The 65,857-nt window shown below is 35.1% G+C and overlaps 1 protein-coding gene across 1 annotated transcript; it reads left to right on the forward strand.

The window, feature by feature from the left end:
- Positions 1 to 9,483: 9,483 nt before the first annotated feature.
- LOC147076941 (uncharacterized) lies at positions 9,484 to 33,372 on the forward strand. Its single transcript, XM_085940950.1, has 4 exons — positions 9,484 to 9,615; positions 13,019 to 13,174; positions 32,865 to 33,020; positions 33,364 to 33,372. The coding sequence occupies exons 1-4, from the start codon at positions 9,484 to 9,486 to the stop codon at positions 33,370 to 33,372; spliced, it is 453 nt and encodes a 150-aa protein (XP_085797076.1).
- The last annotated feature ends 32,485 nt before the right edge of the window (positions 33,373 to 65,857 follow it).

The following is a 65,857-nucleotide window of genomic DNA, read 5'->3' on the forward strand; positions in this document are numbered from 1 at the left end:
GGTTAGGTTAGGTTTGGTTAGGTTAACCTAACAAATAATCCAGTTTATCGGCTATTTTCAAAATGCGTTTTCCGCTGCCTCCGGTATAACCGAACAGTACCAAAATTATTTCTTAGATCTGTCAACTAAGCCCTACAGATAAATTTCAATTTGTGAAAAGTTACTCTAAAACTTTATTTTGACCTTATAGTACCCCATAAATGTATTTGTACAAATCTAAGTCGTACCTCCTCCTTGAGGGAGTGAAAACGATGCGAAAGGTACGGACTATAAAAGAAAACGCGAGGTTGAATTTTGACTCATTCTCATTATCGTAATGGTACTCTCATTATCTCTATACTCTCATTCTCATTATCGTACGGTCGATTCCGATATACATACTAATATTACGCACCGTTTTAAACTGACGATGTTTCATTTTTCATTATTGTAATCCTGATAATTGAATCAGAAAATATTTATCTCATCTACGTCAAAAGTACCAGAAGGACTTTTGCAATGATTATGATACTTGTCTCACCTGTAGATACTTATAGGACGCTTGTTTTTAACTTAATTAGATACTCGTAATTTTCCGGGAAAGCGGGAAAATAAACCGCTTTTCCATAATTGGTCCGAGGGTCTGGCTCCTGGTCTGATGGAAGGAGGCAAAAATAACCTCATTCGTCCACATTTCGCGTGTAAACACGTAAAAGTCAATGTGCGGCTTTTTCTCACCTTTTTCTAAACTTTATGTTTTTCAAATCTATATTACGATGACGGGTATCAGAACCCCTACGCACTTACATAATTTCTAAATCAGAATTATTAACGGTTCTTCAGATAATTGATGAAAACCTAAAAATAGAGAGGGGGTATTTCGTATCCCTGACGTCAGTTTTTTAGGGAGGCCCAATCTGATGGGTATAAAAACCCATGTTTTTCTATACAAATTCAGTCGTCTACTCCTGCTACTAGAGATAAGTTCTCTGACCTGTGCAGCTCCCCTTGGAGATTTTTCAGATATTCGCGTTGTTTTGAAAACCCGATCGGAAGTTTTCTCGCGAGAAATGAGTAGCGCGTCCTATCGGCTGCGTCGTCACAATCTGCGACGTTGATATATAACGCGGCGACGGGGATTATTCGTTCGTAAGCGAATACGTCATTAAGTACTTAGTAACAAGTACCCGCGAATATATATATATATATATAAGGAACATGGTTTCCCAAACTTTATAGTCGGCGCCTCGATAATATAATAAGTGTGCAGCCATAATAGTTTTATATTATAAATTAATTACTTAAAAAAAGTTTATAATATAGTAATTATTTAGAAATAAAATATAGTGTTAAGTTGTTTAATAAACATTAATTATAATATTATATAATTCTAAACACCCATGGTGGCCGCCCGGCTTAAGCGTTGGACTATCACGCCGTGGGTCCCAGGTTCGAATCTCGGGTCTGGCGAGTACACATATTGTTTTTCAATTTTGTGTGTGAGTCAGGGTATGGACCTAATAGGTTGAGCAAGTGGCTGACATCCATTTCTCGTAAAAAACAAAATCTGTTAAAACAAACCTCTATGCTCATATGATCCTATTAGGATGGGACATGGTCAAAAAAAAAAATATAATAAATTTATTTATGAAAAAAATAATAATTAAAACAATACTGTCGAAGATTTCTTTTATTTGTAATAAATCCGCGATCTATTTCTCCGGAATATAATTCAGTATAAGAAGTGGATGACAGCTAACAGCAGCTGTACTTTGACGTTTCGCGCGCGTGGGTGCGAAACGAATTCGGATTAAAGATTAATAAAGTATCTAAAGGATCCTGACGTCAGCCTATTACTGGGTGGCGATTTTGAACGATTAATATAACAATATGGTTGTGATGTATTCGTAAGTGTCGATAAGAACTTTTAGTTGACTACCCCCTCCGACCTAGAGCTGAGCTAGCCTAAAGCAGGGGTTCTCAACCTGGTCTAAGGGCAGGGCCGGTTGAGGGTATACCGCCCTTGTGGTTATACCAGGACCAGGGTAACGTCAACTGGATGGGTAAGTACCTACCTTTTTTTAGGTGTCCCGGTTTGGGGGAAAAAATAAATGGTCACGTTATGTATAACGTTAGGTCACATGGAATCACACAATGGTTTATTCTGAGAAAAAGCCATTTGAATTTGATGCATTGAATTACTAACGGGTATTCTCAGATTGCATGAACGTGTATAAATTGACTCATTCTGGTGAAAACCCTTTTAAATATCGTCGCCTTATGATAGGTTTATGGAAAACGATATTATGTGAAGTGTAAAGGAGAGGACAAAAACGTTCATTACCTTATATTTCAATGCTTGTATATCAGCTTTCATATTTATTTATTTTACATAGTGTGAGATATATTATATTTGAATATATTGAGTAGGTAGCTAATTTAGCGATATTACTTATTTTATTCAACAGCAGATTCTGCATTTTATCAGCGATTGTTGTTATCCATAAAATATTAAAATTAGTTGAATTTAATATTATATACTTCTGGAAGTATTTTATTTGTCGGTCATGCAAATACATTTAAATACCAACAGAGTTTTGTCGGAGGAAAATTGCTACTCCCGATCTTGTGCATACGGACCTTCCAAAATTTTTCTCTGGATGCTGGGGTTGGAGGGGGTGGAGGGTTAATGCTGATTTTAGTCCTGTCAAGTAGTCTTTCGAAATATTCACACAGAGTATATAAAACATAGGGCCATTCTCCCTGTCCAAACACACATTGAAAAGCCTTTAAGTATTCAAATTACAATTATTTATTCTTGCTTGCACACATCTAATCAATTAACAAAATTAAGTCTTAATATTTAAAATATCTATACACAAAAATATTATTTTTGAATAATTTTGATAGTTTATAAATACAAGGAATTTTCGTCATTATGTATAGAGTTGCATATTTTAAAATTCATTATTCAATATTTTTTTTCATAAAATGTTTGTATATGCCTTCTACAGCAGAGATCCCCGACAGGTCTTCGGTTTGTGCCAGAATCTTCCCGAAAATTCGTAATACTACTAAATTTAAAAAAAAAACTACTTGAAACCATAGATTTTGATACCGTTCTTAAAGTGGTTCGTAATAAAGTATACCTTAACTCGATAAGCGCTCTTTTTTCATTATTGGTCCTAAAAATAGGGTAGTGATACGGCTACAAAATGCTGGCCTTCAGCCAGCATTTTTGTAACGGTTTTATGACGTCACAACTATTTGGTCTGATCTTAGTAGTCAATTCCTACGCTGAGAGGTGGACATCTACCTCACGACGAAACTAAAAGAAGCATGCAATATATCCCGCAGTTCAGTGTGATTAGTTTTCTGCTAATCAGGTTGAGCTGCGGATGGTTTTTCAGGTGACCAAACGGTCATTTTAAGTATAATGTGAGTACTAAAGGTATAGAGTATAAGGTTAAATAAGTAATTCTAATTTAACTGTGTATATGTTATCATTGTTATCTTAATGTTGTAAATCATGGTAAATTCATAACTAATTCAAATAAACTAACTTTTGAATAGAATCAAGAGAATGTCGAAAAATAATATGCTGTTTGGTTTATATAAAGGCTTCAATGAAAGCAGGACATATATATATATATAATGTAAGTATTATAAAGATAATTATAAGATTATCTACATTACATATTAATTTTTTGCGAAATAAACATACGCGCAAGAATTCATGGGTAGGAGAAGCATTATAATATGAAATAAACTCTAGTTATTTCGTAAGAAACTAAAATCAATAACGTAATCGATCTATTTTTGAACAATGTCCAATGAACACATTTAGTTTTCATACGATTAGCTAAATATAAAAACATTTCCGATAAATGGCGACTAGTATAATATAATCGAACGTAGATGTCGACATTGTATAACTAGAGTATCATTCGCCAGAAATATTGTCATTTTTCCCTCCGTACCCGCACACAGCGTCCAGGTTACAAAGTTTAATTTTTTTAATAAATGAGTAGGAAAGTCTTATAAGGGGAATGACGTGCAGATTCCCCCTGCGGAGAAAAAGTCGAAAAGATTCTCTGGGGAAGGAAAGTCGAGATTATTAACCACGCAAACGATAGTGCATCCGAAGCATTTATTTGTTTTCCGTGTGAAAACCCTTACTACGATTAGATTTCGAAAGACATTTAAAGTGTAACGATATTGTAATTATTTCGATTACACCGCGTTCGATGTAAACATTTGCATCACCTTACGATGACATCATTCATGATCAGCCGCGTATAGCAGCCGGTTTTCAGTACCTCTACGAGGACCCAAGTACTCAAACCAATAGTCGTCAACCTTAGGACAGTGACTCTCACCCCTTGAATTTGTGTGACGTGTGTAATAAAATAAATAATTTTAACTGGATAAAATAAGTTTTTTTATGTAAATAAATACTGTGGAATTTAATTGTAAATAATATATTTGTGAATAAGTTTTCCAAATAAAATTAATTATAAAAATTATTTTAATTATAAATTTTAAATAATAATTAAAGGGATTTTTAATTTAAAACAGCTCCGTAATCCTAATTAATCAGTACCACAATATAGTACGTGTGTACAATGACATTGAATTCGAATCCTCAGCTGATTCTGACATTTCACTCAGTGACCTTGAATCTATTTTAAATTAAAATTATAATATACCTTCTAAATTCTGACGTCATCCTCATGGTGGCGTCTTTAGGCTATTATAACGAAGTGTTACTATGGTGCGTTTATAGATGCCATTAAGAACTCTTACTTTTACCACCCTCTCCGCTCCCTCGCTGAGCTAGCTTAAAGCAGGGTTCTCAACCTGTTTTAGGGACAAGCCAGTTGAGAACTTTAACCCCCTGCGTTAATACCAGGACCGGGGTGTCGTCAGTAGTTACCAAATTTTTAATATTTTTATTTTAAATTTGTTAACGCTGCATTCAACCTTAACTGGAAAAGTTACAAATATTCCCCAAAAAATCGATGTTTGGATTCAAACTAGTGAGAATCCATTCTTGAATTTTAGTTTTTGAAATTTAAAATGATTGGTGGGTAGCATCAATAATTATTATTGTCCAATAATAAAAGGTACCCATAGGAATTTGCGATTGACTAACGCAATGTGCAATGATTAATAGGTAGGTACCCAAACCTTAATTACATATTAAATCTAACTCTTAATAGCTGTGAATTTTTGTAGGCAGCCAAAGGTAATACATTGACTAATATTAATTTAAAGATGAATGCCGAACATACGTGGAACATCGATACCTATCTAAGTGACGTCTATGTAAGTTATGTAAACGAATCTTAAGACTTGAAACCAGAACGCGAGCCGCTATTTTGTTGGCCTGGCTGCCAGCAGATGAAGAAAATTATGAAATTGTTATCACTATAACTAGGCTTACCATAGGTATGAAATTTAGACAACAAACATTGTTTATTATTAAAAGTATGTACCTACAAAAATGCAAAAGGTCTGCGCAGCAGTAGGTACCAGTCGTACTTCTCGTTGGAATAAACTTTTTTCAGCACTTTATTTTGATAAATTTTCTCATAAAAAAATGCAATGTAGGTACTTAATGTTAAAATAAGTTCAATTTGCAGTACGGTAGCGTCCGTACCGTAGACTCCTGCATGCGGCCTCGGTCTTCCGACTAAATTAATGTATTACATGATCGAGAAAATACGCTCCAAAGTTGTGGACTTTCCTAGTTGACGCAACATATTGTATTTAATATTTTTTACTAGATTGAGTACCTACATCGATTTTCTCTTTAAAATGTTTGAATAATTCGACCCACTTGACAACATACCCGATTTGGGATATGAAAATATTTATATATTTTTACAACAATGACAATTTCATCCAGCAGTGGATTGATCCTGGTTGATGATGATAATGAAGCTATTATGAATGGGCGATATATCAGCAATTTCGATAAATAAAGCAATTCATATGACCGACAGACACACACAACTTAGAGAGGCCTTCATCTAGCTGTGGATTTATTCAGGCTCATAATGATAATGGCATTTTAAATAGATAGATACTCGTATAATATATCTGGGGCCTAGTGCTAGTTAGGGTTATCTAGGGCCTAGAGAACAAGCCGGATTTAGAGGAGGATACAGCACTATGGACCATATTATCCAAGTCGTCAGAAAAATCATAGAGCGGTGCCAGGAATACAAACTTCCACTATGCATGGGTTTTATAGACTGTGCGAAAACGTTCGATTCCATAAAAAAAGGTTCTATACCTACTCGATGCACTCAAAAACCAAGGAATCCCTGTGCGCTATGTTAATATTTTTAACAATATATAGGTACAGTAGGCAGCGCAACAGCATCTCCATAAGCCATCGCTCAGATTTCCTATCAGCAAATGAGTCCGACAAGGTGATAGAATCTCACCTAAAATATTTACAGCTACCCTAGAAGACTTAGTCAGGCAACTTGACTGCAATGACAAAGGGATCCCCATAAATGGAGAATTTCTGAGTCATCCGCGCTTGATTGCCGATGATATTGTAATTTTTTTCACAAGAGAAGATTTCCAAACCAGAATGCAGGAACTCGCTGAAGTGAGCAACCAAGTAGGCTTGAAAATAAATGTAACAAAGATGAAAGTCATATTCAACTGCTTTCTGGGCCAAAAAGAGATCCTCATCAATGGCGCTCAGCTCGAACAGATGAAAATCCACATCTTTCTGGGACAACAAGTGTCTAGGTATAGATGGGTGACCGGACAAAACAGAACATAACAGAACAAGACAAAAAAGAACACGACAAAACATAACAGCCAAGGGAAAAATGAAACATTATTTTTTGTGGAATCTATTTATTAATTAAATTTTAAACGAAATACATATACTTATATATAAATATTTATTATTTAAAAAAAAAACAATTTTTATGTGAAATCATTTAGGTATAATATTATATACTTTCATTTTTTTTACAATACTGTTATTTTGAAAATAATGCATTTTTTATATATAGAGTATATAAAATTGTATAATGTAATCACTGCATGTTGGCCATTTGGTGTAAATACCTCAATTTATTTGATTGATTTTGATAATCATGTACGACAATTGCCACTCAATTACTAAGTATCTCATACTTTTTATTTATAACTTCAAGGCGACCTGTATGAGCACTAGCTAATAATATTCGGGGTGCAGGACGAAATTAAAAATCACGAAAAAAATGTTTTTTTGTCTCTCCTGTAAAAAATTGCGCAATCGTAACGCTTAGTTTGAATTTCGCAAATTTCACAAGAGAGACAAAAATCATACATTTTGTAAAATTTGCGCAATTCAAGATAAGTGTTACGATTGCGCATTTTTTTATATCTCTTAATTATTTTTCGGGATTTCGACCCAAACCCATCCTAAGCTTGCCGGCAACACCGAGTTAAATTTATTTGAGACTTTCTAGCGAATAGTAATGCAGAAATTAGGTATATAATTTGATTTATTATTGCGTACTGAAAATCTCTGCTATTAAAAATTTATCAACATAATAGAGGTGGGACAATTTCGAGATTAAATTTATATTTTTCCTGAAAGGTCATAGTTATATTTATAGCTGTTCTGTTTTGTCATGTACTGTTTTGTCTTGTTCTGTTTTGTCAATTTCGTTGAACATAGTTATCACTCTCCCAATTGGCATTACCAGTGGCAGGTTGGTTCTGCACCTTGGGAGAATAAACAACTGATGGTCTCTATTTCTAAGATAGTTATCAGGGACACACAGGTCAACACTGCCCAGAATGGCAGAGTTCTCATTTATACCTTGTATAAGTCGAAAAAAATACGTAGCTAAATAAAGATTTCTTCTAAATTGCAGACTGCAGTATGTAAGCATGCCTAAGAGAAAGTCAGTTGGATAAAGCCACAGATAGTATCCATACAACCTCAAGTAAAGGAGTCTCAAGAATTTCTTCTGTACCCTTTCCACCATAAGGCCATACTTCAACTGGTGCGGTGCCCAAACAATAGACCCACTCTCAAGTCTGCTTCGAACTAAAGAATTAAATAAAAGCTTTAATACCGTAACATCTGAAAAGACCCGGGAAGTACGCATGACGAAGCCCAACATTTTAAGCGCTTTGTTACAAATGGTAACTATATGGCTAATAAATGTCAGTTTACTCAAAAACGTAATGCCAAGATCCCTTACAGGTGATATTCGTGGATGTATATTAGATGACATTTTTCGCAGAGTAAAGCTAGGCTGGAGTGCTTTTGGCCGCCTGAATAATGTCTTCAAAAATGACATTCCATTGTGCCTATAGCGCAAAGTGGTGTGCTTCCCGTAATCACATATGCGTGTGAAAAATGGACCCTAAGAAAATAGAGATCCTGAAACTTGGGGTAGCACAACGCGTAATGAAGAGGTGCATGCTGGGCATAAAGCGAAAGGACAAAAAAGGAATGAGTGGATAAGGAAGCAGACAAGGTTTTGCGATGTGATAGAGTTCATTAAAAGTCTCAAATGGAGGTGGGCTAGACACATTGCTACAATCAGAGACGATTGTTGGACGAATTTAGTCATCCAGTGGTATCCAAGAGGTACAAAACGACCGTAAAGTAGACCTAGAGGCCGCTGGATCGATGAAATGATAAAGTTCTGTGGAAGTACGTGGCGACGGAACGCATAGGAACGAGAGAAGTGGAAACAGCTTTAAGAGACCTTCATTCAGCAGTGGATAAATTCAGACTGATGATGGTGATGATGATAAGTAGTTCAAGTCGACACTTTTACGAGTCCTTAGTTACTAGCTATGAGACTGAAAATAATTATTTAGGTACCAGATGGAAGACATGTTAGTGAATAAGACTGTCTTAAACTGCCTATAGGTACGCAACTTATTACTATTATATCGTAATGTATATGTGAGTAAATTGTGTGTGGTAGGTACATAATTATTATTTGTAATGAAACCCTTTAAAATGATAAATAATAATAAAAAGTGTGTCTTAAACTGCCTATGTCTTGATTATTACTGTTGTGTATTTGGTGCAAGATGTGCCTATGTCACTCTTATTATCCTTATTTCCAAGTATTTTCAAGAAAACATGTCTGATTGTTTGCCATGAGCTTGTCAATTTATCTTTATTATAACCAGTGGTTCATGATGTGTATTTAAAAAATAATGATATTACGTAATTATTGTTGACGAGAAATAAACAATCTCTTGTAGTGAACAATGATTGATATATTTGAGATTGGCACTTCTTACATTAAGCCTCAGATTTTGTCACCGATTTTGATAAATAGGTATAGCAATTCATAATATGACAGGAAGCTGATTATAATCAGGTTAGAGGCCAAAACGATGGCAACACTGCTGAGTGGTGTCCAGATTTTATTCTCTGTTGGCGACATTGTCATTGTTTTTGCGTGGGTACTGTATGGGAATAAAAATTAATCATCTGCGTGCAAAATACGTAAAATGGATGTCAAAGTTGAACCAGATGTAAGCGAATCAGACGCGGAAAGGGAGAAAAGCTGTAATGTAGACGGAGAGCGACCAAACATTTATATAAAACAAGAGATTCCCGACATTGACAGTCACTCATTTGAGGTTAGTTTTTTCCAATACCTACTTTTAGCAAAATATGATAGGATTCAAAGGAAAATTGCTGTACTGTAGGCATGTACAATGTAACAAGATTATTTGATAAACGCGTTTTTCAATGTATAGCCTAATTTTTATATGACAAATCATGGCAGCAAAAAACGGCTCTCAGCTGACTGCGATGGACACGTTCTTCATTTTTACGATTACGAGGTAAGAATGGAGGGGAAGGGAGGTGGTTGCGATCGTGTGCGCTTCCCCGGCGAAGAAAGCGACTGAAGGGGATTGTTGGCAACGCTTGTAAAGTCATTAATCACCAACCTCAGTAATTGGCAAACAACATGAAAAGAGAGTTTGAAATCGGAACATGTCATATACAAAATAAAGAGAGGCGCATTTAGATGAGTCACTGCGGATGATTATTCATAGTGAATTGTATGCGGGCATTCACTTTTTTTTACACGTGCAATTTCGGTGGAGGTTGGAATTCAAACAATTTGTCATTGTTATGTGAATGCAGAAATTTCATCGAGAGAGAGAGGAATAGGAAAAAGAGGCGCTGATGGATAAAATCATGGGTAGCGCGATGTATTGTCATGAGAAATATGATGCTTGTGCATGCGCAGCATTTTTCGAATGATCCGAAGTCATCTAAAAGTAGAACCAGTTGAACTTCATTCACTTATGATTCCTGATGATCACTTTCGATGATTCGTTGATGAATGTGCGTTTATACGGGATTATAGGGTTAATTCCTCCACTACGATTGTCAAAAGTGAATCATGTAAACGGGGCTTAGGTAGTTAGGTACAAGAGATTTTTTCGCGAATGTTTTTAACCAAAACTGTATTTTGCTTTGAAAACCTTCATCGAGCTATTTCTCCTATATTATGTTTATTTTACCCTGAAATTCAAGATTTTAACTATTCAATTTGAAAGACGTCCATCATCACTCTCTGGAATCTAATTTTTACTTACTTTTGTACCACTGTAACCACTGGTTAAGAACATTCTGATTGATCTGTAGGCATTTGTGGTTTAAGACTTTAAAACACATTCCTTGATAGTTTAAAGCATTTTATGAGCATATTTGCAACATTAAAAACTCCGTGAGAGCGGTCCACTGACAAAAATACTTTTCGTGCATGTAATAAACGTCTTAACAGTGGTTTTTCTCTGTTATCTTCCTCATACGCGGCTTTCTCTTCTGGTTGTCAATCGCTTCCCAGCTGAATTCGGTCGAAAATATAGGGGAACCTTCTGATCTTATGTCTCACAGTTTCGAGGCCAATTAATGTCATCTCCTTAGGACGGGGAGGGTAGCAGGCGTGAAGGTCCAATTATTGTGAGTACAGGCTGTTATCATATGTGTGCAAAGTTTTGTCACCAAGAATCAAAACAAGTCACTTCCGCCGCCAAATACGGACAACCAACTAATCTCTACCTACGGTCTAGGGTTGCATCCTCTTTCACTCAGCGTTGGCGGCTCTTTAACTGCATGTTCGGTGTTTCACGGCATCTCTCAGAATTTTGTTTGAGCTAAAGATAGTTTTTGCTAGGCGATATTATTATTTTAAGCTATACATTGAATAGTACATCAAATACATAATCTTAATTCTTTTTACAAGTTATTTTTATAATTTATTATTACTATAACACCCACGGTGGCCGCTCGGCTTAAGCGTTGGACTATAAAGACGTGGGTCCCAGGTTCGAATCCTGGGTCTGGCAAGTACATATATTGTTTTTTTTAATTTGTGTGTGTCAGGGTATGGACCTAATGGTTGAGCAAGTGGCTGACATCCATTTCTCGTAAAAAACAAAATCTGTCAATACAAGCCTCCACTCTGTGGAGACCCATATGATCCTATCAGGATTGGACATGGTCGAAAAAAAGAAATATTTACTTGAACTAAAATTTATTGCATGTTTTGAATTTAGTTTACTTCAATAGTTAATAATTAAGGATTTTACATTAAAAATGGCTTATTTCTATTATTCATGGCGTTAGCTTTATTTGCATATTCTATAATCAGGTGACCTTGATTTTTTTCTAGCATTGGTACATGCATGTATAATATATAGACACATAATCCATTGTTTACTCTAAATACTTACTTTTGGCAGCAACACACGATATATTATGGCTCTCTTGCTTTAAGTTGTAAAACAAATCCTAAGATACTTACCGGTTACAGCTTGCTTTTATGCTGATTGGCTTTAGAATGAATTATATATTACAGATAATGATTTTAGGCTCGAGTTTGATTTAATATATTATTAAAATGATAGATAAATTTCATTAAGTTTGCTTCTATAATTATTTGTATGGAAAAGTTCCTGAAAATTGAATACGGTTTTCGTTCCTTGAGATTTGGCCTTGATAAGCTGGTGCGCCTAATATACGGTTGTCCCTTAAATATTTTGTAGGTATTTGCAAGAGTTTATAATATTAAATATAAATTATTTTTTTATCGAAATTTCTTTAAGAGCCATTTTGTGTGAGAGGGAAAACGAATCAAGTGTGTCTGAAAAATTATGTGATATTTTTACCCACGATGGCCACGTGGCTAAAGCGCTGGTTTCTCGAGTCGAGGGTCCCAGGTTCGAATCCTGGCTCTGGCAAGTACTCATATTGTTTTTTTTCAATTTGTGTATGATTAAGAGTATGAACCTAATAGGTTGGGCAAGTGGCTGACGTCCATTTCTCGTAAAAATAAAAATCTGTTAATACAAACTTCCACTCTGTGGAGGCCCATATGATCCTATTAGGATTGAACATGGTCGAAAGAAGAAGAAGAAGAAAATGATAACATAAATTAATGATTCCGCATGTATACCCTTTTGGGCGGACAATCAAATGCAATTGCTTCTTGCGGATATTATTTGGTGAACATTACTATTTGTTTTATATTCGTCATTATAAGTGGTTTTAAAAAGAAGGATCGTTAAACGGGATAATGCGAGTAGACGGATCAAATGATATACATCCTGAGACTTTAAATACACTAATAAGCGATCAGAACTCGCTCGAAATACGAAAACTCATGACATACCTATAAAAAAAGTCTCTTAACAAGGTAGATTATGAAACGCATATTTTACATCATGGAACAATGGTAGTCATAGGATGAAAATAGTCACAAAATACCCAATCTGCAGTGCGACTTTTTAAGCATTTGCACTTGAGGGTGCAACTCTTCTCCGCAAAGGTCAAATTATATTTCCCTAAGCACGCTGTGGGTGGGTATACTCGCGACTTTCACCATTTCGCCTTGCCGACATTCTATTAGCAAAGTTTTCTAGTGTAACGTTTCTTTACTGGTCTTAAGTCTTCAAATGGTGTTATTTTATAATTTTAATATCGTCGCACCAACTGATTACTCTTTGAAAATTGTTGTTTTTTTAGTTTGTCCCCGAAAGCTCAGTGACGGCCAAGATTGCGAGTCTCAAATCGTTGTCGGATAATACTGATATCCAAGATCCTTGGGAAGACCTACAGATCGACGAACATGATATTAAGAAAGATGTCCTGGAATACAATGAAAAGTTTAGAGATATAAACGTAACCTGTCGCACTGCTAGAGGTGTTCAATCAAATGTGAAAATCCCTGAACTATTAGAGGCTGTTATAGAATTGAAAAAAAAATCGTTTTATAAAAAAAAATTCTTTTGTAGTATATGTTTTGATTTTTTTCAATCGTTCGACCAAATGAAACTTCACAAACCATTACATGAAAACACATTGGCGAAAATGACTAATTCCGAATCAAGGATGTTTAAATGTGTTAAAAGTAATTACTCATGGAAGCGATTTTGTCACATGAAGAGTCAAGAAATGATTCATTCAGTTGAAAAAAAGTATAAATGTGACAAGTGCAATTTCTCGTGTGCACAATCAGGTAGCATGAAAATGCATAAAATGACTCATTCTGGTGAAAAGCCATTCAAGTGTGAGGAATGCAATTACTCATGTGCAAAGTCAGGTAGTATGAAATTGCATAAAATGACTCATTCTGGTGAAAAGCCATTCAAGTGTGAAGAGTGCAATTACTCGTGTGGCAATGTAAGTAACATGAAGGTACATAAAATGACTCATTCTGGTTAAAAGCCATTCAAGTGTGAGGAATGCAAATACTCGTGTGCACTAAAAGGTAATATGAAATTGCATAAAATGACTCATTCTGGTGAAAAGCCATTCAAGTGTGAGGAATGCAAATACTCGTGTGCACTAAAAAGTAATATGAAATATCATAAAATGACTCATTCTAGCGAAAAGCCAGTCAAATGTGTGAAATGCAATTACTCATGTGCGAGGTCAGATAGCATGAAATTGCTAAAAATGACTCATTCTGGTGAAAAGCCATTCAAGTGTGAGGAATGCAATTTCTCGTGTGCACTTAAAGGTAATATGAAAATACATAAAATGACTCATTCTGGTGAAAAACCATTCAAGTGTGAGGAATGCAATTACTCATGTGCAAAGTCAGGTAGCATGAAATTGCATAAAATGACTCATTCCGGAGATAAAATTTAAATGTGATTATTGCAATTACCTATGTGTTTCATCAGGTAGCATGATATTACATAAAGTTAGTCATGTGCGACGTCAGCAAGCATTAAATTGCATAAAATGACTCATTCTGGTGAAAAGCCATTCAAAGGTGAGCTATGTAATTACTCATGTGCAACGTCAGGTAGCATGAAATTGCATAAAATGACTCATTCTGGTGAAAAGCCATTCAAGTGTAAGGACTGCAATTACTCGTGTGTACATGTAAGTAACATGAAGGTACATAAAATGAAACGTTCTGGTGAAAAGCTATTCAAGTGTGAACTATGTAATTACTCATGTGCAAAGTCAGGTAGCATGAAATTGCATAAAATGACTCATTCTGGTGAAAAGCCATTTAAGTGTGAAATTTGTAATTACTCTTGTGCGACGTCAGCAAGCATTAAATTGCATCAACTGAAACATTCTGGTGAAAAGGCATTCAAGTGTGAGATATGCAATTTCTTATGTGTGTCTTCACGAAATATGAAATTGCATAAAATAACTCATTTTGGTGAAAAGCCATTCGAGTGTGAGGTATGCAAATACTAGTATATAAATCACTAAAGTGTCGTCACGTAGCATTAAATTACATAAAATGACTTATTATAGCGAAAACCCATTCAAATGTGACTAGTGAAATTACACATGTGCAAAGTCAAGTAGCATGACTTTGCATAAAATGACTCATTCATATGAAAAGCCATTCAAGTGAGAGGTATCCAATTACTCATGTGTACGGGTAGGTACAATAAAGGTACATAAAATTATTCATTCAGGTGAAAAGGTATTCAAGTGTGAGATATACAACTCCTTATGTGTGTCGTCACGTTCACGTCAGGTGAAAAGCCAATTAAATGTTAGGTATTTAATTATACGTGTATGTCGTCGAGTACTATGAAATACCATAAAATGGGTCATTCTTGTGAAAAGCCATTCAAGTGTCAGGAATACAATTTCTCATGTGAAAGGTCAGGTAGCATGAAATATCATAAAAGGGTCGTCGGGTAACATGAAATTGCATAAAATGGCTCATTCTGGTGAAAAGCCATTTAAATGTGAGGTATGAAATAGTCGTGTGCACTATCAGGTATCATAAAATTGCATAAAATGACTTATTCTGGCCAAAACCTATTTAAGTGTGTGGGGTCTCCAAAAACTCATGTGCAAATTCAGTTATCATGAAGAGACATCAAATAACTCATTATGGTAAATCTATATAAATGTCAAGATTCTAATTACTCATGTGAGTCGACAGGTTGCAAGAAATTGCATAAAATGACTCATTATGGTGAAAAAACATTTAAATGCATAAAATGTAGTTGCTCATGCAAGCAGTTTTGTTACATAAAGAGACATAAAATCACTCATTCTGTTGACCAGACATTTAAATGTCAATATCCAATTATTTCTTGTGTGTAAATGAAATCACAAAAAATTATTCATTCTTAAGAAAGGCCATTTAAATATTATGATATTAAATATAACTCATGTATAACAAATGTGACCAGACGTCCTGTTTTCAAGCGGCCTGTCCCGGTATCCTCGAACACAGGTTCGGGACGCCGAAATGTCCCATTTTCGAAAAGAATTAAACTTCTGACCAAAATACATACATATTGTCACGAACACGTTTAGTGTGCCCCTGAGAGGACACTCCCATATGGAGTGGTACCATCCAATCGCTCGATCTGATCATAATAGTCAATGTACCACCGGTTATATAGCAATAAGCTCACGACCCCCGACAAAGACGAGCCATATATGATGTATGAGGAAGTCCTACAGTTGCCCCAGCAGGTCCCACTGCTCCTCAGGGTGAACTGTAGATGAGATAAGTCGGTCACAAGGACCATGAAGGGTGATGGTAAGAATGTAAATAACGATGGAGTAATAATAAAGTAGTAATTAAAATCCAATTAATAAGATAACTACGCTCATAGTACAAAAATTATATGTCTTAATTAAGATGGTAGTAATAGGTATTTCATGATAGTAGTAGGTAATTGTAATGTTAAATAAATAGTTTATAGGTATATGAATATTGAAATGACATAATATTGTATTGGACTTCGATTAAAAGTAAACAATGTAATTGAAACGAAATGTATCTTGTATTGTATAACGGCAATGATTAGGTATTATCAGTGTGTATAAATTGTAAACCGACATTAGTATATAAATTTGTAGACATAATTAGAGTATAATGTTAATATAATTAGACCCGCGAAATTAAGCTAGATAATAATTAATCAATATTTTAATCGATTTAATTAGACGAGAATCGATCTAGACCTGAGCTCCATACATAGCATCTACGTAGCATCTAAAACATTCACGAGGTACTGAATACCTCTGACTTCTAATTCCCATCACATCCGTATTACATATCATGCGCGGAACCAACGTATCTCGCGCGCGATCACCCGCGGTTTTTCTCGCGGGGCCATAAACATACGATATCCCAAATACGAGCCGCTCTCTAGGCGCTGCGTCCCTCATTTGGTATCTGGACAGTTGTCTCCCTCGCACAACTGGGTCAATTCCCTATCCCGAGTATGGGGACAGCTTACCCTTTCATATGTGGAGCCCCGTCCTTGTTACGCAATCTGCAGCAAGCGCGATTTCTCCATACAAATAAACTATTAACGATAATTAGAGCTGCGCGTGTCCGATCAGATTGAAATTTGAAAGACGTACGCGTCTTTGGACCGCGGAGACTTCAGTTGTTTTATAAAACGCGTAACTATAAGGGTTCGCGAGATATAGAGCTCAGGACAGGATTAATTTTACCGCCTTAATTATAAATTAATTAGATATAACTTTTATATGTACGCATAGAAAATAAGGACTAGTATTTTAATAATTTTAATTTTTATCATAAATGTATGCGTGGCGCGTGTGCGGCCCACTTATAGGTCCGAACTTGTGGCTCCCGCCACTCAGCCAGGGAGAGGCTTACATCGCAGGGTGTATACTCATATGCTAGCTTGAATGGTGACGAGCAGATTGACGTATCACACTCTTCGATGCGTTGAGTTTTCGCTTGGTTAATTAAAATCTAAAACTACAATACAAGCTAAAAAACGCTTTCATTGTAGGGAGAGCAAAGCGAGATCTCGCGCTCAGCGGGGTGCCGCGAAGGCGAATTTGTGCCGGCTGCTCGCGCCTACCGAATACGGTTGCTTTCAGCTCTCTCGCGACTTGCGGTTTCGCGGGGCGATCAATTAAGTCCGAATCTCATAGTGAAAATGATATGTGGATTTTTGACCCGTGGAACGCTCGCCCGAGGAGATGAAATCTCCCGATTCGAATAAAAACCCAGGATTTTCGAATTCTGTATCCAGTTTTTCACTGCTTCCAGGGCCGAGTCCACGCTGGGCGTCGGTCTGATATTTCATTCAAATTCATATATTTGTGCAAGTCTGCACAGGAGTTTGGGACCACCCAACTCCCCCTTTCCTTCTGCGGGTAAAATACCTAAGTTGGACTTTGTCGTTTCGGCGCGAGAAATCGTTTATAAATACCTAACCGGGTAAAATTTCGTGAATAATTTTTCGAACATAAATACCTATCTGGTACTTTAATATTTTCGGTGTGTGAAATAATTTATAAATACCTAACCCGGACTTATAAAAATCTCGTGAATAATTTTCGGACATAAATACCTATCCGGTGCTTTAATATTTTTGAAACAAATTGTAGAATTTTTTCTCGAATTAATATTTTTTTTTGTTACGAGTGTTAATGTACTTTATCATTTGACGGATGACCGTATACTGTACTTCGAACAATTATGTGAATAATAGTAACTTTTGAACAATAATAATTATAATATGATGGACCCTTGTGAACTTTTGTGAACTTTTGTGAACGTGAACAATATATGGACCTTCCGATCCGATTCCGACTATTAGTTTTATTCTGGTACCAACTACCACAAGACCTTAGCCTGTGACTCCTGACATTGACAACCTTCACTTCCATACCCTTGGAACTAGCCGCGGCAGTGGAGGCTCCCGTCAATATTACCTATTCACTTCACAACGTCACAGACACTAAAAGTGTTTGCACTGGGAAAGTTTCAACCGAATCTCGTTGGGTGGAGTTGTTCAAACACTTTCGCGCCAATAATTTGGATCACAAAATTTTTCATGTAATTATTGAATATATTTAATGTCTGCCCCAGTAACGTCCCGTGGGGGTAGGCAGATTGAGCGTCGCTTGGGGGCGGCAGATACTCTAAGGGCGGCAAATCGAGGAGAATTATTTGGTATTATATATAAATTATATAGTTATATTATTATATATAATATAGTTATATTATTATATATAATATAGTTATATTATAATATTAGTTATATTATAACCAGGGCCCTGATGTTAGAACTTGCGAGTGCCAGCTGCCCGGTCGACATGACGTCATATGACATCATTGTGACGTACTACCGGAGTGATAATAGCGCTCGAGAATATAACGCTACTCCGACAGCGGCGCTATTCATTGTCACCATACACATATAGGTGTTTCATCGTAATAATATCTACGGTGGGCACTGCGCGCGGGCGGCATGCTTCGAGCGTGTATTGGCTGACGTCACAATTACGTCATGTCGTCTGGTGCCACACGAGTCGATAGTTAGGAAATCGCGGTGCAGAGCGTTGGAGATGTTTTTTTTTATCCAGTACTTACTACAGTACAGATTTTAGTATGATGTCACCACGCTTCTCGAGGAATTTTTGTTTTATTTTTGACTGCTCTCGTTTCGTATACAATACCAATAAAAATATTTTTTACTACTCTTGGCGCGTAGACACATTATGAATATTATGATAAATGTAAAACACCAAAAACCCTTAATAAATCAGTCATAAATCATAATATAATAATATAATGTCATTTACTCAAATTAAAGAGTTCCTTTCATAATAGTGATATTATGTAGGTATGTGCGCAAAAAAACAATTATGTCGCGCCATAGGTGGCGCCGAACAAGCAACGAATGTAGGTATTGAAACAAAATAATTACTATATAGATTTCAACGTTGGTGACGAAGCAAGGAAACTTATGGTAGAGATTTATAGGTAGGTACATACTGCCGTATTTTTTAATTTATCCAAATATTTTTGCCAGTCACTCCTGAGATTTAAAAGTTGCCGGATGTACCTATTGCAAAATAGATATTCATAATGATTATTAATCCATTGACATTTGACATAATCATATGCATATAATAGGTATTTACGTTAAGTACCAGCTAATTGTAATAAAAATGTACACTAGTAGGTACCTACCTAGATTATATCGTATTTATCGTGCTGTGAATAACAATACCTTCTTTTAAGTCGATTTTTTGTAAACATATTTTGTGCCGATAATAGTGTGGATTTGTGGTTTATTTCAATCATCAACGGTTGGATGTTGAGATTATTAATTAATAGTGTATTTATGATTAAAAATAGGTTTATATTAAATAAATAATGAGGAAAATTATTTTGTTTACATATTGTCGCGTACAATAATAGCATAGAAAAAATGGTGTAAAAATATTACGTCTGCGTAGGTATTACTAAATGATACATACTAAATGTGTCAGATATATCAACCAAATGGCATTTCAGACTCTGGTGATTTGGGTAAGTGTTTAATTAATATTATATTTATTCGCTTATTTATTTATTAATATCTAAATTTAATTTTGTATGATTCAGCTTAGTGGTAGGTATATATTTTGTTAGTAATGTATCCATCCATACCATGCCCCCCACAAGGGGGAGCTGACAGAGCTCTAGCCTGGGTCCCGGGCTCGATAAGTGAAATAAACACATATCACAAATTTGCTCGAATAGGAAAAAATTCGCCTGCGGCGCTATTTTCTTCAATAATGTTATTATTTAAAATTATGTGGTTGTACAATACAATTTAAAATTGTGTAGTGATACTCAAAAACTCCATAATTCAAATGGGTGTATTAAAATGTACAAAAAAACACTAAATATACACATCAATTTTAACGCGTACATCATTTGGAAAACATTACTGTAGAGCGTCACACTGCCTTTATCCTTAGCGATAGGTAGGGGGGCTGCCAAAGATCCTAGCCTGGGGGCCCGCTTCAGGATGCGAGGGCCATGCTTCATACAACACATTTCTTAGATATTGGAGTAATGAAAGGATGATTAAAAAAATGGGGCGGCATTTTGATGCTGCCTAGGGGCGGCATTTTGTCTAGGGACATCACTGGTCTGCCCGGCACCAATGCACCCGTAGAAAGGGTCTTCTCTCTTATAAATAAGTTGTAGACGAGTGAAGAAACACAGTTGAATGTAGCAATGTTTATTATAAAATTAAATTGAAAAAATCCTGCCAAGAATTTCATTTGCTTTTGAAATCAACACCAGATATACCTACCAACTAAATTTGTTCTTCGGATAATATAACATCAGATAAATTTTCATGTGTGTACTTTTCATTAATAAATAAAATAATATGTACTATTAAAAATATGTAAGAAACTCAAGCTTTGTATAGTGCCTACTCAAACATACCTACCGATAATCTTCAAATAAATAATCGAAATAGGTAACCTAATATGACATGAAAAAAACATTACTAGCTTCTCAATTAATTGCCTTATGTGAAAGTGTGAGGCGCCTGAAATCGATAAGTACCATCCTTTTTTTTTATGTGTCCCGGTTTGGGGGAAAAAATAAATGCTCTCGTTATGTATAACGTTAGGTCACATGAAATCACACAATGGTTTATTCTGGGAAAAGCCATTTAAATTTGATGCATTGAATTACTAACGGGTATTCTCATGTAGCCTGAAAGTGTATAAATTGACTCATTCTGGTGAAAACCCTTGTAAATATCGTCGCCTTAGGATAGGTTTATCGAAAACAATACAATGTGAAATGTAAAGGCGAGGACAAAAACGTTCATTACCTTATATTTCAATGCTCGTATATCAGCTTTCATTTTTATTTATTTTTCAAAGTGTGAGATACATTCTATTTGAATATATTGAGTAATCTAGCGACATTACTTATTTTATTCAAAATAGTTTGTATTTATTTAACAGCAGATTCTGCATTTTAGCAGCGATTGTTGTTATACATAAAATAAAAAAAAATAGTTGAATTTAATATTATATACTTCAGGAAGTATTTTAATTGTCGGTCATGCAAATACATTGAAATACCAACGGCCATACTCCCTGTCCAAACACACATTGAAAACCCTTTAAGTATTGAAATTACAATTATTTATTCTTGCTTGCACACATCTCGTCAATTAAAAAAATTAAGTCTTATTATTTTCAACATCTATACTTACGTAAAAATTTCATTATTTTAGAATAATTTTGCAAGTTTATAAATAGAAGGAATTTTCGTCATTATGTATTGAGTTGCATATTTAAAAATTCATTATTCAATATTTTTTTCATAAAAGGTTTGTATATATGGGCATTTTCGCCAAAGTTTGTACATTGCGTTTTTGGCATGTCCCATGACTGATTGATTTTTTCATAGTTATTATATTATAAAATATTGGAAAGTTATGTATTTTTAACATGCAAATTTATTAATTTACTCTATTCAATCAGTTAAATACAACTATCTGACCTGTATATATATTTAATTGATTATTTAGATCGAAAGGTAGTGTGTTTTTACCATGTCCCACCCCTAAATTCAAATAAACAAAGTCTGATTTCGTCATTAATTTTGAGTGTGTAAAATTAAATTCGTAGTGTCTTCAACAGCTTACATTATATATTTTTGGAAAATATATAGTTTTTCCGTAAATTTGGACCAATATTGAAAAAAATCACGTTTAAAGTGTGTCCCATGATAATTGAAAAAGTGGAATTCCACATTCCGTTACCACGATTTTAGCATGAAGGCGAAAAATTTCCACTATAAATATGTTTTTTTTAATGTAGCAACACTTTTGTAAAACACTGATCGCCAGTTACAATTTAAATTGTTGGTGTGTGTCGGTATCGCTATCGGAACAGGTTGCTTTCTGGGTTGGTCATATAAGAAGTTCCACTTCTGTTACCACGATTTGTAAGGTAAGAAATCACCTATTTCTATTTTACATACTGTACATATGGAGCTTATCTTTCATACTACAGATATAATAAATCATAACGCATGTTTAATAATAAAACTAAGCTAAATTTTGGCTTCAAACACTTCTGAAACAGATTCCGTTACTTCCATTACGAAACTATATTGGTGGTGACGTATATGTGGAATGTAAAAGTTACGAAATGGAATGCATAAAGTTGGGTTTATATTGTGTGTTTAGTTCTTCATAGATTATAAAAAGTTTTATTTTGTCTGTTCGTATGAAAAACAAAAATATTTTCATTAAGAAATATAGAAAATAACCTGACTATATAATAAAGATTAAAAAAGTATGTGATATGTCTGAATACGCAAAACTAGCGCAGATAAAAGTATGGAGAGATAAAAAAAACAACAGAAGGAAAAGAAAAAACACCAGACTGAAATAATTGCGAGACAGGCACTGGCTCTGTCATACCTTTCTGTTATACGCCACCAAAATTTTAAAACTTATCCATACATTTTAGGCAACGAAATTTATAAAAATGTATGAAAAAGTATTTTTTTGTCACGTTTAACAGAAATGTGTACCCTTTTAGATTTAATACCAGGAACTGTAGGTATTCGCGAAATGTCAGAAAAGTACGTCTTGATTACAATCAACCTGTTTATCTACATTTTATGTTGATGAATACAAATCAATTTCAAGACAAAATACAGTCGAACTTGGTTATTACGAGGAAGATGGGACCGACTGAATTTGCTTGTTATAAACGTTACTCGTTATATCAGAGAATAGGTATTTTTAAATGAGCATGTCACATCACACAAAAAGTCGAAAATAAAAAATCTGGAAACCATCGTAAAAATCCCCGAAACAAGCTTGGCATTCATAAACTACAAAAGAAGTTGTTTATTGTAATGAACGCTGGTAAGTACCTACGGACTTCACAAACCTTGGATTTTTCAACCATATGCGTGGATACTTTTTTATTATTGTCGGCGAAACACCAATAAAGTAGGTACTTAGACACTTTACTAGTGTCATAAACGTAATCCTACCCAGGCGGTATCCTGTCCAATCGGATTTTATGGCTTAGGGTCGAAATAGTTTAAAACGATCGACACATTAATAGTATTTTAGCTCGGTATATCCGATAAGTCGCTCGTAATAACAGTGAATAAATTAAATGTATGGCGAAAATCATAAACCAAATGTCAACAAATGTTTCCTTATTACATCCGAGATCTCGATATGTTCGAGGTCGTAATAACCGAGTTCGACTGTAATTATATTCGTAAAAGTTATATACGCCGTGCCGCGCTAGGAACTCGCGTGCGAATCCCTTGCTGATTTAATTTTTTTCATATATTGTTGATTTGCTTTAAAATATTTTTTATCTGAGTTACAAATAATATAAATTCCAAATAGAAGTTATGGTAATGTGTGTCAAAATTATTACCTACCTTATTTTACTAGTATTGTGAAATTTATTATAAAATATGTCTATTTTAGTGATTAAGTTTGATTTGTTTTGTTATTGTGACGCACGTTGAATACATATCTGACTATCAAAAAATTCAAATAAATTTCATAAAACAAAAATTTGTTTTTATGGTAATATGTAACTTTAGCTTTACAAATTACATTCCGTTACCATTTCGTTCCTTTCCGAAAATGTCCCCAGAAAAGTTGAACGTTAACTATTTTTCATTTGATTATTAAATGACGAAACTTATGTATTTTTCCAATAAAATTTAGTAAAAGTGATCTGTCTTTAAAAAAATAGCAGAACGAACATTGATTGGTTATTTCAAATACTAAAGGAAAAATGCTCTGCCATTATAGACACAGGGTAACGGAGTGGAACGAAATGTGTCCAAGAATTAAAATTCAATAATATTTTTTGACTATTTGTAGTTTTATTTTTAAGTGTATGGTTTTTTAATCTAATAGAGCTCTTTTAAGTGATAAAAAGTGTCTCATTCATGTTTTATAAGCTAAGTTTCGTAGTCACGGAACGGAAACTTATTATGCCCAATTTCATAATAAAAATGATATAAATATTGTAATAATCAATATTTTACTGAAAAATTGCTATCACCAATTCAGCAATAGAACAAGGAATCTGCTAGCTATATAAAAATGGTTAATTTGAGTGAAAAAATAATATTACCCTAATTTCAAACATGTACAAACTTTGGCGAAAATGCCCATATGCTTTCTACAGCAGAGATCCCCGATTGGTCTTCGGTTTGTGCCAGAATCTTCCCGAGAATTCGTAATACTACTAAAATTTAAAAAAAAAAAAACTACTTGAAACCATAGATTTTAATACCGTTCATAAAGTGTTTCATCATAAAGTATACCTAAACTCGATAAGCGCTCTTTTTTCATTATTGATCCTTAAAATACGGTAGTGACACGGCCACCAAATGCTGGCATTTTTGTAACGGTTTTATGACTTGACAACTATTTTGGTCTGATCTTAGTAGTCAATTCCTACGCTGAGATGTGAACATCTACCTCACGACGAAACTAAAAAAAACATGTAATAAGACTAGCAGTTCAGTCTGATTAGTTTTCTGCTACTCAGGGTGAGCTGCTGATGGTTTTTCAGGTGACCAAACGGTCATTATAAGTAAAATGGGAGTACTAAAGGTATAGAGTATAAGGTTAAATAAGTAATTCTATTTTAACTATGTTATCATTGTTATCTTAATGTTGTAAATCATGTTAAATTCATAACTAATTCAAATAAACTAACTTTTGTATAGAATCAAGCGAATGTCCTGAAATAATATGATGTTTGGTTTATATAAAGGCTTCAATGAAAGAAGGACATATATATATATATATATAATGTAAAGTATTATAAAGATAATTATAAGATTATCTACATTACATATTAATTTTTTGCGAAATAAACATACGCGCAAGAATTCTTGAGTAGGTGAAGAATTATAATATGAAATAAACTCTAAATATTTCGTAAGAAACTAAAATCAATAACGTAATCGATCTATTTTTGTACAATGTACAATGAATAGAAATGAAGACATTTGGTTAGCATACGATTGGCTAAATATGAAAACATTTCCGATCAATGGGCGACTAGTGTAATTATAATCGAACGTAAATGTCGACATATAACTAGTGTATGATTCGCCAGAAATGTTGTCATTTTTCCCTCCGTACCCCCGGACAGCGTCCAGGTTACTAAGTTTCCCTTACTACGATTAGATTTCGAAAGACATTTAAAGTGTAACAATATTGTAATTATTTTGAATACCCCGCGTTCGATGTAAACAATTGCATCACCTTACGATGATATCATTCATCATCAGCCGCGCATAGCAGCCGGTTTACAGTACCTCTACGAGGACCCAAGTACTCAAACCGATAGTCCTTAAACTTAGGAGGACAGTGACTCTCACCCCTTGAATTTGTGTGACGTGTGTAATAAAATAAATAAATATAAGAAATAATATTAAGTGGATAAAATAAGTTTTTTTTTTGTAAGTAAATAAATACTTTCGAATTTAATAAAATATTTGTGAATAAGTTTTATAAATAATAATAAAAATTAAAGAGATCTTTAATTTAACACAGTCCCGTAATCATAATTAATCAGTACCACAGTATAGTACGTGTATACAGTGACATTGAATTCGAACCTCAGCTGATTCTGACGTTTCACCCAGTGACCATGAATCTTTTTTAAATCAAAATAATAATATACCTACTAAACTCTGACGTCATCCTCATATCGGGTGGCCTCTTCAGGCTATTATAACATAGTGTTACTATGGTGCGTTCATAGATGCCATTAAAAACTCTTACTTTGACCACCCTCTCCGCTCCCTCGCTAAGCTAGCTTAAAGCAGGGGTTCTCAACCTGTTTTAGGGACAAGGTCAGTTGAGAATTTTAACCCCCTGCGTTGATACCAGGACCGGGGTGTCGTCAGTAGGTACCAAAATTTAAATATTTTTATTTTAAATTTGTTAACGCTGCATTCAACCTTAACTGGAAAAGTTATAAATTCGATGTTTGGATACAAACTAATTTTAGAATTTCAAAATGATTGGTGGGTAGCATCAATAATTATTATTGTCCAATAATAAAAGGTACCCATTGGAATAAGCGATTGACTAACGCAATGTGCAATGATTAATAGGAAGGTACCCAAACTTTAATTACCTACCTAATAAATTAACTCTAAAAAGCTGTGAATTTTTGTAGGCAGCCAAAAGTAATACATTAAATATTATTATTTTAAAGATGAATGCCGAACGTGGAACATCGATACCTACATAAGTGACGTCTATGTGAGTTATGTACACGAATCTTAAGACTTGACACCTGAACGCGAGCCGCTATTTTGTTGGTATGGCTTGTAACAATATATAACTTCATGTGTGTATTACCTTGGCATGGGGTCATGTATGATATCGGTGAAATCGTACCAACAATCACCCAGCCATTATATATCGTTAAACATCCGACTAACTCAGAAACAAATTTGCAGCGGTAAAGCATACGAACCCAAATCCCTGTAAGAAACAAACCTACTTATTTTATGGGTCGTGGAGACTTAATGGAGAGTTAATTTCTGAGGCAAAAAGTTGCCATCAATGTTCATAACGTATTTATTCCAGGGTGCGAGAATAAATTACGTTAGAGGCTGCCAGCAGAAGAAGAAAATTATGAACTTGTTATCACTATAACTAAGCTTACCATAGTTATAAATATAAACAACAAAATCTGTTTATTAACAAAAGTATGTACCTACAAATGAAGAATGCAAAAGGTCTGCGCAGCAGTAGGTACCAGTCGTACTTCTCGCTGGAATGAATTATTTTCATAACTTTATTTTTAAATTTTTTCTTATAAAAAAATGCATGTAGGTACTTAATACTAAAAAAAGTTCAATTTGCAGTACGGTAGCGTCCGTACCGTAGACTGCTGCATTCGACCTTGGTCATCTGACCAAATTAATATATTTCACGATCGAGAAAATACGCTCCAAAGTTGCGGACTTTCCTAGTAGACACAACATAATATTGTATTGAATAATTTTTACTAGATAGGTACCTATATCGATTTTCTCTTTAAAATGTTTGAAAAATTGGACCCACATGACAACATACCCGGTTTGGGATATGAAAATATTTATATATTTTCACAACAATGACAATTTCATCCATCTGTCATCCAGCAGTGGATTGATCCTGGTTGATGATGATAATGACGATATTATGAATGGGTAAAGATATCAGCAATTTCGATAAATAAAACAATTGATATGACCGACAGACACACAAACAACTTAGAGAGGCCATCACCCAGCTGTGGATTGATTCAGGCTCATTATGATAATGGCATTTTAAATAGATAGATACTCGTATAATATATCTGGGGCCTAGTGCTAGTTAGGGTTAACTAAGGCCTAGAGAACAAGCCGGATTTAGAGGAGGACACAGCACTATCGACCATATTATCCAAGTCGTCAGAAAAATCATAGAGCGGTGCCAGAAATACAAACTTCCACTAAGCATGGGTTTTATAGACTGTGCGAAGGCGTTCGATTCCATAAAGAAAGGTTCAATACTCGATGCACTCAAAAACCAAGGAATCCATGTGCGCTATATAAATATTTTTAACAATATATAGGCACAGTAGGTAGCGCAACAGCATCTCCATAATCCATCGCTCAGATTTTTTATCAGCAAAGGAGTCCGACAAGGTGATAGAATCTCACCTAAAATATTTACAGCTACCCTAGAAGACTTATTCAGGCAACTTGACTGCAATGACAAAGGGATCCCCATAAATGGAGAATTCCTGAGTCATCCGCGCTTTGCCGATGACAAAGTAATTTTTTCACAGGACTCAGAAGATTTCCAAACCAGAATGCAGGAACTCGCTGAAGTAAACAACAAAGTAGGCTTGATAATAAATATAACAAAGATGAAAGTCATATTCAACTGCTTTGCGGGCCAAAAAGAGATCCTCACCAATGGCACTCAGCTCGAACAGGTGAAAATCCACATCTTTCTGGGACAACAAGTGGTGTCTAGGTATAGATGAATGTATATTTGATGAAATTTTTCGCAGAGTGAAGCCAGGCTGGAGTGCTTTTGGCCGCCTGAATAATGTCTGTTAAATGATCTACCACTGTGCCTAAAGCGCAAAGTGTTCAACCAGTGTGTGCTTTCCGTAATCACATATGCGTGTAAAACATGGACCCTAAGTAAAAGAGAGATCCCGAAACTTGGTGTAGCACAACGCGGAATGGACAGATGCATGCTGGACATAACGCAAATGGACAAATAGAGGCATGAGTAGATAAAGAAGCAGACAAGGGTTTGCGATGTGATAGAGTTCATTAAAAGTCTCAAATGGAGATGGGCTGGAGACATTTCTAGAAGAAGAGACGATTGTTGGACGAATTTAGTCATCCCGTGGTATCCAAGAGGTGCTAAACGTCCGCAAGGTAGACCTAGAGGCCGCTGGATCGATGAAATGATAAAGTTCTGTGGAAGAACGTGGCAACGGAACGCACTGGACCGTGAGAAGTGGAAGCAGCTTGAAGAGGCCTTCATCTAGCAGTGGATAGATTCAGGCTGATGATGATGATGATGATAAGTAGTTCAAATCGATACTTTTACGAGTCCTTACTTACTAGCGATGAGACTGAAAATGATTATTTACCAGATGAAAGACATGTTAGTGAATAAGTCTGTCTTAAACTGCCTATAAATAGGTACACTACTTATTACTATTATGTAATGTATATGTGAGTAAATGGTGTGTGGAAGGTAGGTACATAATTATTATGTGTAATGAAAACCTTTAAAATGATAAATAATAATAAAAAGTGTGTCTTAAACTGCCTATGTCTTGATTATTACTGCTGTGTATTTGGTGCAAGATGTGCCTATGTCACACCTATTATCCTCATTTCCCAGTATTTTCAAGAAAAAACTGTCTGATTATTTGCCATGAGCTTGTCAATTTATGTTTATTATAACCAGTGGTTCATGATTTGTATTTAAAAATATAATTATATTAATAATTATTGTTGACGCGAAATAAACAATCTCTTGTAGTGAACAATAATTGATATATTTGACATAGGCATTTCTTACATTAAGCCCCAGATATTGTCACCGATTTTGATATATAGGTATAGCAATTCATAATATGACAGGAAGCTGATTATAATCAGGTTAGAGGCCAAAACGATGGCAACACTGCTGAGTGGTGTCCAGATTTTATTTTCTGTTGGCGACATTGTCATTGTTTTTGCATGGGTACTGCATGGGAATAAAAATTAATCATCTGCGTGCAAAATACGTAAAATGGATGTCAAAGTTGAACCAGATGTAAGCGAATCAGACGCGGAAAGGGAGAAAAGCTGTAACGTAGCCGGAGAGCGACCAAATATTTATATAAAACAAGAGATTCCCGACATTGAAGGTCACGCATTTGAGGTTAGTGTGGTCAAATACCTACTTATAGCGAATTATGATAGGATTCAAAGGAAAATTGCTGTACTGTAGGCATATAAAATGTAACAAAATTATTTGATAAACGCGTTTTTCAATGTATAGCCTAATTTTTATCTGACAAATCATGGCACCAAAGAACGATTCTCGTCTAACTGCAATAGACACGTCCTTTATTATAACAATTACGAGGTAAGAAGGGTGGGGAAGGGAGGTGCTTGCGATCGCGTGCGCTTCCCAGGTGAAGAAAGCGATTGAATCGACAACAACTGAAGGGGATTGTTGGCAACGCTTGTAAAGTCTTTAATCACCAACCTCAATAATTTACAAATAACATGAAAAGAGAGTTTTTCATCGAAACATGTCATATACAAAATAAAGAATGGCTCATTTAGATGAGTCACTGCGGATGATTATCCACAGTGAATTGAATGCGGGCATTCACTTTTTTTACACGCGTTTTACTCAATTCATTCCAAAATGGCGTTTAGTGAAATTTCGGTGCAGGTTGTAATTCAAACAATTTGTGATTGTCTGTTATGTGAATGCAGAAATTTCATCGAGAGAAAGAGGAATAGGAAAAAGAGGCGCTGATAGATAAAATCATGGGTAGAGCGATGTATTGTAATGAGGAATATGATGACGTGCGCATGCGTAGCATTTCTGGAATGATCCGAAGTCATCAAAAAGTAGAACCAGTTGAACTTCACTCACTTTTGATTCCTGATGATGACTTTCGATGATTCGTTGATGAATGTGCGTTTACACGGGATTATAGGGATGATTCCTCCGGGAAGATTGTCAAAAGTGAATCATGTAAACGGGGCTTAGGTAGGTACAAGAGATTTTTTCGCGAATGTTTTTAACCAAACTGTATTTTGCTTTGAAAACCTTTATCGATCTATTTCTCCTATATTATGTTCATTTTCCCCTGAAATTCAAGCTTTAAACGATTCAATTTGAAAGACGTCCATCATCACTGTCTGGAATCTAATTTTTACTTACTTTTGTACCACTGTAATCGCTGGTTAAGGACATACTGATTGATCTGTAGGCATTTGTGGTTTAAGACTTTAAACCACATTCCTTGATACTTTATAGCATTTTATGAACATATTTGCAACATTTAAAACTCCGTGAGAGCGGTGCACTGACAAAATTACTCTTCGTGCATTTAATAAACGTTTTAACAGTCGTTTTTCTCTGTTATCTTCCTCATACGCGGCTTTCTTTTCTGGTTGTCAATCAATTCCCAGCTAAATTTGGTCGTTAATATAGGGGTACCTTCTGAGTCTATGTCTCACGGTTTCGAGGCCAATTAATGTCATCTCCTTAGGACAGCGAGGGTAGCAGGGATTAAGGTACAATTATTGTGAGTACAGGCTGTTATCATATGGGTACAAAGTTTTGTCACTAAGAATCAAAACAAGTCGCTTCCGCCGCTAAATACGGACAACCAACTAATCTCTACATATGGTCTGGGGCTACATCTCCTTTCACTCAGCGTTGGCGGCTCGTTAACTGCATGTTCGCTGTTTCACGGCATCTCTCAGAATTTTGTTTGAACTAAAAATAGTTTTTGCTAGGCGATATTATTATTTTAAGCTATACATTGAATAGTACATCAAATACATAATCTTAATTCTATTTACAAGTCTTGCTTTAAGTTTTAAAACAAATCCTAAGATACTTACTGTTTACAGTTTGCTTTTATGCTGATTGGCTTAAGAATGAATTATATATCACAGATAATGATTTTAGGCTCGAGTTTGATTTAATATATTATTAAAATGATAGATAAATTTTAGTAAGCTTGCTTCTATAATTATTTGTATGGAAAAGTTCCTGAAAATTGAATACATTAAAGACTACGGACAATAACTCTACTCAACCTTTGATGATACACGTTGTGAAAGAGTGACTATAAAATTGGTTCTTTGCTATAAATTCCTGTCTTGTAGTCAACTCTGTTGATATTTTTATGAGTCAGTTCAATAATGATTACGGCATGTGTAGTGATCTTAAATTTACTGTCCCAATTAGGCGACGTAAATTACGATTAGTTCGTTGGTTTGGTTTTCGTTACTTGAGATTTGGCCTTGATAAGCTGGTGCGCCAAATATACGGTTGCCCCTTTAATATTTATGTGGGTATTTGCAAGAGTATTAAATATAAATTAGTTTTTAATCAAAATTTCTTTAAGAGCCATTTTGTGTGAGAGGGAAAACGAATCAAGTGTGTCTGAATAATTATGTGATATTATTACCCACGATGGCCACGTGGCTAAAAAGCTGATTTCTCGAGTCGAGGGTCCCAGGTTCGTAACCTGGATCTAGCAAGTACACATATTGTTTTTCAATTTGTGTACTTGTAGTAAGAGTGTGAACCTAATAGGTTGGGCAAGTGGCTGACGACCATTTCTCGTAAAAATAAAAATCTGTTAATACAAACTTCGACTCTGTAGAGGCCCAATAAATCCTATTAGGATTGAACATGGTCGAAAGAAGAAGAAGAAGAAAATGATAACATAAATTAATGATTCCGCATGTATACCCTTTTGGGCGGACAATCAAATACATCTGCTTCCTGCGGATATTTGGTGAACATTACTATTTTTTTTAGATTCGTCATTATAAGTGGTTTTAAAAAGTAGGATCGTTAAACGGGATAATTCGAGTAGACGGATCAAATGATATAAATCCTGAGACTTTAAATACACTAATGGACGATCAGAACTGGCTCGAAATACGAAAACTCATGACACACCTTCACAAAAAAGTCTCTTAACAAGGTAGATTATGAAACGCATGTTTTACATCATGGAACAATGGTGGTCATAGGATCAAAATAGTCACAAAATACCCAATCTGCAGTGCGACTCTTTAAGCATTTGCACTCTCTGCAACTCTTTTCCGTAAAGGTCAAATTATATTTCCTTAAGCACGATGTGGGTGGGTATACTCGCGACTTTTACCATTTCTCTTTGCCGACATTCTATTATCAAAGTTTCCTAGTGTAACGTTTGGTCTTAAGTCTTCAAATGGTGTTATTTTATAATTATTATAATATCTTCGCACCAACTGATCACTCTTTGAAAATGGTTGTTTTTTCAGTTTGTCCCCGGAAACTCAGTAACGACCAGCATTGCGAGTCTCAAATCGTTGTCGGATAATACTGATATCCAAGATCCTTGGGAAGACCTACAGATCGACGAACATGATATTAAGAAAGATGTCCTGGAGTACAATGAAAGGTTTAGAGATATAAACGTAATATCTCGCACTGCTAGAGGTGATATTATTCAATCAAATGTGAAAATCCCTGAACTATTAGAGGCTATTATAGAATTGGAAAAAAAATCGTTTTATAAAAAAAATTTCGTGTGTAGTATCTGTTTTGATTTTTTTCAATCGTTCGACCAAATGAAACTTCATAAATCATTACATGAAAACACATTGGCGGAAATAACTAATTCCGAATCAAGGCTGTTTAAATGTGTTAAAAGTAATTACTCTTGGAAACGATTTTGTCAGACGAAGAGTCAAGAAATGAACCATTCAGGTGAAAAAAAGTTTAAATGTGACAAGTGCAATTTCTCGTGTGCACAATCAGGTAGCATGAAATTGCATAAAATGACTCATTCTGGTGAAAAGCCATTCAAATGTGAGGAATGCAATTACTCGTGTGCACTAAAAGGTAATATGAAATTGCATAAAATGAATCATTCTGGTGAGAAGCCATTCAAGTGTGAGGAATGCAATTACTCATGTGCGATATCAGCAAGCATTAAATTGCATAAAATGACTCATTCTGGTGAAAAGCCATTCAAGTGTGAGGAATGCAATTACTCGTGTGCACTAAAAGGTAATATGAAATTGCATAAAATGACTCATTCTGGTGAAAAGCCATTAAAGTGTGAGGAGTGCAATTACTCGTGTGTACATGTAAGTAACATGAAGGTACATAAAATGAAACATTCTGGTGAAAAGCCATTCAAGTGTGAACTATGTAATTACTCTTGTGCGACGTCAGCAAGCATTAAATTGCATAAAATGACTCATTCTGGTGAAAAGCTATTTAAGTGTGAGGAATGCAATTACTCATGTGCAAAGTCACGTACCCTGAAATTGCATTAAATGACTCATTCTGGTGAGAAGCCATTAAAATGTGAGGAGTGCAATTACTCCTGTATATATGTAGGTAACATGAATGTACATAAAATGAAACATTCTGGTGAAAAACCATTCAAGTGTGAGGAGTGCAATTACTCATGTGTACATGTACGTAACATGAAGGTACATAAAATGAAACATTCAGGTGAAAAGCCATTCAAGTGTGAGGAGTGCAATTACTTGTGTGCACAATCAGGTCACATAAAGTTGCATAAAATGACGTATTCTGGTGAAAAGCCATTAAAGTGTAAGGAATGCAATTACTCATGTGTGTCGTTAGGTAGTCTAAAAATCCATAAAATGACTCATTCTGGTGAAAAGCCATTCAAGTATGATGAATGCAATTACTCATGTGCACTAAAAGGTAATATGAAATTGCATAAAATGACTCATTCTGGTGAAAAGCCATTCAAGTGTGAGGAATGCAATTACTCATGTGCACTAAAAGGTAATATGAAATTGCATAAAATGACTCATTCTGGTGAAAAGCCATTCAAGTGTGAGGAGTGCAATTACTCGTGTGTACATGTAAGTAACATGAAGGTACATAAAATGAAACATTCTGGTGAAAAGCCATTCAAGTGTGAACTATGTAATTACTCTTGTGCGACGTCAGCAAGCATTAGATTGCATAAAATGACTCATTCTGGTGAAAAGCCATTGAAGTGTGAAATTTGTAATTACTCATGTGCGTCGTCAGCAAGCATTAAATTGCATCAACTGAAACATTCTGGTAAAAAGGCATTCAAGTGTGAGATATGCAATTTCTTATGTGTGCTTTCACGAAATATGAAATTGCATAAAATTACTCATTCTAGCGAAAAGCCATTCAAATGTGTGGAATGCAATTACTCATGTGCGAGGTCAGATAGCATGAAATTCCATTAAATGACCCATTCTGGTAAAAAGCTATTCAAATGTGAGGTGTGCAGTTTCTCATGTGCAAAGTCAGGTAACATGAAAATGCATAAAATGACTCATTATGGTGAAAAGCCATTAAAATGTGAGGAGTGCAATTACTCCTGTAAACATGTAGGTAACATGAAGGTAAATAAAATGAAACATTCTGGTGAAAAACCATTCAAGTGTGAAATTTGTAATTACTCATGTGCGTCGTCAGCAAGCATTAAATTGCAGATATGCACTTATTTATGTGTATCTTCACAAAATATGAAATTGCATAAAAGTACTCATTCTAGCGAAAAGCCATTCAAATGTGTGAAATGCAATTACTCATGTGCGAGGGCAGATAGCATGAAATTGCATAAAATGACTCATTCCGGTGAAAAGCCATTCAAATGTGAGGTGTGCAGTTTCTCATGTGCGAAGTCAGGTAACATGAAAATGCATAAAATGACTCATTATGGTGAAAAGCCATTAAAATGTGAGGAGTGCAATTACTCCTGTATACATGTAGATAACATGAAGGTACATAAAATGAAACATTCTGGTGAAAAGCCATTCAAGTATGAAATTTGTAATCACTCATGTGCGTCGTCAGCAAGCATTAAATTGCATCAAATGAAACATTCTGGTAAAAAGGCATTCAAATGTGAGGAATGCCATTACTCAAGTGCAAGGTCAGGTGACATAAGTGTTCATAAATTGACTCATTCTGGTGAAAGCCATTGAAATGTGAGCTATGTTATTACGCATCTCTGTCGTCAGGTTGCAAAAAATTGCATAAAATGACTCATTATGGTGAAAAAACATTTAAATGCATTAAATGTAGTTGCTCATGCAAGCAGTTTTGTTACATGAAGAGACATAAAATCACTCATTCTGTTGACCAGCCATTTAAATGTCATAATGCTATTATTTCTGGTGCGTAAATGAGTAATGAAATCACAAAAAAATATTCATTCTTGAGAAAAGCCATTTAAATATTATGATATTAACTATAACTCATGTATAACTAATGTGACCAGACGTCTTGTTTTTTTGGCGGCGTGTCCCGGTGTCCTCGAACACAGTTTTGGGATGCCAAAATGTCCCATTTTCGAAAAGAAAGAACTTGTGGCCAAGATACAGAAATATTACCTATTCACTTCACAAATTCACAGACACAAGTGTCTGAATGGAACACTGGGAATGTTACAACCGAATCTCGTTAGATGAAGTTGTTCAAACATAATTTAACAAATATATTTTATGTCTGCCAGGACTTAATGCACCAGTAGAAAGGATCTTCTCTCTTTCTCTCTTATGAATTAGTTGTAGACGAGTGAAGAAGCACAGTTGAATGTAGCAATGTGAATTATAAAAGTAAAATTGAAAAAATCTGCCAAGAATATAATTTGCTTTTAAAATCAACACCAGATATACCAACTAAATTTCTCCTTCGGAAAATATAACATCAGATAAATTTTCATGTGTGTACTTTTCATTAATAAATAAAATAATATGTACTATTAAAAATATGTACGAACTCAAGCTTTGTATGTGCCTACTCAAACATATCTACCGATAATCTTCAAATAAATAAATGAAATAGGTAACCTAATATGATATGAAAAAACATTACTATCTTGTCAATTATCTTGTGTGAAAGTGTAAGGCGCCTGAAATCGATAAGTAACTTCCTTCTTTTGGTGTCCTGGTTTGGGGGAAAACATAAATGATCACATTATGTATAACTCTAGGTCACATGAAATTACACAATGGTTTATTCTGAGAAAAAGCCATTTAAATTTGATGCATTGAATTACTAACGGGTATTCTCAGATTGCATGAACGTGTATTAATCGACTCATTCTGGTGAAAACCCTTTTAAATATCGTCGCCTTTGGATAGGTTTATCGAAAACGATATAATGTGAAATGTAAAGGAGAGGACAAAAACCTGATATTTCAATGCTTGTATATCAGCATTCATTACAAAGTGTGAGATACATTATATTTGAAAATATTGAGTAATCTAGCGATATTACTTATTTTATTTAAAATAGTTTGTACTTATTTAACAGCAGATTCTGTATTTTAGAAACGATTGTTGTTATCCATATAATATTAAAATTAGTTGAATTTAATATTATATACTCCAGGAAGTATTTTAATTGTCGATCATGCAAATACAATTAAATACCAACGGAGTTTTGTCTGAGGAAAATTGTATACGTGCATGTGCATAATGTGCATACGGACACTCCAAAATTTATCTCTGGATCCGGAGGTTAATGCTGATTTTAGTCCTGTCAAACCCCCGGTGTCAAGTTGTCTTTTGAAATATTCAGACAAAGTATATTATAAGACCAGCTGAATAATATACTGGAGGGCGATGATCCGTTATTTTCGTACCCTAGAGGAGCCGTTTGCTGAATCCAGACAGTTCTGTCGGTGTTAGTACCTAATCAAAAAGTAATCGGGAAAAAACCGAAGACTCACCTGCTTTTCAGAAGCATCTTAGCACAGGTGGACTATTGGAAATTTTGGAATAAAAATAATCATCATCGCCGAAATGCCAATAACAATACCATGGATTGTCTTCATTGGATAGGAAAGGGAAAGAGCCATCGATGTGCTTATTGTAGTATGGCTAGAGAACCAAAACGCGCAACTTATTTTTGTAAGCAATATTATCTACAGCTTTGCAATATTATAACTTGAATAATATCCCATAAATAGATGTAATCTTTTTAAAATTGAATTGTAACTTGTGATTGAAAAGAAATATATTAAATAAATCAACAAAAACACCTGAACGGGCACTGGTTGATAAAAAAAACCATACATCATTTTACAGTTTTTCCAAAATTCTGATAAATATTATTTATTTATTTTTATATTAAAATTGTTATTAGATAGATACCATAACATATATATATATATAGATTATATACTTCTATAATATAATAGAGATCGGTTTAAAATGAAGAAAAAATGCTTTGCCCTTATAAAGGGTTTACATAAAATGACATGTCCTGATGAAAATCCCTATTGAATGAAATGTGCGTTTCTTATAGATACTCACAACTTAGTTATCCTAAAATACATACTGGTGACAAGTCTTACGTATAAAATGTATCCTCTTATATCATATTATGTTTGCGATTTAGTATGTTTACAATGCAGTGTAGGTGTACTTTATTGATGCATGCGACTTAGGCGACTGATGAATAACCTTTTAAATGCATTGTGTATTCATATAGATAACGCCGCTTTGAATGACTACCTTTATGCTGCAATCTGATTTAATCCTAATGATTTTGTCACCTGGATTTCCTTTGAGGATCTTCTTCGGTATCCGTGATGTCACGGATACCGAAGAACATCCTCGAAGGAAATCCAGGGGGGAAAAGGCCAGTGAGAAAGCCACGCACACGATGGGGTGACAACGTTACAAAAGATGCCAATCAGCTGCTAAAAATCAGGAACTGGAAAAGACGTGCGGAGGACCGTTCCGGGTGGAGGAGGCCAGGGCTCGACTTGAGCTGTAGCGCCATCGAAGAAGAAGAAGAAGATTTTGTCACCTTTGAATGAAGTTGCTATGCAGGTATGTATTGATCAACATTAGCACCATGGACCAAACAAAGGGGAGCTGACAGGGCTCTAGCCTGGGGGCCCGGGCTCAGGCGAGGCGAGACGACCAGATTAATGAGCTAAACACACATAAAAAAATGCTTGAATAGTAAAAAAAGTCAGAAATATTATTATTCAAAGTTATGTGATTGTACGATAAAATTTTTAATTGTGTATCAATACTCGACATCTCCATACTTCAAATGGGTGTATTAAAATATATAATAAAACACTAAACATACACATTAATTTAACCGCGTACCTACACCATTTGGAGAACGCTACTGTAGAGCGTCACATTGCCTTTATCCTTAGCGATAGGAAGGGAGGCTCGCCAAAGATCCTAGCCTGGGGGCCCCCTTCACGATGTGGGGCCCTTGATCAACACTGTAATAATAATTCTGGTTGCGATGTAGTGATTATTGGAATTTCCTACTGGAATAAATAAGAAGTAAGTCGTGTTTCCTGCCAAAGTATCGTCAGGCGTCGAAACAATTTTATACAAGTATTTTGTGATTATTTTAGGTACTCGTACATGTTCGTCCTATCATTTTATTTATGAACTTTGAAATTAAATGAATAAACAAACTAGCATTAATTATTATGATCACTGCCAGAGCCTGTTTAATTAGTCAAGGATGTACCTATGTGGCATCAGGCCGTGGACGATTGTTGTTGTTTATTTTACAGAAGCTTTGACTGCGACTCGCTGTCATTTCGCCTCTTCTCATCTAAAAGATTCGTTGACCAGGCCCTTACTCCAATCCTGTTAGAACTTTACAATTCTACAAAACTCTTCCATCCTTTCTACCACAAGGGCACCTTTCAATTCGTCGACATTCTCAAAGAATAGGTATATCCGCAATTCCCAGTTGTACTCTGTCGTTCATATTTAGGGCATTGAACTGCTATATATTGTACAAGGACAAGTTAACTTGGAAAAGTGACTAAAATAATGAAGCTGTGACAACCTTGTTTGTGTAAATTTTCTAAACAATATTAAAATGTATGTGATAAACCTTAATACGCGTCAAGAATATGCCATTCTAAGCTTGTCTTTCGTCATACAACTGCTCTTGATTTATGCACTGACGCTCATTCAATATTGGTGTATGTTTTTGATGATTGCAACACACTATTGCACGACTATTATAATATTGTGTGTTTCCCTTTCGTATGATAGGTACTCACACATTCAAAACCCTACTCTTCTAAAGATAGTGTATTGGGATACCTATATCCCGAATTAATTTTGAGGCCCCTGTGTTAAAAAATGAACAATCTAAGTTTCCCATGGACCTATTCAAGCAATTTTAATACCTAAGTATATTATTTTGTAATAAGTAAGGTCATCAGAATAATATTAGTGATGTTTGGCAATTTCAAATCAATACCTATTGATAAAAAAGTTTTGGAATTTGACAGTTTGTTGATAAAATAAATTAATGGTAAATGTTTTTGTCAAAGAATCCGATCCAAAATGAAAATCTTTCAGCAAAATTTATAGCGTTGTTATATTGATAATAAGTTCATCATTTATTTTCTTTTACTAGCAGCCATATCAACAAAATGGCGGCTCGCGTTCTAATTTGAAGATTCGTTTAAAAAGGTAGGTAACTTGACATCACGTCATTAAATTTAGCGAAGTTTTACGTGATCATTACCTACTTTAGGTAGGTTTCCTTATAAAAAAATATTAGTACTTAAGTACTACTTTTGGCTGTTTACATAAACTTGACGAGGAAAAAACTGTTCACAGCTATTTATAATTAAATTTTATTATAGGTAATTAAATGCCTGTTTTGATTCGGCAATGATTTATTAATCTGTTTGAGGTAGGAGTGGGATACCGATATCATATCGAAATAAAAGTAACGATCCCAGTATCGGTCAAAAAGTATTGATAAATCTTGACAGCCCTAGTAAGTCTTAAGCGTCCCGGAAGAAGGTAATATAATCCATTGACAATATATTTTCGATTTAAACACGTAAAATGGATGTCAAACGTGAATCAGATGAAGGTAAATCAGTGGCAGAACCGAAGCATTGGTGTGAGGAACCCACAGAGTCTCCAAACAGCCCAGACGTTAAGAAAGAGAATCCCGACAAGGACAAATGCATATTTGAGGTTAGTTTTACTGAACTATAGGTAATATATCAAATGAAAAAGCCCATCTAATGGATGTAACTTAAATTTACGAATGTTTGGGTGAAAAAAAACAGCTCCACTATTTATAATGGGTTAAAATCATTTTACATTGCTGTGAATATACCTACTTCATCGCATCTATTCGATACACAAGCTGCTATCGAGGGTAGTTTATCATATTTATGTATTGAGTCTTATAATTGTTACAATAAATTAGCCTTCAAAACTGTATCTCGCTCTAAAAGTTAACACAGCTAAGAGAGGTGTTGTTAAAACATAGCACTTTTTGACAGTTCAGACGATTTAAAGGAAACTTGTACGTACGTAGTATGCAGTTGGACGTATCACACTACACAGTGAAATGTTGTATAGGAAATATATGGCCGTTTAGACCGTCCAACCACTTTGGGTCGTATAGTAGGTAGGTTCTGACTTAATTCATGTCTAAATAAAACGCGGCTCTTGTCGGTTTACACTTTAAAGGAAGCCAACAGCAAACAAATTTTGAAAATAGCCGATATACTAGATTATAAATTGTTACGTTTTCATTCTTTAATTCATGAATTTTGCCAAAATCAGCCATGACAATTGAATTTAATAGTTACCTACCTTCATATTGAATCTAATAAAATTGGAGACCGTATAGTATAAGGTCATCTCTTTCCGATAGAAAGCTCATGGCGAACTGTGCCACGGTGAAATGTTTTACGTACTCTACATGTAACCTAATTAACCGCTTCAATAGGTACATAAATATGATAAAATACCCTCGATAGAAATCTTGTGTATAGAATAGATGCGCACAAGTTTTTTACAGTCTAGATCTACCAATCAGTCAATTTAAATACAAATGTAAATACATATGCAGCCATCTTGTACTTTTTAAAAGTATTTTTTATTACTGGGTACAATGGCCATTTCGAATACGAAACATGTTTGATTTGTGCTAGTGCTAAGGCAGTCTTTGCTCGAAACATGTTACAGATATGTCCCTAAATTATAATTTTCTATGAATTTCCTGACCGGGTTAATAATAAGTGTGTATAATACAGATATACCCATATAAATTAGTTAATCATATAAGCCGTCTCTCACATCTAAACTCGCTTCGTCTGCCGCACAGCCATAAATCAAACCTTATAGGAACGTCGATCCGATGTCGTATTAGAAGACCGCGCACATCTACTTAGCGACAATCGCATGTAACCTCTTGAAACGTATAGATATTTGGATGCGGCGACCGGCGAGCAGGTATATTTGCGTCGATTTGTTGTTAGCAGCACTAGTTTTTTTTTTCAAACTTAAAGGTCGCATTCGACCAATCAACGTATGTTTGTGAATAATGATGACGTCACATCGACGTATTCGACACGTTGCAGACGAGACGAGTTTTGATGTGCGAGCCGGCCAACGGTCACAGTGAAACCGACAAACCAGCAATTCTTAGCATTGCTTTGGGGTGACATATCGTCGCTATACGATCGGTTTGCCGAATACCTATCTGTTTTCGTCGAAATCGACCTTTGAATGAACAATGATTTTTTGTATCTAAATGGACCAGAACCATTCTTTTCTTTAAATTGCTTTGTAATGAAAACAGCATTCATATGCTGTAAAAGCAACAATTCAAATACCTTCATGTATTTAAACATAGGATAATCAAATTTGTTTTTCGCCTCCTGAACATTTGACATTTGGTCTATTCGACAAAGCAATCCTACAGCGACGATATTATATAGGGCGACGAATGAAGGAACGATTATAGGTACTTTTGAGAAACGCTTTCTTTGACATATTGTTTTTATTTTTAGAATCCTCCAGTCAGCGAGATATATAATATCAAATCTGAGAATATTTTTCAACTAGCTGATGAATTCTTTGAAGATTCGAAGCGCGAAATCATTAATGAAAACCCCCAACCTGGAAGTTCTTGCTCATTATGAATTAATAACCTTTCTGAAAATTTAAGCTCACATTAACTTGATCGTTGTATTCGTTATCTGATAATAAAATATATTTTTTTCAGAACCTTCCAGTCGAGTCGTATATCAAATCTGAAGTACCTGAAATCAAAGAAGAGGATTTTAATGACTCAACGTATCATTTCAGCAATGAAAACCCCCAACCTGGAAGCTCTCACACAGCATCACAAAGACCAATCAATCAAGAAGGTGTTTTTTTTTACCTCTACCAGTGGCTTTTGTGGTGGGGTCGCCGCCAAAAGTTTGTATGTTGATAGTTTAGGTATTTAAGATGTATTAACGGATTACGTGTTTATATATAATAACTATTAATTTATTGTAAATTAGCGTTATGCTTGATTTTAGTGGGCATGTCAATCTTCAAATTGAAATTACTCCATTCATTATGATTTCGTTATGAGGTAGGCAGCCAAAAGTAACACATTGATTGATATTTTTAAAAGGAATGACGAACGTAAATCATCGATAAATGACGTGTATGTTTGTTATGTAAGCGACTTATCTTAAGAGTTGAAACCAGGACGCGAGCCGTCATTTTGTTGCTATAGTTCGCAACAGAAGAAAAAAATAATAAACTTATCAGTATAACCACACTAATTTTTGCGGAAATAGTTTATTGTTTGAATTTCTTGGCTCGCACACTCAAATTTTGCTACAAACGATGGCTGCACCGCCGAGTGGTGTGCAAATGCATAATATTATCTATGGAACGTATGGTATATCTATGATTTTATTTTCAGTTGGTGACTTATGTATATTCTGTTTACTGCATGAAAAAAAATTAATCATTTCCGTGTTAAATAGGTACGTAAAATGGATGTCAAAGTCGATCCAGATGTAAGCGAATCAGACGCGGAAAGGGAGAATAGATGCAATGTAGCCGGAGAGCGCCCAAACAGTCCGGACGCCAGCATTTATATAAAACAAGAGATTCCAGACACTGATAGTCTCGTATTTCAGGTTAGTTTTGCCCAATACCTACTTATATCGAACTGTGATGGGATTCAAAGGAAAGTTGCTCTACTGTAAGCGTGTCCAATGGTTGCGGAATCGATTTTAGTCGACCTCGTAAAATTGTGTCTTTAAAATGTAACATCCTTATTTTTTACGTGTTTTAACGACCCACATGCTCAGCGTACGTCAAAATGGAGCTTTAATGCTGTTTTCAAAGCATGATCCTGGACATTCCTTAAACGTTGTAGATAATCTATTTACATAATGTTTTTAACCAAAACTGTACTTTGCTTTGAAAACCTTTATCGAGCTATTTCTCATATATTATGTTAATTTTCCCCTGAAATTCAAGATTTAATCTATTCAATTTGAAAGTCGTCCATCATCACTGTCTGGAATCTAATTTTTACTTACTTTTGTACCACTGTAACCGCTGGTGAAGACATTCTTATTGACGTAAAACCACATTCCTTGATACTTTAACGCATTTCATGAGCATATTTGCAACTGAAACAACATTAAAAACTCCGTGAGAGCAGTCTACTGACAAAAATACCCTTCGTGCATGTAATAAACGTCGTAAGAGTCGTTTTTCTCTGTTATCTTCCTCATACGCGGTCAATCGCTTCCCAGCTGAATTCGGTCGAAAAATATAGGGATACCTTCTGATCGTATGTTTATTTAGTATCTATTTTCGAGGCCAAATAATGTCGTATCCGAAGGACTGGGAGGGTAGCAGGGGTTTAGGTACCTACAACTATTGTGAGTACAGGCTGTTATCATACAGATACAAAGTTTTGTCACTAAGAATCAAAATAATACGCTTCCGCCGCCAAATGCGGACAACCAACTATTCTCTCTACCTACGGTCTGGTTTTACATCTCCTTTCACTCAGCGTTGGCGGCTTCTTTACCTGCATGTTCGGTGTTTCACGGCATTTTGTTTGAGCTAGAGATTATTTTTGCTGGGCGATATTATTATTTTAAGCTATACATTGAAAAGTACATCAAATACAATAATCTTAATTCTATTTACATATTATTTTTTTAATTATTATTTACTTGAACTGAAATTTATTGCATGTTTTGAATTAAGTTTACTTCAATGGTTAATAATTAAGGATTTCACATTAAAAATGGTTTTAATTCTATTATTCATGGCGTTAGACCTAAAAGTTGGTATGTTTCGAAATCATGTTATAGAGTTATTCCTATTTTGAATTTTGATATGCCCTCTAACTTCAGACAAAATGCTAAAATCTTTGTGCTTTATTTGCATGTTCTATAATCGAGTGACCTTGATTTTTTTTCTAGCATAGGTAGGTACATGCATGTATAATATATAGACACATAATCCATTGTTAACTGAAAATACCCAATTTAGCGACTTATCTACCTACTTTTGGCAGCAACACACGATATATGGCTCTCTTGCTTTAAGTTTTAAAACAAATCCTAAGATACTTACTGGTTAGGTACAGCTAGCTTTTATGCTGATTGGCTTTGGAATTTAATTATATATTACCGATACTGATTTTAGGCTCGAATTTGATTTTATATACTATTAAAATGATAGATAGATTTTAGTAAGCTTGCTTCTACAATTAATTTGTATGTAAAATTTCTGAACTTTGAGAACATTAAAGACTACGGACAATAACGTTACTCAACTTTTGATGATACACGCAGTAAAAGAGCGATTATAACATTGGTTTTGTGCTTTAAATTCCTGTCTTGTAGTCAACTCTGTTGATATTTTTATGAGTCAGTTCAATAATGATTCCAACATGTGTAGTGATCTTAAATTTACTGTCCCAATTAGGCGAAGTAAATTACGATTAGTTCGTTGGTTTGGTTTTGGTTCCTTGAGATTTGGCCTTGATAAGCTCGTGCGCCAAATATACGGTTGCCCCTTTAATAATTATGTACGTATTTGCAAGAGTTTATAATATTAAATATAAATTATTTTTTTATCAAAATTTCTTTAAGAGCCATTTTGTGTGGAAGGGAAAACGAATCAAGTGTGTCTGAAAAATTAAGTGATAATATCATCACATAAATAAATGATTTCCGCATGTATACCCTTTTGGGCGGACAAGCAAATGAACTGCTTCCTGCGGATATTTGGTAAACATTACTATTTGTTTTAAATTCGTGATTATAAGTGGTTGTTAAACGGGATAATGCGAGTAGACGGATCAAATTATATAAATCCTGAGACTTTAAATACACTATTGGACGATCAGAACTCGCTCGAAATACGAAAACTCATGACTCAAAAAGCGTATTTTTACATCATGGAACAATCATGGAAACCATAGGTTCAAGATCAAGGTTAAAGATCCCCAATCTGCAGTGCGACCTTTTAGGCATTTGCACTTGAGAGCGCAACTCTCTTCCGCAAAGTTCAAATTATATTTCTCTTAGCACGATGTGGGTGGGTATACTCGCGACTTTCACCATTTCTCTTTGCTGACATTCTATTATCAAAGTTTTCTAGTGTAACGTTTGGTCTCAAGTCTTCAAATGGTGTTATTTTATAATTATTATAATATCGACGCACCAACTGATTACTCTTTGAAAATGGTTGTTTTTTAGTTTGTCCCCGGAAACTCAGTGACGGCCAGCATTGCGAGTCTCAAATCGTTGTCGGAGAATACTGATATCCAAGATCCTTGGGAAGACCTACAGATCGACGAACATGATATTAAGAAAGATGTCCTGGAGTACAATGAAAGGTTTCGAGATATAAACGTAATATCTCGCACTGCTAGAGGGGATATTTTTCAATCAAATGTGAAAACCCCTGAACTATTAGAGGCTGTTATAGAATTGGAAAAAAAATCGTTTTATAAAAAAAATTTCGTGTGTAGTATATGTTTTGATTTTTTTCAATCGTTCGACGAAATGAAACTTCATAAATCATTACATGAAAACACTCTGGCGAAAATGAGTAATTCCGAATCAAGGCTGTTTAAATGTGTCAAAAGAAATTACTCATGGAAACGATTTTGTCACAAGAAGAGTCAAGAAATGACCCATTCAGTTGAAAAAAAGTTTAAATGTGACAAGTGCAATTACTCGTGTGCACAATCAGGTAGCATGACATTGCATAAAATGACTCATTCTGGTGATAAGCCATTCAAATGTGAGCAATGCAATTTCTCATGTGTTTCGTTGGGTAGTATGAAATTCCATAAAATGACCCATTCTGGTGAAAAGCCATTTAAGTGTGATGAATGCAATAACGCAAGTGCAAGGTCAAATCACATGAAATTGCATAAAATGGCTCATTCTGGTGAAAAGCCATTAAAATGTGAGCAATGTAATTACTCATGTGTGTCGCTGGGCAGTATGAAATTCCATAAAATGAATCATTCTGGTGAAAAGCTATTCAAGTGTAATGAATGCAATTACTCGAGTGCAAGGTCATATCACATAAAATTGCATAAAATGACTCATTCTAGCGAAAAGCCATTCAAATGTGAGGAATGCGACTACTCATCTGTATACGCAGGTAACATGAAGTCACATAAAATAAAACATTCTGGTGAAAAGCCATTCAAGTGTGAGGACTGCAATTACTCATGTGTACATGTAAGTACCATGAAGGTACATAAAATGAAACATTCAGGTGAAAAGCCATTCAAGTGTGAGGAGTGCAATTACTCGTGTGCACAATCAGGTCACATGAAGTTGCATAAAATGACGCATTCTGGTGAAAAGCCATTAAAGTGTAAGGAATGCAATTACTCATGTGTGTCGTTAGGTAGTATAAAATTCCATAAAATGACCCATTCTGGTGAAAAGCCATTCAAGTGTGATGAATGCAGTTACTCAAGTGCAAGGTCAAATCACATGAAATTGCATAAAATGACTCATTCTAGCGAAAAGCCATTAAAATGTGAGGAGTGCGACTACTCATGTGTACACATAAGTAACATGAAGGCACATAAAATGAAACATTCTGGTGAAAAACCATTTAAGTGTGAAATTTGTAAGTACTCATGTGCGTCCTCAGCAAGATTTAAATTGCATCAAATGAAACATTCTGGTGAAAAGCCATTAAAGTGTGAGGAGTGCAATTACTCGTGTGTATATGTAAGTACCATGAAGGTACATAAAATGAAACATTCAGGTGAAAAGCCATTCAAGTGTGAGGAGTGCAATTACTCGTGTGCACAATTAGGTAACATGAAATTGCATAAAATGACTCATTCTGGTGAAAAGCCATTCAAGTGTGACGAATGCAATTACTCATGTGCAAAGTCAGGTAACATGAAATGGCATAAAATGACTCATTCTGGTGAAAAGCCATTCAAGTGTGAGGAGTGCAATTACTCCTGTGCACAACCAGGTAATATGAAATTGCATAAAATGACTCATTCTGGTGAAAATCCATTTAAATGTGATCAATGTAATTACTCATGTGTGTCGTTGGGTAGTATGAAATTGCATAAAATGACCCATTCTGGTGAATAGCCATTCAAGTGTGATGAATGCAATTACTCAAGTGCATGGTCAAATCACATGAAATTGCATAAAAAGACTTATTCTAGCGAAAAGCCATTCAAATGTGAGGAATGCGACTACTCATGTGTACATGTAGGTAACATGAAGGCAGTTAAAATGAAACATTCTGGTGAAAAGCCATTCAAGTGTGAAATTTGTAATTACTTATGTTCGTCCTCAGCAAGCTTTATTTTAGCCAATAATTTGGATCACAATTTACGTATAAATATTGAATATATTTTATGTCTGCCTGGCACTAATGCACCAGTAGAAAAGGTCTTCTCTCCTTCTCTCTTGTGAATAAGTTGTAGACGAGTGAAAAAACTCAGTTGAATATAGCAATGTTGTAAATTCGAAAAAATCCTACCAAGAATTTCATTTGCTTTTGAAATCAACACCAGATATACCTACCAACTAAATTTGTTCTTCGGAAAATATAACATCAGTTATATTTTCATGTGTGTACTTTTCATTAATAAATAAAATAATATGTAGTTTTAAAAATATGTAAGAACTCAAGCTTTGTATGTGCCTAGTCAAACATATCTACCGATAATCTTCAAATAAATTAATGAAATAGGTAACCTAATATGACATGAAAAAACATTACTTACTTTTCAATTGCCTTGTGTGAAAGTGTGAGGCGCCTGAAATCGATAAATACCTACCCTTTTTAGGTGTCCTAGTTTGGGGGAAAACATAAATGGTCACGTTATGTATAACGTTAGGTCATATGAAATCACACAATGGTTTATTCTGGGAAAAGGCCATTTAAATTTGATGCATTGAATTACTAAAGCGTATTCTCAGGTAGCATGAAAGTGTATAAATTGACTCATTCTGGTGAAAACCCTTTTAAATATCGTCGCCTTAGGATAGGTTTATCGAAAAAGATAATATGTGAAATGTAAAGGAGAGGACAAAAACGTTCATTATCTTATATTTCAATGCTAGTATATCTGCTTTCATATTTATTTATTTTACATAGTGTGCGATACATTATATTTGAATATATTGAGTACCTAATCTAGGCATATTACTTATTTTATTCAAAAGCAGATTCTGCATTTTAACAGCGCTTGTTGTTATCCATAAAATATTAAAATTAGTTGAATTTAAGGTTAATCCTAATTTTAGTTTTCAAGCCCCCCCCCCCCCCCCCCCGGTGTCAAGTAGTCTTTCGAAATATTCAAACAGAGTGTATCATACCTAGGGCCATACTTCCTGTCTAAACACACATTGAAAAGCCTTTAAGTATTTATATTACAATTATTTATTCTTGCTTGCACACATCTAATCAATTAACAAAATTAAATCTTATTATTTAAAAAATAATAAAAAATATTATTTTTGAATAATTTTGAAAGTATTTAAATTCAAAGAATTTTCGTCATTGTATATAGACTTGCATATCGTCGTTGAAACTAGAAAATTGTGTAACTCCGTTTTAATCGAAAATTGACTTTGAATGCCATCTAGTGGCCGTTGATAATATCTATCCGTCTTGCAAATTTTGTAATTCCAGAAAAATTGTATCATTGTTAAATCATGGATGATTTCACTCCAAAACCATACATTTGTATAGGAAACCATAATGTTTTTTGTCTCTCCTGTAAAGTAGTGTTTTTGGAGTTACACAATTTTCTAGTTTCAACGACGATATTTGAAAATTCATTATTCAATATTTTTTTTTCATAAAAGGTTTGTACATGCTTTCTACAGCAGAGATCCCCGACTGGTCTTCGGTTTGTGCCAAAAGCTTCCGGAATGTTCGTAATACTTCTAAAATAAAAAAAAAAATACTTGAAACCATAGATTTTAATACCGTTCATAATAAAGTATACGTAAACTCGATAAGCGCTCTTTTTTCATTATTGATCCTAAAAATGGGTTAGTGACACGGCCACAAAATGATGGCCTTAAGCCGGCATTTTTGTAACGGTTTCATGACTTTACATCTATTTTGGTCTGATCTTAGTAGTCAATTCCTACGCTGAGATGTGAACATCTACCTCACGACTAAACTAAAAGAAACATGTAATAAGACTCGCAGTTCAGTCTGATTAGTTTTCTGCTACTCAGGGTGAGCTGCTGATGGTTTTTCAGGTGACCAAACGGTCATTATAAGTAAAATGGGAGTACTAAAGGTATAGAGTATAAGGTTAAATAAGTAATTCTATTTTAACTATGTTATCATTGTTATCTTAATGTTGTAAATCATGTTAAATTCATAACTAATTCAAATAAACTAACTTTTGTATAGAATCAAGCGAATGTCCTGAAATAATGTTTGGTTTATATAAAGGTTTCAATGAAAGAAGGACATATCTCTATATATAAAAATCTCGTGTCACGATGTTTGTGGTCGAACTCCTCCGAAATGGCTCGACCGATTTTTATGTTTTTTTTAATATATATTTGTTAGGTATGATAATAGGTCAACAAGTATATTTCATACCGCTAGGTGATTAGGGTATCTCTATCCAGAAAAATTTTCTTTTATTTTTTTGACAATTTTTTTTTTGTATTTTTTTAATTATTTGGCATAAAAAAATACCTATAACTCCAAATTTTCACCCTCCTACCCTTACCCTCCCATTTTTAATCGCGATTTTATTATTTTTGTATGAACAAATTTAATCGTCGTTCGTATTTCAAACAGAACGAAATTATTTATGTTGTTGAATGACAGATGGCACTACGTCCGAGAAGAATTTAAGAGAAGCGTCGCGTCATTTTGACATTTCATTCGACATATCACAACGCAGTGCGTGCAAAATTTTGTACGATTTATTTTAATTTATCTATTTTTATGTGCGTGTATTAAAAACAAACAAACAAAAAGTGTAAAGCAACAAACATGCAAAATAGTAGAGCAGAAAGAACAGACGAACAAATCCAACAAGATAACAAAAACGTGCGTGTACGCATGTCGCAATTGCGTGCATCTCAATCACAAGAGGCGCGAGCTGAACGAAATCAACAACGACAATTGGAACGGAGCCAAGCGCGCCGGTTCGTAGTTAACACACGCAGAGCAAATGACCGACAACGCCAACAAGTACATCGAACATTTGCATCCGCTTCGTTCCTTCGTCTCGCATTCGAGTACGAGCCAGATATTGAATATTCCGCTCATCCGAAAGTGCTGATTGGTGCTATGGACAAAGAATGCCCCATTGTCATGCGCTCAAATTCAAACATGAGTCAGCCGGGATGTGTTGCGCATCAGGAAAAGTGCAACTACCAGAAATTGAGATACCACCAGAACCATTGAACGGCTTGCTCATCGGCACGGTTCCAGATTCAAACCTGTTCCTGAAGTCCATTCGCACTTTCAATCCATGCTTCCAAATGACTTCGTTCGGAGCAACAGAAATAGTTCACAATATTGCGGCAAATGGTCAACAATTCCATTCTACGTTCAAAATCAAAGGCCAAGTATACCACAAAGTAGGCTCATTGCTGCCAATGCCAAACGAACCACATAAATTTTTACAAATCTACTTCATGGGCGGTGAGGACATCAATCATGTGGATGCACGTTGTGGCTACAATAGCCTCAATTCGCCTAATGCCAGGCGCATCGTCGGCGAACTACACGCCCTGTTGAATGAGCACAATGAATTATTGAAATTCTTCAAAGCACTCATGCACGAATTGCAAAGTGACAATCACGCTATTGTCATCAATCCTGATAAAACACCAGCTGGAGAGCATGTGCGTCGATTCAATGCGTTGTTGACGACATTGCTGGAATCATGGTTGGCGACCGCACATCGACGCGAGAAATCGTGATTCATAGAAGAAACAATAATCTGGAGTTCATCGCTGACACACACCGTTCATACGACGCTCTCCAATATCCGCTAATTTTCTGGAAGGGACAAGACGGATATTGCATAAACATGAAACAACGAGATCCTGTCACAGGTAATTCATTCATTATGAACATCATTACTCATTTTGAATTGAGAAAATGAATGGTTGATGTTTTTTTGTTTTTATCGGCGGTCATCGTCTACAGCGCTCTATTTCTCTTTCTGTCATAGATCCCATCCCCACACACTTACGATACATTCGTTATTTTTTTATTTAACAACCAAAATATTCACTAGAAATAATTTATATGGCAGAACAACGTTTGCCGGGTCAGCTAGTATATATATATATAATGTAAAGTATTATAAAGATAATTATAAGATTATCTACATTACATATTAATTTTTTGCGAAATAAACATACGCGCAAGAATTCTTGAGTCGGTGAAGAATTATAATATGAAATAAACTCTAAATATTTCGTAAGAAACTAAAATCAATAACGTAATCGATCTATTTTTGAACAATGTACAATTAAATAGAAATGCACACATTTGGTCAGCATACGATTGGCTAAATATGAAAACATTTCCGATCAATGGGCGACAAGTATAATTATAATCGAACGTAAATGTCGACATATAACTAGTGTATGATTCGTCGGAAAAGTTGTCATTTTTCCCTCCGTACCCCCGGACAGCGTCCAGCACCGCGATTTACTAACTATCGACTCGTGTGTCACCAGACGACATGACGTAATTGTGACGTCAGACAATACACGCTCAAGGCATGCCGCCCAGCGCACAGTGCTCACCATAGATATTATTCTGATGAAACACCTATATGTGTATGGTGACAATGAATAACGCCGCTGTCTGACCAGCGTTATTTTCTCGAATGCTATTATCACTCCAGTAGTACGTCAAAATGATGTCATATGACGTCATGTCGACCGGGAAGCTTACTCTCGCAAGTTCTAACATAGGGCAGCAGGTTACTAAGTTTTAAATTATTATTAAATGAGTGGGAAATTCTTATAAGGGGAATGACGTGCAGATTCCCCGCAGAGAAGAAGTCGAAAAGATTCACTCGGAAAGTAAAGTCTAGATTTAACCGCGCAAACGATAGTGCATCTGATGCATTTATTTGTTTTCCGTGTGAAAACCCTTACTACGATTAGATTTTGAAAGACATTTAAAGTGTAACGATATTGTAATTATTTCGATTACCCCGCGTTCGATGTAAACAATTGCATCACCTTACGATGACATCATTCATCATCAGCCGCGCATAGAAGCCGGTTTCCAGTACCTCTACGAGGACCTAAGTACTCAAACCAATAGTCCTCAACCTTAAGACAGTGACTCTCACCTCTTGAATTTGTGTGACGTGTGTAATAAAATAAATAATTTTAAGTGGATAAAATAAGTTTTTTTTAATGTAAATAAATACTGTGGAATTAAATTGTAAATAATATATTTGTGAATAAGTTTTCCAAATAAAATTAATTATAAAAATTTAAATAATAATTATATGGATTTTTAAGTTAAAACAGCCCCGTAATCCTAATTAATCAGTACCACAATATAGTACGTCTGTACGATGACATTGAATTCGAATACTCAGCTGTTTCTAACTCTCACGTCTTCACGCAGTGACCGTGAGTATATTTTGAATTAAGATAATAATATACCTACTAAACTCTGACGTCATCCTCATATCGAGTGTCGTCTTCATGCTATTTTAACGTAGTGTTACTGTGGTGCGTTGATAGATGCCATTAAGAACTCTTACTTTGACCACCCTCTCCGCTCCTCGCTGAGCTAGCTTAAAATAGGGGTTCTCAACCTGGTTTACCCTTACTACGATTAGATTTTGAAAGACATTTAAAGTGTAACGATATTGTAATTATTTCGATTACCCCGCGTTCGATGTAAACAATTGCATCACCTTACGATGACATCATTCATCATCAGCCGCGCATAGAAGCCGGTTTCCAGTACCTCTACGAGGACCTAAGTACTCAAACCAATAGTCCTCAACCTTAAGACAGTGACTCTCACCTCTTGAATTTGTGTGACGTGTGTAATAAAATAAATAATTTTAAGTGGATAAAATAAGTTTTTTTTAATGTAAATAAATACTGTGGAATTAAATTGTAAATAATATATTTGTGAATAAGTTTTCCAAATAAAATTAATTATAAAAATTTAAATAATAATTATATGGATTTTTAAGTTAAAACAGCCCCGTAATCCTAATTAATCAGTACCACAATATAGTACGTCTGTACGATGACATTGAATTCGAATACTCAGCTGTTTCTAACTCTCACGTCTTCACGCAGTGACCGTGAGTATATTTTGAATTAAGATAATAATATACCTACTAAACTCTGACGTCATCCTCATATCGAGTGTCGTCTTCATGCTATTTTAACGTAGTGTTACTGTGGTGCGTTGATAGATGCCATTAAGAACTCTTACTTTGACCACCCTCTCCGCTCCTCGCTGAGCTAGCTTAAAATAGGGGTTCTCAACCTGGTTTAGGGACAAGGCCGGATGAGAATTTTAACCCCTTGCGTTGATACCAGGACCGGGGTGTCGTCAGTAGTTACCAAGTTTTTAATATTTTTATTTTAAATTTGTTAACGCTGCATTCAACCTTAACTGGAAAAGTTATAAATATTCCCAAAAAAATCGATGTTTGGATTCAAACTAGTGAGAATCCATTCTTGAATTTTAGTTTTTGAAGTTTAAAATGATTGGTGGGTAGCATCAATAATTATTATTGTCCAATAATAAAAGGTACCCATAGGAATTTGCGATTGACTAACGCAATGTACAAACCCAAACTTTAATTACCTATTTAATCTAACTCTTAATAGCTGTGAATTTTTGTAGGCAGCCAAAGGTAATACATTGACTAATATTAATTTAAAGATGAATGCTGAACGTGGAACATCGATACCTACCTAAGTGACGTCTATGTAAGTTATGTAAACGAATCTTAAGACTTGAAACCAGAACGCGAGCCGCTATTTTGTTGGCCTGGCTGCCAGCAGATGAAGAAAATTATGAACTTATCACTATAACTCAGCTTACCATTGTTTAATATTAAAAGTATGTACCTGCAAAAGGTCTGCGCAGCAGTAGGTACCAGTCGTACTTCTCGTTGGAATATACTTTTTTCAGCACTTTATTTTGTTAAATTTTCTCATAAAAAAAATGCATGTAGGTACTAAATACTAAAATAAGTTCAATTTGCAGTACGGTAGCGTCCGTACCGTAGATTCCTGCATGCGGCCTCGGTCATCAGACCAAATTAATGTGTTTCATGATCGAGAAAATTGGCTCCTAAGTTGCGGACTGTCCTAGTAGACACAACATATTGTATTACATAATTATTAGTAGATTGGGTACAAATATCGATTTGCCCTTTAAAATGGTTGAATATATGGACCCACTTGACAACAAACCCAATTTCATCCATCTGTCATCTAGCAGTGGATTGATCCTGGTTGATGATGATAATGACGATATTATGATTGGGTAAAAAATATATCAGCAATTTCGATAAATAAAGCAATTCATATGACCGACAGACACACAAACAACTTAGAGAGGCCTTCATCCAGCTGTGGATTGATTCAGGCTCATGATAATAATGGCATTTTAAATAGATAGATACGTCTCGTATGATATATCTGGGTCCTAGTGCTAGTTAGCGTTATCTAGGGTCTAGAGAACAAGCCGGATTTAGAGGAGGATACAGCACTATGGACCATATTATCCAAGTCGTCAGAAAAATCATAGAGCGGTGCCAGGAATACAAACTTCCACTATGCATGGGTTTTACAGACTGTGCGAAGGCGTTCGATTCCATAAAGAAAGGTTCTATACTCGATGCACTCAAAAACCAAGGAATCCCTGTGCGCTATATACATATTTTTAACAATATATAGTTACAGTAGGCAGCGCAACAGCATCTCCATAAGCCATCGCTCAGATTTCCTATCAGCAAATGAGTCCGACAAGGTGATAGAATCTCACCTAAAATATTTACAGCTTCCCTAGAAGTCTTATTCAGGCAACTTGACTGCAATGACAAAGGGATCCCCATAAATGGAGATTTCCTGAGTCATCCGCGCTTTGCCGATGATATAGTAATTTTTTCACAAGACTCAGAAGATTTCCAAACCAGAATGCAGGAACTCGCTGAAGTGAGCAACAAAGTAGGCTTGAAAATAAATCGACTGCTCCAAGTAAGACGGAAGTAAGTCAAAATTTGGCATTTTGCAGGAGAATTAATTTAAGTTTTGAAAAAATATTCTTATTATCCTGTACGGAAATTTCAATTTTTTTTATTGATTCTAGCATACTTTTTAATGGTTATATTTATCAATGTACTGTTTTGTTTCCATCGACATTCTTTCGGGGTACACTATGACTTACTGCCATTTTCCTCGGATATAATAAAAATATATCAAGGCAGTATGTTGAGTTACTTCCTTATTCCTTGATAATTTTTAAATAAATGTAAACAACTAATTGAAAAAAACAATATTTATCAAAGAAAATATCAATAAATTGACACAATTATCAAAAATATATGAGAAGAAAACATTAAGGCAATTAATATACCTAATGTATACATGCAAAAAGTCCAGAATAACCTAAACAATAGGGTATTTTTTCCAAATTAATTAACACAATACACAGTTAATGCAAACAGATCAATAAAAAGGACAAAACCAAATAATGGTAAAGAACAATGTTGGTGACAGCTGTTTCGTGTAGCTATCCCATCCTCAGAACAAGCCGACGGAGAATTGGATATCAATACAAAATAGAAGAACAATATCAATACCAAGTAGTTGAATTAATATACGGTCACTATCTTCAAAGGATACCATAGAAATGATAGTGAAATTAATAAAAAATATCGTTTAATCACTTTCTAACTCATCTGATGCGTCAACTCTTTTGTTATGAGAATGTTCAAGAAAATCATCATTTGAAGTAAGTGACCGATAAAAATTATGATAAGCTTTCGGAATGAGAGTGTTTTCGCATAACAATGACAAATCTTTCAGTCTTGTTCGTCTCTGAAGTAAAATGGTCAATAGATCCTGCGTGCATGTGTATTTAATACACACTTCGGAAGGTTTTTTATATTGCACGACACCTCGCGGACTTTATTCCATTTCACTGTGGAATTATCATTAGCCGTTTTCCAATTTCTTGCTGTACCTAACTAATGGCTTAAAGTCCAGTCTTCATAAGACATTTCATTTATTTTGTATGGGTGACCTTTCTCTTTCGCACAGCGAATTAACATGACCCATTGTTCAGGGACATAGATAATTTTGTGTTTTCTTGCATTTTCTATTGTTGCATGCATTGAGTCCCCCTCATTTTATGTATGTCCTTTCTCTAAAAAGCTATGGGTATTTCATTTGCTTCCCTTTTTGCCTCCGACTGATGCCAAATAAAACAATGGCCCTTCTTTTTACCAATATCATACACAGTAAAGTTGTATATTTTCTCTTATAGTAAAAACTATTAACATCCGACTGCAGGATCTGCAAAACTTTCTGCAGGTCGAATACAGCCACACAAAGATGTTGGTCGGTTACGCATTTCTCTTTGTCACCATCTTTTAATGCTGTTACTTAAATTGTATTGGTTAAATGGGTTTCATACTCATTTTTTTTTAAATTACTTTTTCATCTTCTCCTGCGACTTTATACATATTTCTCGCATATCTCACACTGGTCCTTCTTCGGTTGCTGGAACGCATTATTGAACTCACTATTAAAAACATCTGAGTAGGTACTGACGCAAAATGGCAGATGTTTTGGTGTTGTCTTCTTTCAGCTATTCTATATAGAGCCTATGCATTTTAGCATTGGAAAGGTCGCTATCCAAGTACAGTTTTTTAGAAGATTTTCGGGTATAATGAGACTCGACTACTGGAAAACTTAGTACCTATGTGGTCTCGAACCGTTTCAATAATTTCGGAAGAAATTTTATTTACCCTTTTTACATGTTTTCCTCGCATATCTGCCACCATTGCAACTCCTTCATCAAGTTTTTTACACGCAGTAGATAGGTACCATTTTGTCAGAGATTCCCAATGTCTCTATAAACATCTTTTGAAAAACACGCATGTCAGAAATATTACAAGCATCATTCACAATGTTTATGAAATACTGTCGTGAAACGGTTCGCCTAGAATTATAGGCATCGGAAGCTCTTATTTGCTTCTTCGAAACAAATTTGACGTAGGTACCAAAAGTGATAAAATTCCACTGTTTTTTACAATCTGGTAATTTCCACAAAGCTTCAAATATTTTTTTTCGTGCTTCATCGCATATATTTATCATGCATTTAATTTTATGGCAGTTCAACCTAAAACCTGCTCCCATGTACTTGGCAACCATAACTTCACCTTTTCTAGTTTTATTTTCTAAACATCGCTTATGATTCTTTTTAGATTTATTGACAGCCCACTGTCAGAATTTCTCATGCGCTTTCTAACAATCTTTCCTCAAGGTGTCACCTGTCTTTTGTGAATACCAGATGATTGTTTTACTGGATGCATTTCGTTTTCGATATCAAGCGAATTTTCCAGTCTCTGTAAATGTAATATATAGTTATGATATTACCTATCAGGTATTTGTAGATCAATCTCATCGGATATTTCAAATTATAAAAGTAGGTATGTATTTTCATACAGAGTTTGGTACTAATTCTTCCAAATTAGTAGCATCCTAAGTATCATAGAATATTCCTGTCTTCTCATCAAGGTGCATCATAGGCGACGGTGTATCTTGCCTTTCAAAATTAAAACGTCTTATATTTTTTTGTAGGTATTGTGATTGTTCGATTTACTAATCTACTTACTAGTATCCACTATTGGCAAAGATCCTCCGCTTCCCATTTCCATTATTACTTTTGTTCTGTTAGAAATCATTTTGATGTTACATCGTATAGTATATTATATTCACTTGATTATCGCAGTGATACGTACGCACTTCAAGAAACGTCAATCAACAAGTTTTGCGCCATAGACATAATACTTCCGGTGAAGACAGACGTATGTCTGACTTATGGCCGGTACATCAAAAATATACCTATCCCATGTAAACGACAGTAATTCAACTTACTTCTGTAATAGGTACATGGAAAAAATATTAGTATTTGACATACGACTATTTTTAAATTGAATTTAAAGACAATCTATTTACGTTAGAGTAACCACTGTCTCACAGAAAAATAGAGAAAATTTTTCTGCATACGAAAGTGGACCTAACTCAAAAACCCAAAAAAGGGAGTTACTTCCGTCTTACATGGAGCAGTCGAAATGTAACAAAGATGAAAGTCATGTTCAACTGCGTTGCGGGCCAAAAAGAGATCCTCATCAATGTCACTCAGCTCGAACAGTTGAAAAACTACACCTTACTGGGACAACAAGACGTGTCTAGGTATAGATGGATGTATACTTGATGAAATGTTCGCAGAGTAAAGCTAGGCTGGAGTGTTTTTGGCCGCCTGAATAATGTCTTCAAAAATGAGCTTCCACTGTGCCTAAAGCGGAAAGTGTTCAACCAGTGTGTGCTTCCTTCCAACATATGCATGTGAGACATGGACCCTAAGTAAAAGAGAGATCCCGAAACTTGGGGTAGCCCAACGCGGAATGGAGAGGTGCCTGCTGGGCATAACGCGAAAGGATAAAAAGAGGAATGAGTGGATATGGAAGCGGACAAGGGTTTGCGATTTGATAGAGCTCATCAAAAGTCTCAAATGGAGTTGGGCTGGACACATTGGTACAAGCAGAGACGATTGTTGGACGAATTTAGTCATCTTGTGGTATCCAAAAGGTACTTAACGTCCGCAAGGTAGACCTAGAGGCCCCTGGATAGATGAAATGATGAGAGATGAGACTAAAAATGATTATTTACCAGATGGAAAACATGATATTGAATAAGTTTGTCTTAAACTGCCCATATGATGCTTATTACTATTATGTAATGTATATGTGAGTAAATTGTGTGTGGTAGGTACGTAATTATTATTTGTAATGAAACCTTTTAAAATGATAAATAATAATAAAAAGTGTGTCTTAAGCTTCCTATGTCTTGATTTCTACTGTTGTGTATTTGGTGGAAGATGTGCCTATGTCACTCCTATTTTCCTCATTTCCCAGTATTTTCAACAAAAAAAAACTGTCTGATTATTCGCCATGAGCTTGTCAATTTAAATTTTTTATAACCAGATGTTCATGTTGTTTATTAAAAAAGTTAATTATTCTAATTGTCGACGAGAGATAAACAATCTCTTGTACTGAACAATAATTGAAATATTTGACATAATTAGGCACTTCTTACATTAAGCCCTAGATATTATCACCGATTTTGATAAATATAGCAATTCATAATAAATGACAGAAAAGCTGAGTTTAATCAGGTTATAGGCCAAAACGATGGCAACACTGCTGAGTGGTGTCCAGATTTTATTTTCTGTTGGCGACATTGTCATTGTTTTTGCGTGGGTACTGCATGGGAATAAAAATTAATCATCTGCGTGCAAAATACGTAATATGGATGTCAAAGTTGAACCAGATGTAAGCGAATCAGACGCGGAAAGGGAGAAAAGCTGGAATGTAGCCGGAGAGCGCCCAAACATTTATATAAAACAAGAGATTCCCGACATTGACAGTCACGCATTTGAGGTTAGTTTTTTCCAATACCTACTTATAGCGAACTATAATAGGATTCAAAAGAAAATTGCTGTACTGTAGGCATGTAAAATGTAACAAAATTATTTGATAAGCGCGTTTTTCAATGTATAGCCTAATTTTTATATGACAAATCATGGCAGCAAAAAACGGCTCTCAGCTGACTGCAATGGACACGTTCTTCATTTTTACGATTACGAGGTAAGAAGGGAAGGGAGGGAGGTGGTTGCGATCCCAGGTGAAGGAAGCGACTGAAACGACAACAACTGAAGGGGATTGTTGGCAACGCTTGTAAAGTCATTAATCACCAACCTCAGTAATTCGGCAAACAACATGAAAAGAGAGTTTTTCATCGGAACATGTCATATACAAAATAAAAAGAGGCTCATTTAGACGAGTCACTGCGGATGATCATCGAAAGTGAATTGCGGTGAAATGCGGGCATTCACTTTTTTTTACACGTGTCTTACTCAATTCATTCCAAAATGGCGTTAAGTTAAATTGCGGTGCAGGTTGGAAATTAAACAATTTGTGATTGTCTGTTATGTGAATGCAAAAAATTCATCGAGAGAAAGAGGAATAGGATGTAGGATGTATTGTCATGAGGAATATGATGCTTGCGCATGCGCAGCATCGAAGTCATCAAACAGTAGATTCAGTTGAACTTCACTTACTTTTGATTATATATTAGATTAGATTAGATTTGATAGATAGATATTAGTAAGCTTGCTTCTACAATTATTTTGTATGGAAAATTTCTGAACTTTGAGAACATTAAAGACTACGGACAATAACTCTACTCAACTTTTGATGATACACGTTGTAAAAGAACGACAATAACATTGGTTTTGTGCTTTAAATTGCTGTCTTGTAGTCAACCCTATTGATATTTTTATGAGTCAGTTCAATAATAATTCCAGCATGTGTGCTGATCTTAAATTTACTGTATAACTAAATGATATTATCATCACATAAATTAATGATTTCCACATGTATACCCTTTTGGGCGGTCAAACAAATGAACTGCTTCCTGCGGATATTTGGTGAACATTACTATTTGTTTTATATTCGTCATTATAAGTGGTTTTATAAAGTAGGGTCGTTAAACGGGATAATGCGAGTAGACGGAACAAATTATAACAATACTGAGATGATAAAAATGACAACAAATGATAACAATACTAATGGACGATCAGACCTCGTTCGAAAAACGAAAACTCAAGACATACCTACACAAAAAAGTTTCTTAACAAGATATATTATGAAACGCGTATTTTACATCATGCATTAATGGTAGTCATAGGCACATGATAGTCACAAGTAGGGAAACCAATCCCGAGCCAGAATCGTGATCCCGGGATTTCGGGATTACAATTTGACGATCCCTGGATCCCGGGACGGATTCTGTAAGTTCAATCTATGTGTACTTGCCAGACCCAGGATTCAAACCTGGGACCCACGGCGTTGTAGTCCAAGTGGCTGACATCCATATATCGTAAAAACAAAATCTGTCAATACAAACCTCAACTCTGTGGAGGACCATATGATACTATAAGGATCGGACATGGTCGAAAGAAGAAAATAAGTTCAATCTTGGAAATAAGTAGGTTTAATGAAGTAAATAATATCGATATATAAATAATAATGGGAAAGTAAAACAATTTATTTATTTATGTAAAAATAATATGATGTATTTATATTATGTTATTAAAAGTATTTTTTCTGTTATATTTTCGTTTTTATTTTATTTTCCATAAAAATTGATAAAAAAAAAATCATCTCGAAAGTTTCGAGATTATGGTTACCAATCCCAGGATTCATAGGTATCGAAAATAGTTCGGGATCCCAGAATTCTGGTATTCGGGATCCTGGGATTGGAAACCCTAGTCACAAGAAACCCAATCTGCAATGCGACTTTTTAGGCATTTGCACTTGAGAGTGCAACTCTCTTCCGCAAAGGTCGAATTATATTTTCCTTAGCATGATGTGGGTGGCTCGCGACTTTCACCATTTCTCTTTGCCGACATTCTATTATCAAAGTTTTCTAGTGTCTCAAGTCTTCAAATGGTGTTATTTTATAATTATTATAATATCGACGCACCAACTGATTACTCTTTGTAAATGGTTGTTTTTTCAGTTTGTCCCCGGAAACTCAGTAACGACCAGCATTGCGAGTCTCAAATCGTTGTCGGAGAATACTGATATCCAAGATCCGTGGGAAGACCTACAGATCGACGAACATGATGGAATAAAATGGAATAAAATGTAAAGTTTAGAGAAATAAACGTAATCTGTCGCACTGCTAGAGGTGTGGTATCAGGTAACATAAAATTACTTAAAATGACTCATTCTGTTAAAATGCCATTCGAGTGTGAGGAAAGCAATTACTCATGTGTGTCGTCACGAAATATAAAATTGCATAAAATTACTAATTCTAGCGAAAAGCCATTCAAATGTGTGGAATGCAATTACTCATGTGCGAGGTCAAATCGCATGAAATTGCATTAAATGACTCATTCTGGTGAAAAGCCATTCAAGTGTGAAGAATGCACTTACTCATGTGCGTGGTCAGATAGCATGAAATTGCATAAAATGATTCATTCTGGTGAAAAGCCAATCAAATGGGAGGAGTGCAATTACTCGTGTGCAAAATCAGGTAAATGACTCATTCTGGTGAAAAGCCATTCATGTGTGAGGAATGCAATTACTCAATTGCAAGGTCAAATCACATGAAATTGCATAAAATGACTCATTCTAGCGAAATGCTATTCAAATGTCGGGAATGCGACTACTCATGTGTACACGTAGGTAACATGACGGCACATAAAATGAAACATTCTGGTGAAAAGCCATTCAAATGTGAGCTATGTAATTACTCATGTGCAACGTCAGGTAGCATGAAATTGCATAAAATGACTCATTCTGGTAAAAAGCCATTCAAGTCTGAGGAGTACAATTACACGTGTGAAAAATCAGGTAACATGAAATTGCATATAATGACTCATTCTGGTGAAAAGCCATTCACGTGTAAGGAATGCAATTACTGATGTGCGAGGTCAGATAGATTGAAATTACATAAAATGAATCATTCATTCTGGTGAAAAGCCATTCAAGTGTGAGAAATGCAATTACTCAAGTGCTAGGTCACATCACATGAAAGTGCATAAAATGTCTCATTCTAGCGAAAAGCCTTTAAAATGTGTGGAATGCAATTACTCATGTGCGAGGTCAGATCGCATGAAATTGCATAAAATGACTCATTCTGGTGAAAAGCCATTGAAGTGTGAGGAGTGCAATTACTCGTGTGCAAAATTAGGTAACATGAAAGTGCATAAAATGACTCATTCTGGTGAAAAGCCATTCAAGTGTGAGGAGTGCAATTACTCGTGTGAAAAATCAGGTAACATGAAATTGCATATAATGACTCATTCTGGTGAAAAGCCATTCAAGTGTGAGGAATGCAATTACTCATGTGCGAGGTCAGATAGATTGAAATTGCATAAAATGACACATTCTAGCGAAAAGCCATTCAAATGTGAGCAATGTAATTATTCATGTGCAAGGTCAAATAACATGAAATTGCATAAAATTATTCATTCTAGCGAAAAGCCTTTAAAATGTGTGGAATGCAATTACTCATGTGCGAGGTCAGATCGCATGAAATTGCATAAAATGACTCATTCTGGTGAAAAGCCATTAAACTGTAAGGAATGTAATTACTCATGTGCAACGTCAGGTAGCATGAAATTGCATAAAATGACTCATTCTGGTGAAAAGCCATTTAAGTGTGAGGAGTGCAATTACTCGTGTGCAAAATTAGGTAACATGAAATTGCATAAAATGACTCATTCTGGTGAAAAGCCATTCAAGTGTGAGGAATGCAATTACTCAAGTGCGAGGTCAGATAGATTGAAATTGCATAAAATGACACATTCTAGCGAAAAGCCATTCAAATGTGAGCAATGTAATTACTCATGTGCAAGGTCAAATAACATGAAATTGCATAAAATTATTCATTCTATCGAAAAGCCTTTAAAATGTGTGGAATGCAATTACTCATGTGCGAGGTCAGATCGCATGAAATTGCATAAAATGACTCATTCTGGTGAAAAGCCATTCAAGTGTGAGGAATGCACTTACTCATGTGCGAGGCCAGGTAGCATGAAATTGCATAAAATGACTCATTCTGGTGAAAAGCCATTTAAGTGTGAAGAGTGCAATTACTCGTGTGCAAAATTATGTAAAATGAAATTGCATAAAATGACTCATTCTGGTGAAAAGCCATTCAATTGTGAGGAATGCAATTACTCAAGTGCAAGGTCAAATAACATGAAATTGCATAAAATTACTCATTCTAGCGAAAAGCTATTCAAATGTGAATTATGTAATTACTCATGTGCAACGTCAGGTAGCATGAAATTGCATAAAATGACTCATTCTGGTGAAAAGCCATTCAAGTGTGAGGAATGCGACTACTCATGTGTACACGTAGGTAACATGAAGGCACATAAAATGAAACATCCTGTTGAAACGCCATTCAAATGTGTGCTATGTAATTACGTATCTGTGTCGTTGGGTAGCATGAAATTGCATAAAATGACTCATTCTGGTGAAAAGCCATTCAAGTGTGAGGACTGCAATTACTCATGTGTGTCGTCACGAAATATGAAATTGCATAAAATTATTCATTCTAGCGAAAAGCCTTTAAAATGTGTGGAATGCAATTACTCATGTGCGAGGTCAGATCGCATGAAATTGCATAAAATGACTCATTCTGGTGAAAAGCCATTCAAGTGTAAGGAATGCAATTACTCATGTGCAACGTCAGGTAGCATGAAATTGCATAAAATGACTCATTCTGGTGAAAAGCCATTTAAGTGTGAGGAGTGCAATTACTCGTGTGCAAAATTAGGTAACATGAAATTGCATAAAATGACTCATTCTGGTGAAAAGCCATTCAAGTGTGAGGAATGCAATTACTCAAGTGCAAGGTCAAATAACATGAAATTGCATAAAATTACTCATTCTAGCGAAAAGCCATTCAAATGTGAAGAATGCGACTACTCATGTGTACACATAGGTAACATGAAGGCACACAAAATGAAACATTCCGGTGAAAAGCCATTTAAATGTGAGCTATGTAATTACGCATCTGTGTCGTCGCGTAGCATGAAATTGCATAAAATGATACATTCTGGTGAAAAGCCTTTAAAGTGTGAGGAGTGCAATTACTCCTGTATACATGCAGGTAACATGA

Source organism: Rhyacophila brunnea, unplaced genomic scaffold, assembly GCF_057557595.1.
Source record: "Rhyacophila brunnea isolate RB1 unplaced genomic scaffold, BYU_Rbru_1.0 scaffold_13, whole genome shotgun sequence".
NCBI lineage: Eukaryota > Metazoa > Arthropoda > Insecta > Trichoptera > Rhyacophilidae > Rhyacophila > Rhyacophila brunnea.

What these genes read in the sequence shown, in the direction of transcription:
- LOC147076941 (XM_085940950.1), top strand. Translation starts at nt 9,484, where the DNA reads ATGGATGTCAAAGTTGAACCAGATGTAAGCGAATCAGACGCGGAAAGG. An exon ending in TTGACAGTCACTCATTTGAG is followed by an intron (nt 9,616 to 13,018) that starts GTTAGTTTTTTC and finishes TTGTTTTTTTAG; the next exon opens with TTTGTCCCCGAAAGCTCAGT. An exon ending in AAAAGTTTAGAGATATAAAC is followed by an intron (nt 13,175 to 32,864) that starts GTAACCTGTCGC and finishes TTGTTTTTTCAG; the next exon opens with TTTGTCCCCGGAAACTCAGT.